The 72,089-nt window shown below is 38.8% G+C and overlaps 1 protein-coding gene across 2 annotated transcripts; it reads left to right on the top strand.

The window, feature by feature from the left end:
• Positions 1-29,368: 29,368 nt before the first annotated feature.
• Positions 29,369-60,760, top strand: FAM199X (family with sequence similarity 199, X-linked). 2 transcript variants are annotated; one of them, XM_059386342.1, is made up of 6 exons: positions 29,369-29,864; positions 38,842-39,061; positions 49,294-49,443; positions 49,693-49,854; positions 52,741-52,878; positions 54,315-60,760. In XM_059386342.1, the coding sequence occupies exons 1-6, from the start codon at positions 29,668-29,670 to the stop codon at positions 54,483-54,485; spliced, it is 1,038 nt and encodes a 345-aa protein (XP_059242325.1). In that variant the 5' UTR covers positions 29,369-29,667; the 3' UTR covers positions 54,486-60,760. The 2 variants fall into 2 exon arrangements, with proteins under 2 accessions (XP_059242325.1, XP_059242324.1); XM_059386341.1 differs by having other exon boundaries at positions 52,741-53,007.
• Positions 60,761-72,089: the final 11,329 nt, after the last annotated feature.

Below are 72,089 nucleotides of genomic sequence, written 5' to 3'. Positions count from 1 at the left end.
CATGTGATGAAACCTTGCATTGGGCCCCACATTGGGTCCTGCGTCAGGCCCTGTACTGGGCCTACACTCAGAGCTGAGTCTGCTTGAGATTCTCTCTCTCCCTCCCCTACTGACCCTCCTCACCACTCACTCTCTCTAAAATAAATAAATAAACCTCTAAGTGAAATTAATCAATTAATTCCTTTTAGAACAGGAACTATCTTTGCATTAAGAAGGTAGTTGCAGGGGTGCGTTGGTGGCTCAGTGGGTTAAGCCTCTGCCTTCAGCTCAGGTCATGATCTCAGGTCCTGGGATCGAGCCCTGCATCAGGCTCTCTGCCTAGTGGGGAGCCTGCTTTCTCCTCTCTCTCTCTCTGCTGCCTTGCTGCCTACTTGTGATTTCTGTCTGTCAAAAAAATAAATAAAATCTTAAAAAAAAAAAAAAGAAGAAGATAGTTGCAGGGTTGCCTGCTTAGCACAGAAAGTGAGTGAGTCTGGATGGAGCTCAGATGGCCTGGGACTAGAGGAAGATGGCAGCTAAACTTCTCTGCAGAAGACTAACTGCTGAAGGAATGCTGGAGGATTGGAGCTGCTATGCCAAGAAAGTTAGGAAGCCCAAGGGCCAGGCAGGAGGCTGAATGGAAGAGAAGTCCGAGTGAAACTGTCCTGAAATTCTTTTGTATAATTTGTTGACGGGTTAATTTTTTTATTGGTTGACCGTGAAAGAAAATAATTTATTTTAACATGGTTTAGCATAGTATATGCTCAATTAAAATGAAACAGCTTTGGGGGCACCTGGGTGGCTCAGTGGGTTAAGCCTCTGCCTTCAGCTCAGGTCATGATCTCAGGGTCCTGGGATCAAGCCCCGCATTGGGCTCTCTGCTCGGCAGGGAGCCTGCTTCCCACCCCACCCCACCCCGCCGCCTGCTTCTCTGCCTGTTTGTGATCTCTGTCTGTCAAATAAATAAATAAATAAAATCTTAAAAATAAAATAAAATAAAATGAAACAGCTTTCAAACCCAGAAGGGGATAAAGTGAAAGTAAAATTTTCCCCAACTTTGTGCAGTGGTCTGATGTGTGTTCTTCCAGAACTGCTTTTACACAAACACAAACATACTTCCTAAATGCTCTTGTTCTTTTTTCTTAAATAAAAATTGGATCATAGCAGGCCCTTGATTCTGGCATTCTCTTTCATGTTATCTATTGTGTTAGGATCAACTTCCTTCACTGTCCCGAACCCTAGGCAAGATCCTGCTCCTGATTTGTGCTAGGTCTTTGGACTAACTCCTTAATTTCTATCAACAGTTAGAGCTTGACATTACTATATTCATTTAATAACATGATTACAACCAGTGCTTATGGTGGTTTTACTCCAATCAGGCAATCTCCCTGGTGCTTTTCTTGAATTCACACATCACTTCCTCAGAATAACCCCTTGGAAGTCAATCTCACTATTATCACATGTTGATTTACAGATGAGACTGAAGAGGGCCCAAAAGCTAAACAGGAGAACATTAAGGAGGGAAGTAAGCATGTCAGTGGCAGGACTCAGACTTGTAGTGTCTCTTTAAGAATTCACAATTACGTTATGAGGACACTCTCACCACAAATGAGGCAACTGAGGCTTTGGAGTATGCAAAGCACAATGAAGCCACTGAGAATCTACTAGTCCTCTCATCTCATGGGTGTATTCCTTTCTGTAAAAGCAAGCTTTCTGAAAGCAAGCAAGGAAGCAAAAATCTAAATGAATGGAGAGACATGTAATGTTCATTGATTGGAAGACTCACAGTAAAGATGTCAATTCTCTCCAGAGTAATCTATAGGTTTAACATAATCACTATCAAAATCCCAGGAAGACCTTTCATAGATGCAGACAAGCTTATTCTAAAATTTATGAGGAAAACCAAAGTAACTATGATAGCTAAAACAATTTTGGCTAGCTATAGTAGATTGAGACGGTGTGATATTACAGGAATGATGGAAATAGATCACAGAAAACGGAGAGCCCAGAAATAGACCAATACAAATATGTTCAACTGATTTTTTTTTAAAGACTTGATTTATGTGTCAGAGAGAAAGACAGCCCAAGCAAGGGGAGCAGCAGGCAGAGGGGGAGGGAGAAGCAGGTTCCCCACTGAGCAAGAAGCCTGACACAGGACTTGATCCCAGGACTCTGGGATCATGACCTGAGGTGAAGGTTGACACTCAACCAACTGTACCACCCAGGTAACCACCAAATGATTTTTTTTTAAAGTTTACTTATTTTTTTTGTAATCTCTACACCCAACGTGGGACTCAAACTCATGACCCCAAGACCAAGAGTCACATGCTCTTCTGACTGAAACAGCCAGGAGCCCCTCTACCTGATTTTTGATAAAGGTGTAAAAAATACTCACTAAGAATTGCTCCCTACTGAGCAAGGAGCCTGATGTGGGACTCAGACCTAGGGCCCTGGGATCATGGCCTTAGCTTAACATAGATGCTTAACCAGCTAAAACACCCAGGCATCCCTATTTCAATAAATTAAACTCACAGTCAACAACACTACAACTCATGCATGAATGAAGCTTATTTTGTGCATGCATTTTCTCTTTAAGGTATATCACAGTCTTCTTACTGTATCAGCTATGGACACCTTCCCCTCCCTTATATTCACTGAGGAATATGGCATCTCAATTTATTTCTACTTCTCTAACCCCAAATTTTCCCGTTATCTTCAGTGATTTCAAGTTTCACATTTTTACTCATCTAACAGCCTGGCCTCTTACTCCCTTGATCCTCTTATCTCCAGTGACCTTCCTCCATAGTCATACCTTGAACTTTGTGATCATCTAAAATTTCTTTACTCTTGAAACAATGAAATTAAGTCTACTACTATCTCTCTAGCTCATTCCCTCTCTGATCTTGAGGGTCTAGGATGGTTTCCTTCATACCTGGTGCCTTCGTGGGAATACCTGCAATGCTGGGCACAGCTGAGCTGCTTGCTCTCTCTCTCTCTCTGTCTATGTTGTCTCATGTTCTCTTCATGTGATCTCTCTAGCAGGGCGATCAGACTTCTTACATGATTGTTCAGGGTTCCAAAAGAGCAAGGCAGAATTTGTAAGACTTATGACCTACACTTAGAAGTCAGGCAGCATCATTTCCCTGCATTCTATCAGTTAAACTTATTTAGAAGACTCACCTGATTCAAGAATAGGTGACATAACAGGGGAATGATTACTGGGACAAATGGTTAATAGGAGCCACATGTTAAAGTCTACCACAGCTGTGCACTCCTCAATCCACTGCAGTCTGGCAACACTCCTTGTCACTCCACTGTAATCACAATCTCTGAGGTAAAGACCTCTTAGTCCTTAAATCCTGTGCATACTTCTCAGTACTTACTTTGCTTGCTTTTCCTGCTGAATTGGGCCCTAATGACCACTAACTCTTTTCTGAAACTCTCCTCCCCTGGCTTCTACATGCCACTTTTTTTTTTTTTTTTTTTGGTGTGCCTTTAATTTTTTTGGCTATTTCTCCTGAAGTGACTCATTTCTTATGTTCTCCCCTTAACTAGTGGGCTTTGTTATCAATTCTCTTCTCACTCTGCACATGCTATCTGGTTACACCACCCACACTTATGGATTTATCTATTATTTGTCTACGGAGGATTCCTCAATATTTGTCCAGTCCTCCAGACTCATATGTACTCTGACTTGGATGATACCTCAAATGTGGCCAAAGCCAAATTCATCTTCTGTCTTAAACTTGCTCTCTTTGTTATAGCCTCTATCCTATATTGACCATCCTTCCAGATGACCAAGGAAGAAACTTGGAAGTGATCCTTAAGTCTACTCTCTCTCAAATCCTCCCTTGTATACTTTTGTTACCAATCCCTGACCATCCAACATGCTATGAAGCTCTTTAATTTATCCATTCTTCTCCATTGCAGATACTATATCTGGCAGAGGACTGAGTAGGGGTCTTGGCCTGTTATAAGCATCTATGATTTATATAGAAATTATAGTTTACTGCAATAAACTCAAATAATGTTTCTAAATTTTTTAAAAGATTTTATTTATTCATTTGAGAGAGAGAGAGAGAGAGCAGGGGAGGGTGTAAAGCAAGGGGAGAAGCAGACTCCCCAATGAGCAGGGAGCCCAACACAGGGCTCAGTCCCAGGGCCCTGGTATCATGACTTGAGCCAAAGGCAGACACTTAACTGACTGAGCCACCCAGGTGCCCCTAAAATATTTTTAAAGATTTTATTTTTAAGTAATCTCCACACCCAACGTGGGGCTTGAATTTACAATCCCAAGGTCAAGAGTCACATGCTTTACTGACTGAGCCAATCAGACTCCCCTCAAATAATGTTTTTTAAAAGCAGAGGTGACCAAGAGATATCAGGATAGGGAATATTTAAAGAGTAAAGCACCTCATGGAAAGAGGCACTCAGATTGGTGCTAGCAGGATTCTGTCTGTTAACAATGAAGTTATTTTCAGCTCACGGGAAAGCCCAACAAGGAGATTATCAGGCTTCTCCTGAAACTGTCATCCTGAAACTTCATCACGTTTAGCTTATCTGGTTATAAAAACTGCTTTCATCAAGCCATGTAATCAGGAACTAATATCAGGATCCTGGGTATAATTTCTTACTACCCTACTAGAACATTCTTGCCATATTGGAAACAGGTTATATAAATGTGACCAGTTTCTGGCTTTCACTAAATGACCAAGTAGCTTCTATCAAACCCACCTACCCTCAAATGTAACAATATACTCTGGACAAGATAGTAAAAAACAACTACCTCAAAGTGCTGACAACCCAAAGCAGGAAGAAACTGGAAGAGAATCTATACTTAAAAGATAGGATTAGGATTAGAACTAGGTGGTATTCCCATTCTTTAAGGTTTTTAGCTATAGGGCAGGCCTTAATCAGTGGGTAAAACTGAATCTCTACTAGAAGGCAGAATTCAGGATTTCAGCATCTGAAATATGTGGGGGTAAAATCCTGGAGTGAAGAGATCCTGACTGGTGGAGCCCTAAATTCTTTGTATAAACTCTGTCCAAATCTCCGGCTGACCTGTGAACCATGCATGCATCCCCTAAATCTAAAAGTACTGAATTGAAATTTAAGCTGTTGCTTACTACCAGGGAGATTGACTATGGAATTTTAGCTCAGTCAAGTTTACTGCCTGTTAAAACAAACAAACAAACAAATCAATACTCTTCAGGGGGACATAATGGAATCTAAATTCTCTACAATATGTCTTCTAGGATGTCTATGAGACAAATCAAAATGGGTATGTCAGAAATAGAAAATGTGACCCATACTGAAGGAGAAAGGCAATGCTCTCTCCTTAACTAGTGGGCTTAGTTGCTGTATCAGCTGATCAATAAATTGATCAACCATTTGACCACTATTTATTCATACTATTGACAATCTATATGCTGGAATTAACAGGACTTTTTTTTTTAATATTTGTTTCTTTATTAGAGAGAGAGAATAAGAGAGGAAGAGAGTGGTGAGAGGGGGGAGAAGAGGGAGAGAATCCCAAGCAGACTCCCCACTGAGCAGGCAGCCTGCCACAGGGCTCAACAGGGGCTTGACAGAACAGAGGGGGGCCTCAACAGGGACAGCTCAATGGGGTGGGGTTTGATTCCACAGCCCATGAGACCATGACCCGAGCAGAAACAAAGTTGGATGTCCAACCAACTGAGCCACACAGGTACCCCTGGAATTAATAGGACTTCTTAAGCAGCTATCATAACTATTCCCAAGAACATAGTGGAAAATATGCTTATTATGAAGAGTGACCAGTTGTATTCCATCCAGGTAAAGATAACCAGCCTGCAGATATGGGGAACTGGTTCAAGGTCTAGAAGAAACATGACAAGCCTGGCCAGGAGTTAACCCACTGACATCACCTTAGTTCAGATACTTATTATTTCTCATGTTGGCTATTAAAATAGTCTCATAAATCATCTCCTTGCCTTTGGTTGCTTTTTAGTATGACCCCCACCTCAATATACACAGAGACCCTAAACACATCTACACTGATTCCAGAAATAACTTTTAAAACACAGCTTTAATCAGGACTTTAATTGCAAGGGACAGAAACACAAGTTTAATTTGAACAAAAGAGGAAATTTATTGGAATTCTCATATAATCTTAGGAAGGACATGGATGTAGTTGGGCCTCAAGGGCAATTAAGACCGGAGACTTGAACACTGATAGGAATCTAGTGCTCACCCTGCATGTTGATTGCATTCTCTCAGATAAACTTCCTCCCTGTGGCTGTTAAAGGGCCTAAGAGCAGTTCCTGGTCACATATCTCCCAGCTACACCACAAACATAGGACACAATATTTTCCCCCTCTTAAGTCAGAAAAAAAATTGAAGTATTTTGATTGTTCTGATCAAGATCTCATGTCCATATATCAACCAATGAAATCAACTATCTTTGGAAGCTTCTGTTAGAACTGCATGGCTGGGGGGTGGGGCACCTAGGCAGCTCAGTTGGTTAAGCACTTGCCTTCCACTCAGGTCATGATCTAGGGGTCTGGAATCCAGCCCCGTGTTGGGCTCCCTGCTTAGCAGGAGTCTGCTTCTCCCTCTCCTTCTGCCCCTCCCCCTGATCATGCTCACTCTCTCGCTCTCTCGTTCTCTCTCTCTCTTGCTTGCTCTAAGTAAATAACTACAATATTAAAAAAGAATTGCATGACTGGGGCACATGGGTGGCTCAGTCAGTTAAGTGTCTGCCTTTGGCTCAGATCATGATTCCAGCATCCTGGAATCCAGCCCCACACGAGCAGGGAGACTGCTTCTCCTCCTGTCCCTTCCCCAGCTTATGCTATTTCCCTCTCTCTTCCTCTCTCACTCTCTGTCTCAAATAAATAAAATCTTAAAAGAAGAAAAAAAAGAACTGCATAGCTGGACAGGAAAGAAGCAGCACCCACCCCTGCCAAAACAGAGGGTTTTATTTACAGGGTAAGGGAAAGACATTGGGAAAACAATAAAGATCTACCAGATCTCCTGTGTTTTCTATCTTAACTTCCATGCAATCATTCACGGCAGAGTCCTGGAATTTCTCTTATAGCAGAGACTGCTAGTTTGTCCCCATTATCTGTTCTCCCCTTTCCTCCACCAGGCATTCTGCTGCTTGGGACATGAATGTGATGGCTGGAGCTCTATCTTATATCATGAAGCAAAGTCTCACACTGTGGAGATGATAGGACATTAAGCCCTTCAGGATTTAACACAAAAGAGAAATGAATTCCTATCCTGTTCAATTGTTATTTGGGATGTCTGATAACTCACAGCTGAAACTGATCCTAACTGACAACCCACTCACTTGCCAATGTGGTCGAGGCAAAATAATCTAGAAATTAAGAGTGAACCAGGTTAGGGTACATTAGAACTAACCACCTAGGCTTGAATCTATGCTCTGTAGTTTCTGAGCTTGGTGATCCTCAGAAAATTGCTTTATCTCTCTGTACCTCAGTTTCCTCATGTATAAAATGAGGTTAGTAACATTGTATCAGAGGTTGGTTATGGGAATTATGGAAGATAATTCACATAAGCACGGAGAATAATGCCTGGCATATATAAAGTGCTCAATGAGTGTTAACTACCATTTTCAATGCCTGCCAATTTTACCTATTAAAGATCTTAAAAGATAGTCCCTACCTTCACTGCCCAAGATCCATTTTATTCCACTCAAATGAGCCCTGCTTCAGTCCCATTTCTCCACAGCATTTCTATGATGTCTCAGCCTTGCCCATCTAGAGCACCCGATCTGTTCAGGTCTTTCCTGTTTTATTTTTTGTTTTGTTCTGTTTTTTGAAGATTGTATTTCTTTATATTAGAAAGAGAGATCACAAGCAGGGGGTAGGGACAGAGGGGAAAGGAGAGAGAGAGAATCTCAAGCAGACTCCCCGCTGAGCATGTGGGGATCCACCTCAGGACCCTGAGGTCAAGACCTGAGCCCAAACCAAGAGTCAGATGCTTAACTGACTGAGACACCCAGGTGCTCTGAGTCACACCTATTTTACATTTCTTTCTTTTTCTGTTTTAAACTTCTTGATGACTCCCCATTATCTACAGAATGAAGCCTTAACTCCTTAGCCTGGTGACTAAGGGGTGTGTGTGTGGTTTTTTTTTTCCTTTTGGATGAGGGCTTTCTGGGCTTATTTCCCATCACTCTTCCACCAGCAACCACTCTCTGGCTGCACTCAACTTTTCTCAACCACCATCTCCTTATCTGCCTCAAAAATATCACCCAACCTCCAATCCCCCTCTCCTGAACTCTTTGCTACCTTGCTTCTCTGGCAACACATTCTCCTGTCTTCTTCTAATATCCCTGTCTATTCCTTTTCCATCTTTTTCATGGGCTTCTCTTTCTGTAGTCCCTTGGAGAGTGTCAGGGTTCCCTCCTTAGTCTACTCCCAATCTCACTGCAGGTCTTCTCCCTGAGTGATGGCATCCACTGTCAGGCTCTCAAGCTCTACCTATATGCAGTGACTCCCAGATCTTCACTCCTAACCCTTTGCCTGAGCTCTGGTCTCACACATAACATGAATATTATCTCCTGAAGATCAGAGAGACAAACCCTTATAATGTCCAAAGCAGAACTCATCTCCTCCACCCCAAACTTGTTTTTCTTTCTTTTTTTACTCTGAATCTATTGGTTGCACAACTAGTACCCAAGCCAGAAACCTGGATCTCCTCATTCTCTCTTATTCTCTACATCTAATAAATTCCCAAATCCTGCCAATTCCACATCCTTTGTAACTCTCCAATCTGTCCTCTCTTCTCTATACTCACTGCCATTGTCCTAGTCTGGCTCTCATCCTCTCTAGCATGGACTCAGCAAAAGTCCCCTCTCTACCTCCAGTCTGTCATGCCTCCAGTCCAACTGACAACCTGAGTACCTACCTACAGTGAAAATCTTATCATGCTACTGCCCTGCTTGAAACTCTTCACTGGTTCCCACTATCCAATTACTAGCCACCCACCCCCGCGGTTGTTAAATACCTACCATGTACTCAGAACTATACTAGGTATTAATAATACAATGTTGACTATAAAATGCCCCTTGCCTTTTAAGGAATTTGGCATCTACCTGGGAGGACAGATACATAACCACATATCAATAGTGTAACGTGGTAAGTCCCGTGATACATTCACAGAGCATCACAGAAGTATAAGAGAGCAAAGTCTTGTGTCTTCCTAACCTTTGTATCCCCAATATTTGGTACCAGGTCTGATTCAGTAGAGAATTGTTTTTGAAGTGAACAGATGATCTTCTCTGAGTCTCAGTTTCTTTCCATGTAAAATGGTTCACAGGTCACATATCAAATGAATGCAGTCAATGGGTCTTGTTTAGACCTTAATTTGAATAAAGTAAATTCAATTTTTAACAAGACAGCTAGGTAAATTTAAACACTGGCTAGATATTTAATAATCTTAAGGTACTATTGTTTGTTTTTTTAGTGTTGTCATGGTTCTGTGGTGTGTTAAAAGATCCTTACCTTTTAGAGGGATTAAAGAAAATATTTAAAAATGAAAGAATGCAATGAAATGTGAAATTTGCCTGAAAATAATCCAGGGGTGTTGAGTAGAGGTATAACTGAAGTACAGCTGGCCACATCTATGTTAATAATTGCTGAAGCAAAAATAGTAATAGCAGCAGCAGCAGTAGTAGTAGTAGTAGTAATTGCTGAAGCAGAGTGATGGCTAAAGTAAATGACAAAATTAATTTCTCGGGGTTTTGTGGCAATTCAAAGAAGTGATTGTATAAAATTGCTGATACAGTGCTTGCTGTCTCAAAAAATGTTAGTTTTGCTTCTCCCCTCAGCCATTTACCTCCATCTATGGGGGCATAGCAGAAGAAACAGCAAGTTAGTGGTAGGGGAATTGGAAACCCAACATCCAATGAACTGACATATTCAGCCTCATTTCTCTCCTCTGCTCAGTAAAGATAGAGTAGCTAAGAGCACCAAAAGGTTCCCAAGCAGCCTTGACTGGAATGGCAGTGTTCCAAGACCAGGAGAACACAGGGAAAGAAATCGTGGCTTGAATTTCTGTGGAGGACAGAAAAAGCTTCAGGTCTAAAGAAGTCTTGGATGGAAAGGGCCATCTTTTCCTGGGCTGCTTGATTTCCTTGGCAATACTGCCACCAGCTGGCTCACTAGCATATTGCCTTACCTTTCCCGGATGCAGTCAGCTTTCCTGGTTCCACACTGTAAAAATTCTGGAAGGGAAGGGTCCCTCTCCATGAAATGTTCCTTGAACTGCTCAAAGTTGAGCATATCATGTCATATCATATCCCTCATATCAACAATGAACAAAAGTAGTTGAGCAGACAAACAGAATTAAATATGTAAACAATAAGTTAAAATAGCTACCTTCCCACCACTATAAAACTAAGAGTTATTTAACATTTTTTGTGCACTTAATATATGCCAGGAACTTATCTAAGTCCTTTATGTATATATGCATTAAATAATTTAACTATTTTTTTAAAAAAAAGATTTTATTTATTCATTTGAGAGAGACAGAGAGAGCATGAGCAGAGGGGAGAAGCAGAGGGAGAGAAAAAAGCAGAAACCCTGCTGGGCAGGGAGCCTAATCGGGGACTTGATTCCAGGACCCTGGAACCATGAACAGAGCTGAAGGCGGACGCTTAATCAACTGAGCCACTCAGGCATCTCTAACTCATTTAACTCTTAACAACAAATCCATGAAGGTTGTATTAGATAATATTATCCTCCTGTTACAAATGAAGCGACAGAGACATAGACGAGCTAGGTAAGTTGGCCAAGATCACAGAGTTAGGAAATGCTAGGTGGAACTCAAACTCAAGCCTAACCTGGGTCCAGAGCCTATGCTCCAGTTAAGAAAAATACTACTGGGGCTCCTGGATGACTCAGTCAGTTAAGTGTCTGCCTTTGGCTCATGTCATGATTTCAGGGTCCTGGGATTGAGCCCCATGTCAGGCTCCCTACTCAGCGGGGAGTCTGCTTCTCTCTCTCCCTCTACCCCTCTACCTCTGCTCATTCTCTCTTTCTATCTCTGTCTCAAATGAATAAATAAAATCTTTTAAAAAATACTACTAAACTCACATTACTTCCCAATGCCTGTTTGATGATTGAATAAATAAAAACCTTGGAGCTCTGAAATCCAAGGAGAGAAAAGCTTAGGTAGGAGAATCTCATAGTTAGAGGTGAAACTGATTAAGACCTCATCCCTCTGAATCTCACCTAGTCCCTGGAATTTTCTCTGTTGGATCACGATCTCTTTCACGCCCTTTGCTCCCCAAAAGAGTGCTCTCGCTTTAATGTATTGTCTTAGATCAAAACAAAAGACAATCCATATGATTCTTCCTAACATGAATAAAGCATGCTGGCATTTTCAAAAGATGCTACCGAATTCTAAAGGTAAACAGGACAGAAATAGGGAATCTGGATGGCTCAGTTCAGTTAAGTTTCCAACTCTTGATTTCAGCTCAGGTCATGATCTCAGAGCATGATCTCAGATCTCATGCATGCTAGCATGAAGCCTGTGATTCTCTCTCCCTCTCCCTCTGCTCTTGCTCATACTCTCATTTGTGCTTCCTCTCTTGCTCTCACTCTCTCGTTCTCTCTCTTTCTCTCTCTCTCTCTCAAAAAAAAAAAAAGAACAGAAATAAACAAAGCAATTTTAGAGAGCATTCAGAAACAGTTTAGATTCTGACCACGCTTATGTCGTTTCCAGGCTTTGTGCATTTCAGTATCTGAATTTGTGGCTGGACTCAGATAAAAATATGGCTGCCTTCTAGTGAGTACTCAATCTGTGCAGAACAGGGTAATGAAGAGAGAAAAAAGAAATAAAAAGCATCCATATTAGAAAGGAAGAAGTAAAACTACCTCTATTTACAGGTGGCTTGATCTTGTATATGGAAAATCTTAAGAAAGCCATAAAAATAGCCTTATAACTAATAAATTCAGCAAGGTTGCAGGATACAAGTTCAACATACAAAAATAAACTGCAATAACACTCTAAGCAGGAAATTATAATAAAACAATTCCATTTACAATAGCACGAAATACTTAGGAATTAGTTTAACAAAAGAAGTGCAGAATTTGTATACTGGAACAAAATAAAGTTGAAATAAATATACAGATATTCCATGCCCAATGGTCAGAAGATTTAGTATTGTTAATATTCCACAAATGGATCTACACATTCAATGCAGTCCATATCAATATGGACTTTATGTAATAAAAGACCCAGCAGTCTTTTATTACAGCACTTGATGAGATGATCCTACACTTCACAAAGAAATGCAAAGAAGACAGAATGGTCTAAACAACCCTGAAAAATAATAAGGTGGGAGGACTCACAGCTCATGATTTTCAGAATTACTCCAAAGCTATGGTAATTAAGATTGGTACTAGCATAGGATAAATATATTGATCAGTGGAATAGAACTGAGAATCCAGAAACAAACTCAGACCTTTATGGGCGGCCGTTGGTTTTCCACAAGGGTGCCAAGACCATTCAAAAGGGGAAAAAATAGTCTTTTCAACAACCTAGATATCCACATGCAAAAGAATGAAGTTGGACTCCTACTTCACACCATAAGCAAAAGTTAACTCAAAATGTAACAAGACCTAAATGTAAGAGGTAACATAAAACTAGAAGAGAACAGAGGTGTAAATCTTTGTAATCCCAGATTAGGTGATGGTGTCTTAGCTATGAATCCAGAAGCACAAGCAACAGCATTTAACTGAGATTTGTTTTTAGTAAAGGATTAAAACAACCAAAATAAAACTACTGAAAACACTCTTAGATAATTCCTTAATTGTTCATGTTTTGCTTTTCTAACACCTATTTGTTAAATATGTGGGGTACCACTCACATCTCCCCTCCAGCCTTCTGATGGTGCATATACACCGGGATCTGATTTAATAATTTTAATGATAATAACGACAGATATAATAATACTTAACATTTAAACAGCACTTACTGTTAACCAGGCATCATCCTAAGTGCTTTACCTATATTAATTCTGCAAATCCTCCTAACAACACTCTTGTCCATTTTAGAGATGAGGAAACTGCAGCACAGATAGATTAAACAACTTGCCCTTGGTCATCAAAGCCTACAGAGTGTGGAGCTCAGATTCCAACACAGGAAGTCTTGCTCCAGAGTCTGTGCTCTTAATCTGGGCAAGCCCCCTTAACTATTCATATCGAGTGATTATTATAAACCATGTGGCTTAGGACTAGACTGAGGCCAAAGTGGGATTCTTACACTCCCACTCCCTCTGCCACATGTTTTATTTTTAAAAACAGTATTATATTTTATTTTATTTTTAAGTAATCTCTCTGCCCAACATGGGGCTCAAATTCATGACCCTGAGATCAAGAGTCACATGCTCTACCACCTGAGCCAGCTGGGCACCCCAGCCCCAGGTTTTAAATTTTAGCAACTGTATCTTCAAGCACCACAGACAACAGAGGGGATAATTTTCCTATATAAATTTGTTCAAATCACTTTGGCCCTGGGAGTGGGAGTTAGAAAGAGGAAAGATTAGAAAGAGGAAAGATTAAGGAAAAAATATCTTCATCCCAACCCAATAAGCAAAGGAAATAATATTTTTTGTTATCAGAACAAGATATCAATACAGAAAGCAAGAGTTCAGTGGAAGCTCCCTCACGGTCCTCACAATTGCCATCCAGGGAGACAAGGGGGGTACAAGAGAGCAGTGAAAAAATTCAAGTGCAGAAAAAGCTTGGGTTTTCTGGGAATGAGTTTCTCCTTTCTTTCTGCCGCTAATGTGAAGATACATGATCTTCACTAGCATCCCCAGTATTAGGTGCCCTCTCTATAGAGTGTAAAGATGAAAACACCCATCATGGAGCTATGGTGAGCCCATAAATCAATCAAATATAGACTCTATTTTCCAGGAATTCACAGACTAGCAGAAAGGCCAGACATTCACCCAGAAAGCTATTAAGCAAAACTGAAGATTGAAGGTGACAGAAAAGAGAAACAGGGAAAGAGGATGAAGAGGAGAACAGGAGATTTAGGTTTCCAAAGAAGCGTTGCTGACTTTGGGTCTTGAGTGTTAGATAAGATTCAGGCATGTGTAAATGAACAGAAGTACTTTTCAAGGTAGAATGCACAGAGGGCATAAGAAGATCCGGTAGCAAACACCAAAATCACATGCATTTTTACAATGAAAGAAGAGTCTGTGACATTTTGTATTTGGTCCATAACCATGAGGTCAGTTGACAAGAGCATTCAACATTTATAACTGGTATCTTTGAGTGTTCACTGATTACATAATTCCAGTATAGTACTAGGACTTCTATTATAACTTACATGTAGACTGACTTACCCAGCAAGAGCTATTTGTGTGTGTGTGTGTGACATATAGAGACATATGGAGGTTTTAAAAGTGAATCAAGTTATCCCAGATTAAAAGAATAAAACTCCTGTACATGTCACTGGAAACAATATTGTGTTTTCATCTGACATCATACAATGAGATAGAGAAGAGCAAGTGTCCCTTACTAAGTACTGTTACCAAGGAAGACTGAAGAGTTAACAGTCTTCACAGACAGTTTCAACATCAATGCCATCAAATTGTCTTACCTAAATATCTCAAAGTCTACTGAGGCAAACCTTCATATAACTACAGTAAAATTGAAATTATTACTATTATTATTATTATTATTATTATTGTATTTTATGTATTTATTTGAAAGAGTGTGTAGAGAGAGAATGAGCTGGGGGAGGGGCAGAGGGAGAGGTAGATTCCTTGCTGAGCAGGGATCCTGATGCAGGGCTCAATCCCGGGACTCTGGGATCATGACCTGAGCCAAAGGCAGATGCTTAATCAACTGAGCCCCCAAAATGATTTTTATAAATAACACATGACTGACTGAAAATGATTAGTGGGATTTGCTCAAAGGATTGTTACCATAAGCAACCATAATATTAAATTTTGTTATTCATCGAGTAGTTTGCTAGTGTTAATATTTTTCCTTTTTTTCCTTAGGGGAAAAACCCATACACACTTTGTTAATTTTAGTCAAAATTTACAGCTAAATAAGTAATTCAATATACTTTAAAAAATTTTTTAAATTTATTTTTTAATTAACATATAATGTACTATTAGCCCCAGGGGTACAGGTCTGTGGATCGCCAGGTTTACATACTTCACAGCACTCACCATAGCACATACCCACCCCAATGTCCATAACCCCACCACCCTTTCCCTACCCCCCTCCCCCCGGGCAACCTGTTTGTTTTGTGAGGTTAAGAGTCTCTTATAGTTTGTCTCCCTCCCAAGCCCATCTTGTTTCATTTATTCTTTTCCTACCCCCTCCAAACCCCCCATGTTGCATCTCCACTTCCTCATATCAGGGAGATCATATGATAGTTGTCTTTCTCTGGTTGACTTATTTCGCTAAATGTAATACCCTATAGTTCCAGCCACATCGTCGCAAATGGCTAGATTTCATTCCTTTTGAAGGCTGCATAGTATTCCATTGTAGATAATTACCACATCCTCTTTATCCATTCATCTGTTGATGGACATGTAGGTTCTTTCCATAGTTTGGCTCTTGTGGACATTGCTGCTATAAACATTTGGGTGCACATGCCCCTTCAGATCACTACATTTGTAACTCTGGGTAAATACCCAGTAGTGCGAGTAGTTCAATATCTTATTTAAAGGGATGCCTAGGTGGCTCAGTTGGTTAAGCGTCTGCCTTCCACTCAGGTCATCATCCCAGGGTTCTGGGATCAAGTCCCACATTGGGTTCCCTGCTCAGTGGGGAGCCTGCTTCTCCCTCTGGCTGCCCCTCCCACTGTTTGTGCTCTGTCTGTCTCCCTCTGACAAATAAATAAACAAACAAACAAATAAATAAATAAAACTTTGAAAAAAAGATCTTATTTTAAAGGAAGATGAAAATTATCTGCAGAAGTTTCTTTTAGCATACTAGATACCTTCTCATTCCCTGCTTCCTTCTGTCCACTTCTGTCCACTCCAGGGTCTCTGGGTCCAAGGAGACCAGCAGCAGCAGCAAAGCTAAATGCTTTGTCACTAGCCTGTGTTCCCTCTACCAACTACCTTCTTTGTTCCTTTTACTCCATCCCTTTTGTTTTAACCAAATTTTCTACCTCTGATTGGATTACTATTGCTTTGTGATCAACCAATCCAAAACAGTGGCATTAAAACAATTGTTTTATTCTGCTCTCTGATTCTGTGGTTCAGGAACTCAGAGTATGGCAGGGATAGCTTGATTCTGTTCCATGATGTTCAGGGCCTCAGAGGGAGACTCAATGGCTGGGAGATTTAATCATCTAGGGGTATCTTTATTCACAGGTCTCCTGGTGAACGTTGGCTATTAGGTGGAACCTCAGCTGGGACTGCTCACTAGAGGACCTATAGGTAGCTGCAACATGGACCTGGACTTTCTCAAAGTATGGCAACCTCAGGGTAGTCAGACTTCTTACAATGCAGCTCAGGACTCTACAGGTCATTGTCCTTTCAAATAAGGCAGAAGCTGCACTGCCTCTTACAGCCCCGCCTCAGAAGTCATAGGTTTCATTTTTCCCTATTCTATTGGTCAATATGATCAAGTCTGTCAGATTCAAAGGAGAGGGTACATAAACCATAATTCTCAATGGGAGGGTGGCAAGAACACATTGTAGAAGAATGTGAGATGGGAAATACTGTTGTGGTCATCTTTGAAAAATTCTACATTCTCCCATTTATTTCTCTTGTTTTGTTTGTTTAAGGAAAAACAACCTCAGGAGACTACTATCACTGTGGCTTTAAATTCTACTAGAGGGTAACCAGATCCTTTCATTCACACCTACATCCACTACCTAATCTCTCCTCTTCAGCACATATAACCATTTGTCTGCTATATCTTGCTCCTGGTAGAAAGGGAATTTGGTTCCCTACAGGCTGCTGGACCAAGAACTGCTAACTCTGAGGAGAAAAGCAGCCATTGACATACAGCTGCTGGCCTAGCCCTCACAGCCAGGCCTTGGTGTTCTTGGCGCCACACAATTTCATGGGTCATCAATAGCAGAGAAGGCTACTATGTCATCACTGTGACCAAGACAAAAGCAAGACCACTGCATAATCATGTCTGAAAAGAGGCAGAACATGAACTTTGACCAAACCACAAAATGACCAAACATCTTTCTATCCTGGCTAATGGCCACCACTACTACCAATTAGCCTTCTTCTAGTCTATCCTCCCTCTAGGTAAGATTAAAAGATGCCCAATTATAGTGTTACCCCTATATTCTGCAACTTCCTAACAATCCAATCCAGAGCAAAGCCTCACTCCTTTAAAGCCTCCCCCAAAATTACCTAACACAAGTCCAAAACCTATAATAATAAATCCTTCCTAACAGCCCCTGAGACACCCTGCAAGTTCCCAGCGATGGGCACTCTCCCTTGATGCAGTGAGTTATCAATCTGACTTGTTCAACCACAGGTATGTTCTTGGTGGTCTTTAGCTAGAGGACACTGACAACTCTTCTGAAGAGCTTGAAAATAGAGAACATATTTCTTGCGAGGTCACTTCTGATCTGCTGAACTCTAGCTTTCAGTCAGACTTTGGATTTGGCTGTTTTACAATGCAGTTTTGGAAGACATTGATATGCATCCTTCAGACCTCCAAAGGCTATTAAAATGACTCCATAGTTAAAAATTATATGAGATTAAGTCCTCCAGGTTTCCTCATAACCTTATCAAGTGCAGAAAAGCAGGCGAAGCTGCTCTGTCCCCATGATGGTCACAGGACCTAAGGACAACCTGGCTGCAGGCACACAGGTACTTAAGCCTCGGCTTCTGCTATGGGTAAAGCTAAGCAGGTATGCACCTGCTAACTGGCTTTTCAGTTTCAGATACAGATTCTAGAATATATTTCTGCCTACTTCTCCTCCTCCTAGTGAGTTATTCATTTTTCCTTAATTTATTTTACAGTTCTCACTCACTTTATGTAGGGACTTATCCTTAGAAAGGCAATTCCAAATGGCCTTTATAGCCTTGTGGTTAAGTGCCTGACCTGAAATCCCTGTAACTCAGGTTACAGACACTTACTGATTTAAAGTTGTTTAGAGAATCAGCAGCAGCAACCAGTAAATTTTAGTTGGAGGCAGTGCTGTCTGAATTTGAATTGTAGAATAATCATTTGTTTATTACATGACCCAAAATTCCCTTCCATCTGTCCACCCTCAGAGTTTGTAAGATATTGAGTGCTCAAGCAACAAAATTAAATCATCTCTACCTAGGAATCACTTAGGACACAGTGATGCATAGTTCAAACTAACATAGGTTTCCTTCCTTCCTTTTCTTTCGTTTCCTTCTTTCCTTCCTTCCTTCCTTCCTTCCTTTCTTTTTCGAAAGGAGCACACGTGTGAGTGAGGGACGAGAGGTAGAGGGAGAGGGAGAGAGAGAATCTTAAGCAGGCTCCATACCCAAAGCTGAGATCATGACCTGAGCCAAAATCAAGAATTGGATGTTTAACTGACTGAGGCACCCAGGTGCCCCTTCCTTTATAGAAAATTATACTCTCTATAAGATTAGGTGATTAGGTAGAGAGGAGAACTGGTGTGGAGAGGAGAAAGCAGTACACAAATATATTGAGTGAGAGTCTCACTGACCATCTGCAAAATTTGATTAATATTCAAGAGTCATATGTCTGAGTGTTGAGGGGGCTCAGGACATGCTATTCCAAAATATGGCACCTTGGCATATTGAACACTTTAAGTTAAAAGATTTGGAAAAAAAAATAGTAGAAGCAGAAAGCTCATTTTAACCTCCTGTCCTGTGAAACAGGTCATTAAAACCCCATGTGAGAGGTGGCCTCTCTATAGCATGAATGAAAGAGTTATCTTTATCTTCAAAGACAAAAAGATATTGAGAGAAATCCTAACAAACAGGACTTTGCTAAGTTTCCCCCAGTTTACTACACTTGCTTCATACTCATTATATTCCTCCATGACTGTCTACTCTTCATCAACCCTAGCATAAAATACTTAGGTCTGTTTCTTAGGATCTTCATTTCCTTACAAAGGCTCCTGTATCATGTAAAACTTAATGCTTTTGTATACTTCTTTCCTGTTGGTTTTTAACACTCAATCAGGAACCCTAAGAGCGTTGAGAAAAACTTTTTCCTCCCATACAGTGTCCTGCTAACTCCCTTGGGATGTGGATATGACAGATCCTTATATTTCTGAAACAATCAGAGTACTGATCATCCTAGAATCTTGCTGGTCCCTACAAAGACTCATAATAGACTCAGGCCAGTGTGTTTGGACTTTTTTTTTTTAATGTTTTATGTGTGCATCTTTGATTTTGCAGTTTTGTTTCATAACTGGCTTGGAGACAGATTTGGAATCCAAAATTGATAGGGGTTTAGAATGATTACTGTCATTCCTAAAAATGTGTCTTGGCCTTTTTTTAGACTTATGGGAGGGGTTTGGAGATTAGGTAGAAATATGGACTGTTTCTCTCCACAAGACTAAGCCATTCCCTAAATAAAGGTTTCAAATTAAGCACACATAGCACACTGAGATTTCTGGTTCCATCTGTGCTCTACAGTGAATAAACTGATTGTTTCTTCTGAGAACAGTGAGGTTTCACTAGGAAAAAAAAAACTATTCATCACACCTCAATTCTAGCTCCTTATACTAATCTCTGTTGATTAGATTGTCACAGTTTTTTTTTTTTTAACTTTTAAACTCAAACATAATTTACTACAAGAAATTGAGAAAACCTCAGGGTTTTTTGGTGATGACACAAGTTGGGGTGTGAGTTCCATTATAAATACCTAGTCACCTGGATATAACTGAGCAAGGCATCTGAAATGAAAATAGCTACTTTGTTTTTTAAACAATTTATGATACAAGGAAATCTGATATTTATTTGGGAAGAAAAGAACTGGTATAAACCTTGTTTTGTTTAGTTCTGGAAGATTCATCTTTGTTCCTCCATTCAAAGCATAAAAATGAACAACAAAAATAAATCTATTTCGTATCTACTGAGAATTAACTCAGACATGTCTAACCTTTGGTTGTGTGTCTGGTTTTCCCTAGAGATGTCCTTCACAGTTTAATGTCAGTTCTGTTTAGACCAGTAGTTCTCCAAGTGTGGTCTCAGAACCAGTAGCACCAGCATCTCCTGGAATTTGTTAGAAATGTAAATTGGAAGGCCCAACCCACGACCCACTGAATCAGCAACTCTGTGGGTAAGACCCAGCAATCTTTGTTTTAACAAGCCCTCCAGCTGATACGGATGTCCAAGAAAGTTTGAGAACCACTGACTTCGATTGTCTGCTACACTTTTATTTCTCTGGTAAACAAAGCATCAGGTTTAATGATTTGAAAGTCTTAAAACATAGGTTAGGATTCCAGATGGATGCATAATCCTGTGAACTGAATTTGCTGGAAAAATAAAGAACTGGCACAGAGATGTTTCAAATGCTTAGGGCAGACAGGCCTTGTGTCCTGCACTGTAGTTCTACCCAGAACTTGAAGGCTACATGTGCAAAGGGAGACCTTGTTCTGAGGTAAGACTGACTCTCCAACAGGGGCCCTGGAAGTGCCATTGTGAAGGACAACTGCTCTAACCAAGAATGAACCAGTTTGGGCCTTACGTGCTCCTCAGTTCTCCACGTAGCTGCTGCTCCTGAATTAAACAGGCCTTGAAAATTTTATAGCTTGGCCCTACTTATAGTATCTTCAAAGTATATGTCAAATCACATCAAAGACTGTCCCAGATTGCACCCTAAGGTGAGTTTGGTGGCCCCAAGTTTTCAAAAACACTTGATGTGTATATATATATATCTCTTCTTATATTGTAATTGACTATCTCCAAATGTATATCGTAACTAGGAGGCTTTAAAATGTCGAAAATAATGGCTAACTCCTTTCCTCATCCACAGCCTTTAGTACAGTCTAGGTACTTGGTAATTTGTTAAGGAAATCAACCCATCAAAAGTAAAATCTGAAGCCAGGGGTCCATTAATATCATTCCATAAAATCATCCCGTATAGGTACGACTCATAGATGCTGGTGCCCAGCTTTTACCTCCGTTCATTTATTCGCCGCCTCCCCCATCTCCAAGTAACCAGAATATTCACCCGTCCCAACAACAGCATACACACAACACATTACACTCCCCTATCCAACCGGACGCAATCAAATCTCGCCGCTGGTCCGTCAGTCTGTCAGTTCCCCTATTCTCCATTACTTCTCACTTCCGTTCCCCTCTCCCTGCGCGGCTGGAGGCTGGATGTGCCTACGACTTCAGCCCAAAAGAAGTGCTCACAAACCTCCGCCTCATCCGCTCTCCAGGCAGCGGCCGAAGGGCCCTGCCTTGCTCCGGAGAGCAACTGCGGCGGCATTGACTAGACCCCAGCTTGCCGCAGTCTTCACTGAGAGTCGGACATAATAGAAAAGTACACAGAATATTTCCCAGGCGCCCACAGGGCGACGTAATACGGGTTCCCACAATCCTCTTCGCCTTCGTTTTCCCCATCCATACCACCCCCGCCCCCGGGCGCGCAAAAATGGCGGGGGGGGGGCATTAACTCGTTCGTGTCTGAGCTCATTGTCCCATCGATGCCTTCTTGTGCGCGGATTGCTTTGATGGGAGAGACAGGCAACTTCTCTGGTAAAAGAAATAGAAGACCAGGCCTGCCCTTTTAGTCATAGTCATCTGTTGAACGTTTTCTCAATTTTCTTGTAAGTTGACCTGTAAGTTTGCCAATTTTTAAAGATTTTATTTATCCACTTGACACACACACACACACACACACAGACACACACACACACACACAGAAAGAGAGATCACAAGTAGGCAGAGAGGGAGACAGAGAGAGACAGAGAGAGAGGAGGAAGCAGGCTCCCTGCTGAGCAGAAACTCGATGCGGGGGTGGGGGTGGGGGCTTGATTCCAGGACCCTGAGATCATGACCTGAGCCAAACGCAGAGGCTTAACTCACTGAGCTACCCAGGCGCCAATCATTTTTAAATATGAGCTTAATTTACTTGTTCACAACCTGAATAGTTCATAATAATGCCTTTAAGCTTCCGGACCAACCCAAACTAACTTTGCAGTTTATGATTTTTCACCTTGATTGCCCTTTCTATCCTATGTTCCCCATCTCCTTTTGGTTTGACTCTTTAACTGCTTACCTCAATGATTAAGAGCAGGCACTTTGTAAACCTGGCTTTCTGGGTTTGAATCTCCGCATTCTACCACTATACAATCGCGGAATCTTGGGCAAGTGATTTAAGCACGCATTCTTTGGCTTCCGCATCTGTAGAACTGATATAACAGTAGTACCTACCTCTAGAGATGTAGTGAGAATTTTATAAGTTCACATGTGAACAGCACCTAGAATATTGCCAGGCACAGAGTTAAGCAGTATATTGAAATAGAAATGTTAATTATGGACTTGGAAGGTGAGATCTTCTCAGCTAAGGCCTTCTAGCTAATTAAATACTGAATGATAATAATGGTTAACATGTGGACACCTATGAACCAAGTACTCTATTAATTGCTTTAAACCCATTTTGTTGGTTTTGTTTGTTTGTTTAACCCTCACAATTATTGGTGGTAGTTACAAATATTATCCTTCCCTTTCCTTCTCTTTGTTTTTCTAAAGCAGCTAAGAAAAATTCCGATCAGTAAGACAGTGGGTAACTCTAACTTTTCCGTGGTCGTAGAGTCAGTAACAAACAGAGCCAGGACTTAAACTCAGATAAACTCAAATATATCTTGGTCCCACTCAAATATCGTTGAGAAAATGGCAATGAATTATTTTTGAGTGCTCTTTTTTCCCCTAAGAATTGCCTCAATATCTGTGCAGGTGAGGAAGTTTAGGTTCTCTTCAGAGTAGAAGGGCAGCAGGCAATAAAGCAAGGGTCTCTCTCTTGAAGGCTGGCAGCAAAGGAGATGTGCAAAATAGCAATAGTCATAACCAGCTCCCTTATTGTATCCCACTGTGCTACACAGACCGCATTACTGCTTAAGACCACCAGAGATAAAGATGCAGGATCCCCACCTCACCTGACCATCCTGTAAAGCTTGGATATTTTCAAAGATTATGCTTGTTTTAGGACAGCACCAAGAGACTATTCTGACTCCAGCTCAAGTGATTTCCACATTTGCAGTTCATAGAATCAGGTATTTCTACCTCAGCTCAAGAGCACAGGGAAATCTCCTTCCTCCACCCCCAGATTAAAACAAAAAAGGAATTCCCTCCTTTCTTTCAGAGCCTATAGTACCCAGGGTCTTGTTATTCTTGCCTCATACCCACCTACTACTGCTTTCCAACTTATTCTCAGGCAGTTTATAATGGGTTTTCCAGCAGAAGAAATGGTGATGGTAAAGAGACTGGGGAAGGAGATGGTAAATGCCAGATTTCGTTGACGGTAAACCAAGTACTGCCTTGTCCCCACCCTCTACCACTTCTGTGGATCCCTGACCTTCTTCACTCCCTCTTGGCACTTCAGAACCCATTATTCTGGACACCCAGGAAACCTCTGGGCTTGAATTTTAGAAGAATCAACTTCTTGTCTTTTCCACCCATGATGCCCATAATAACATACGTGACCGGGCTTGGTCTTCCAATTAAAGAGGCTAAATTTTAAAAGAAAAAGAAGAGAGATAGCAGGAGAAGGCATTTTACTTAATCTTCTTCATTATTTCTAGCTATCAAACTATTAGAAAATGTCAGCATAGGGGTAAAACTGCAAGAAGTTCAGTTCCAGAGGCTAGGAAAGATAGAAATCTTGGCCAAATGTTGACAGAAGACAGACAAGCAGACAAGGGTGTGTCTAGGGCCGGTAGAAATAAAGGAAGGGGGGGATGTTGGGGTGCATATCTCAGACACAGACAAGAGACCCTGCCTTTATATTTCCTTTTACCTTAAATTCCATATCACCATCCCAGAAACTTCAGATGCGTTAAATCCTAACTAACCCGGTGCTTTCACTGCTGGGCATCTTGCTCTGATCACTGAAGCCACCACCAGCTGTGACTGCTTAGCAAAGAGAGTAGGTGAGGAGGGGAAGATATTCTTAAACCCAGTGCTAGAAAGGGATATGTGTTCCCAGCATCCCTAGTTGTTCTCATAACATTTCTCATAACACCATCGTACATAGTTTAAGTGTGCAAGTTCAGCAATGCTTTCTGTAGTATGTTTCAGTTACATGTTTCTTAAGGGCTGATCTGGGGTCATAACACGCAAATGACAGTGTTTCTGTACTGTAGTCTTTGTATACTGCTGGTGACTAGTTCAGGCCACCTTTATAGGGCAGATGGACCCATCCCCTGCAGCTCTGGCTTTTAGCTGCTGACTCAGCTGCTTCCTTCTCTAGAGAATTGCACTCTGCAAAATAAGAGCTTCAGTACTCTGCAACACCTCCTCTCTGTATACACACCTGCAACCTGCAGTCAATGACTGAATGATGATGAGGGTACATAATGCCAGCCACTTTGCCTCAAAGTAAACCTATTCTTTGGGGTAAATCCTACTCCAGTGTTCCTTATCGGATCAGGCTAAAGCTAGTCTCCATTTAGCTTAGTTGTTTCCCCTTGCCCTGTCCTGCTTCCTTCATTTCCCTTTACCTGAGAGCGCTTCCTCCATAAATGCACTTGCATAAGAACCATCTCCTCTCAGGCTGTGCTTCAAACAACACTACCTAAGAGTCCTTCTTATTTTAGGTTTATCAGAGGACCAAGTAAAGAAGGCCCTCTGTAGTCCTCCCTTCCTTCCCCCATTGTTGGCATCCATCTCTGGGGAAGCCAGTGATGAGTTAAGATGCAGGGCCCCTCAAATCAAACTTGGACCCATGACCTACTTCAGATGAAAATGAGGCCCAGCCTATTTCTAATATATATTTTTTAAATATTTTATTTATTTGAGAGAGAGAATGAGAGTGGGGAGGGGCAGAGGGAGAGGTATAAGCAGACTCCCCGCTGAGCAGGGAGCACCACACAGGGCTGGATCCAAGGACCAGGAGATCATGACCTGAGCTGAAATCAAGAGTTGTATGCTTAACCAACTGAGTCACCTAGGCACCCCCCTAATATCTTTTGTCTTGCTGAGGTGAACAGATTACATTCTATTAAATCAGAAATAAAGATACATTCATTCATGCTTCATTGTAATTCTTTCTCACTACAGAATATGAAAGATTCTTATTACTATTAGAGCTATGTAGCATTTCTTAAAGATTTGGTTAGATTTTAATTCTCTTGTGATAGGTATTCTTGCTGTAATAGCGTGAATCTTAAATTTATTTATCAGCTGTTGACTGTTTTATTTCTGTTAACTATAAACTGTTATTGAAGATGGCCAAAGAATGAGTCCAGGTTTGCATACCTGATCAAGAAGTGCTGATTAATCTGGAAGTGTTAAAAAACAGACCAGATTACCAATTTTCAAATAATAAAAATGTGTTTTAATTTAATAATTCTGCTATGATTCAGAAGACATACCAGGGTTATCATTATAAACCTCAAAATTGAAAAAGTGTAGTTATTAGTTAAGAGTAATGTTCAGATTGAAAATGACCAGATTTTTTAAATTTACATATGCAGAAATGCAAATTCTATAACATGTAGCATCTCATTCAGTTTTTTCCATATATATGTATATACATATACATATATATGTGTGTATACTATTATACATCCCTTGTATAGCCACCAATACCAATCTCAGTTGACTAAATCCACTCTATTGGCTTACAACAAAAGTCTCAAGACAATAATTTTCACTGGTATTATCTTCTTAATCAACTTCCACCTAAATTAGGACTCAAATGTAACTGAAAACCTATTTCTGTGTACATTTGAATACATTCCTTTTGGTGTGACTTCTCATAATTGTTCCCTTTTTATTTATTTTTATTTATTTGTATATCTATATATAATTATTTTAATTCTTTTTCATTTGTAATTTAACAAAATACATTGATCATCTCTTCCCTCTAAAAATTTTAAATTATGGAGGTCTTTTAAGTGGTTTCTTTTGATTTGCTAAGTGAAATAAACATTCTCTATTTCATAAGAAGAAAATATCATTAATTTAAAATTTCTGCTAGTCTATGTTTGTTTTTTTCTGAAAAGCATTTTCTGCATTAGTCAAATAAATCTCAATATTTATAGATCTTATATAATATTTTAGTTGTGTGCAAATTTACAATATAGCATAGGAAAGAGTGCTATTATTACTTGCTTAAAATAGACATGTACTGAAGAGGAGATATGACTTTCCTAACTTATCTGTAACAGTGGTTAAGTGAAGGTTTGGTAAGAGCCATTGAAGAATGGAGAATTATTCACTCATTAAACTTTTAAAGTACTTGAACATTAAGATGGAAAGAATTATACAGGGGAAGATTATATCTTATTTCCTTTTCAAAAGTAAGAAGATAATTATATGAGGGCAACTATGTAAATTTATTATAATAGTTCCCTTTGTTGGTATTTCTCAAAATATTTCTGACCATCGGCCCTTAGGGGTTTCCATGATTTTATATGATTAATATTACATCATCCATTTCTTTTTAAAAAAGATTTATTAATTTATTTGAGTGAAAGCAAGTGCTTGGTAGGTGGGAAGAAGGAGAGAATCTCAAGCAGACTCCTCACTGAGCACAGAGCCTGATCTGGGGCTTAATCTCACGACCCTGAGATCATGACCTGAGCTGAAACCAAGAGTCAGATACTTAACCAACTGAGCCACCCAGGTGCCCCTCACATCATCCACTTTTAATCAAAAGTGTTTTCTAAATCTATGATCTGTCTTTCAAAATCTATGATCTGTCTTTCAAAATCAAGCAGTTTCACCACAGAAATGATACTGAATTTCACTGTCACACTGTTTTATCTAAAATGCCCACCTTGGGATGCCTGGGTGGCTTAGTCGGTTAAGTGTCCAACTATTGATTTCAGCTCAGGTCGTGATCTCAGGTTCGTAGGATCAAGCCCTATGTCGGGCTCTGTGCTCAGCACAGATTCTACCTGAGATTCTCTCTCTCTCCCTCTCCCTCTACCCTTCCCCCTGCTTGAAGACTCTCTCCCTCTGAATGAATAAATAAACAAATTATATCTTTTTTATGCACATCTTTCATAGCCTAACAGATAGCTACTCATATTCTAAAAGCCCAGGCCAAAAGTTATTCCCTCTGGAAAGCCCTTCCCAATTTCCTTTCTACCAGACAGAATTCATTCTTTCCTTAAATGTGCACTCATAGGTCTTTATAGATACAGACCTTGTATCCCAAGGTATTATACATTGCATCAGTTAGGAATTATGTTCGGCTGTCATTAAGAAACCCATGATTTTTCTTTTTTTTTTTTTAAGATTTTATTTATTTATTTATTTGACAGAGAGAAATCACAAGCAGATGGAGAGGCAGGCAGAGAGAGAGGAAAGGAAGCAGGCTCCCTGCTGAGCAGAGAGCCCGATGCGGGACTCGATCCCAGGACCCTGAGATCATGACCTGAGCCAAAGGCAGCGGCTTAACCCACTGAGCCACCCAGGTGCCCACCCATGATTTTTCTATTTCATAAAAGAAATACAGAGGTAGGCAGTTCATTATTGTTATGGTGGTTGCTTTCATCTTTCTGCTCTATTTTCCAAGCTCAAGCTTTCCCTTCATAGCTTGAGGTTTCCTCAGTGTAACAAAATGGTTGATGTAGTTTCAGGCATCACATCCATGTCCTAGGGAAGGATGAATAAGAAAGTAATACAAAATGGCCTCTTATGAGGCCTTAGCAGTCTCATAAGCACCATCTTTCTATCTTCCTCACCCCAGTGCATGCACGCACGCACACACACACACACACACACACCCAAGGACAAAATTATGAATCTTTCCAGAAAGCCCCAACCAGCATCTTCAACCTCCATACCATTTGCCTATGTATAGTCACATGGGCACCCCTGTCTGAAAGGGAGGCTGAGAAATTACATTGTTTCCCATTTGAATACATAGCTACCCCCAACAAAACCAGGTTTTGTCACTTAGAATGAGGAGATAGGTTGTGTGATAGACAATTTGCAATCTCTGGCACTTTTTCCCACTTTTTTTTCCTTATCTGTATCTTTACCTAGATTGTAAAATCTTGGAAGGTTTAGAGTATGTCACATTCATTTTGTATTTCTAGAGCCTAGCACAGTACAAGACACCCAGTGGTTTACTGTTTATTTCCTTCACTACAATATGAAGGTTTATTCTGTGTAATCTGCCTGGATAGAGAAGAGTCCATGTTTTACCAGAATAAACTTTTTGTGCTTTATGTAGACTTTATTATGTCCTCAATTATTTAAGAAAACAAATCTTCCTTATTTAAGGGCTAAGATTCTTGACAATCACAATACCTTCCATTTATCTTTAAATGTCTTATTGTTCCCTTCATATGAATAGCCAAATATTGTTTCTTAGCACCATCTATCCTATTTTTTAAAAGATTATTTATTTATTTATTTATTTGACAGACAGAGATCCAAGTAGATCTTGTATTTTCCTCCAAATATTAAAAAATATTTTACAATTCCAAGATCTGCAACCACTTGTCTGGAAAGCAGAGAAGAGACAGGAGGATAGAATGGAATGTGACCTAGTAAGCTGACTTAAGTTAAACAAGCTAAGCGCCATAATATTCTTTCTGCTGAAGCAATGGCAGGAATATGTAAGACTCATTTGGGAGTCAGGGAAGGCTTCACAGAGGAGTTAACATTAGAGCTGGGGCTTTAAGGATTAGCAGGGGAGAACCGGCAGGGCATTCCAAGCAGAATGCATAATGGGAGCTAGAGCACAGAGCACAAAAGAGCACTACGTGTCCAGCAGCTCTGAATAGCTTGGTGGCTGTTATGTAGAATTCTCAGGGTTATAAGATCAAGGGTGAAGCAGGGACTATCTTTTTTCTTACTTGGCCGATTTCCCTTACAGCTCATTGCACAGTGCTGGGCACACACTGCAGGGGCTCAATATAAATACTCACTGAATTGGGACAGGGTGGTCGAGTACGCTGGGAACCAGGGCATCTGGATTCTTTCTCACGCACTCGCAGTGTGACCTTGGCCAAGTCCCTTTTCTTAGGGCTGCCGCTTGCTGCTTATTAATCAGTCGTGGGTAAAAAAACAGAGGTGGTTGGCCTAAAGCGCAGGGCCTTTCCAGCGCGAGGAACCCCAGATTCCACCCTTGGAGGGCAGGCGGGCGGCGGTTCAATTCCTCCTCCGCTCCAGCAGGGGGCACAGGGAGCGGCTTCCCACCGCCTTTCTTCCCCAAGCGGGCGCCGGCGGATTGCAGCAGTTGCGAGCGGCGAGCGCGGTGGGCGGGGCGGGCCGGGCGGCGGCGGCGGCGGCGCGGCGCGGCGCTGCGCTGCGCTGACTGGGCTGGGCCGGGCAGCGGCCGCGACGGAGAGGGTTTCCGAGGCCACTGAGCCGCTGACGGGGTGGCCAGTCCGTTGCTGTGCCCTCTAGCAGCCTCTTAGCGCGGCCCGGCATTCCCTGGGCGGCATCTGGCCGCGGCGCTCAGCCTGTTAGCGAGCTACGGTGGGCACACCCCGGCTTGGCGGCAGACAGGTTAGAGTGGGGGAAGGGGCAGGCGCGGGAGCAGCCCTGGGCCACAGAGGGAGCCCAAAGCCAGGCCGTCTCCAGCCATGTCCGACGAGACGTCGGCCACCACTTCATACGAGAAGTTTCTAACCCCCGAGGAGCCCTTCCCGCTTCTGGGACCCCCTCGCGGAGTGGGCACCTGCCCGAGCGAGGAGCCAGGCTGCCTGGACATCAGCGACTTCGGCTGCCAGCTTTCCTCTTGTCATCGCACGGATCCACTCCACCGCTTCCACACCAACAGGTATGAACCGTCGCTGAGGGCAGGGGCGAAGTGCCCACACCCCTGCCTCAAAAGGGAGAACGCTGGGTCCCTCCCAAACTCTCCGCCTCGGGTCTGCGCTTCCATTCGTCCCCTCCCCCACCTTCCTCCGACCGGCGCTCCTTCCCTGTCCCCCTCCCTATTTTCACTCCTGCCCTCCGATTTTCCTTTTGGCCAGCATTTTACTTGCTCCCTTTTCCCCATTCATCTTTTGACCATAGCGACGCCTCCCTTTCCCCTCCTGCCTCATCTGTGCCGGGAGAATCCCAAATCTGCACCCTCAGTTTTAAGATGCATCCGTGTTTCCATCCACCCGAGAAAGTTTAACGCCTTCCATTTTCCATATGCTCTAGAGATTTCGGATGACCATCTATGGTTCTTTTGAAAGATGGCACTTTGAAAGCTAGAATCTTCAGTTTCCTGATTTTTTTTAAAAAAGATTTTATTTATTTATTTGACAGACAGAGATCACAAGTAGGCAGAGAGACAGGAAGAGAGAGAGGAGGAAGCAGGCTTTCTGCCGAGCAGAGAGCCTGAAGTGGGGCTCGATCCCAGGACCCTGGGATCATGACCTGAGCCGAAGGCAGAGGCTTTAACCCACTGAGCCACCCAGGCGCCCCCAGTTTCCTGATTTTTAATCTTCCTCACAGCCCAATTTCCATCCCAACCCCATTTTTTTTTTGTGAAGCTCCAGGAAACCAGACAGTCCTTTTTTTTTTCCTCCTCCTTATGAACTCTTTGCTTTATCGCTTTAGGCCATGCCAAAATCTGTAAGCTTAGATCTGGAAGGTTCCTTCATGTAGCTTATCCCTTGGTTTGCTCCCCCAGTGGAGGGATGGAGCTAAGCTTAGGATGGGCTTGCTTATACAAATTTACTCAGAGGGTGCATCTCCTAACTGATTTTATTGGAAACTAGAGTGTTCTGGAGAATTAAGAATCATGTAAGCATTTGAGTGTTACACCAAATGTGGGGGATGTGAAGATGTTGTACACATAGCCCCAACCTAGAATATAGGTGGATATTGGAGAGATATATACCAAGGCCTGGGAGGGTGTGTGGAGAACAAGGGAAGAGATGGGTTCAGCTATGGAAAATAATGGCATTGAATTAAGGAGTCTGGTTCTGATTTCTGATCCACAATATGAGCATGAACAAATCCTTCCACATTTTAATGTCTTTTGCATGCCCTCCCCCACCTCTTAAATCAGCCTACAGATTTACTGAGATTCTACCAGGTACAGGCAGTGTATAAGACATGATTCTTACCTAAAAGAAAGTTAGAGTCTATAAACCAGGTGTTATAGTTAAATAGACAGAACAGCAGTATAACACATTTGAAAAGGAAGTGGTAGTAAATTTGTTACCACTCTTCCAAATCTTCATTGCAAAAATGAGGAAACTGAGGCCCAGAGAGGAAAGACTAAGTTCAGGGTCATAAAACTGAGTTAGGCACAGCCAAGATTACTTCTTTGGAGCCAGTGATGAAACTTGGAACAGAACTAATGGCTCAGATGTTATAAATGGTTGTTATAGTTTCTTCGACTGACTCACAGAAGCTTACTTAACCCATGATGTGTAATGAGTGTAATGTATTTATGAAATCAAGTGTGCTTAGGATTGTTTGCATTGGAAAACAGTATAAAATAATACTTTTGCAACTGTTATTTAAGTTTTGCAGCATTGGAGCAAGTCTTATACACAGGGAAGTGAAATGATTCCAGAATTAGCCTGCTCCTATGATGAGGGCAGGGTTGTGGGGAAAGAGGCTAAGGGTAAACACTGCCAAAATTGGTGGGGTGATGAAGAGTGAAGCAAGGAGAAGAATATATTTCTTTTTTTTAAGATTTTATTTATTTATTTGACTGAGAGAGATCACACGTAGACGGAGAGGCAGGCAGAGAGAGAGAGAGAGAGAAGCAGGCTCCCTGCTGAGCAGAGAGCCCTATGAGGGCCTTGATCCCAGGACCCTGAGATCATGACCTGAGCTGAAGGCAGTGGCTCAACCCACTGAGCCACCCAGGCGCCCCGAGAAGAATATATTTCTTACAGCTTGTTCTGTTCCTTTTTCTCCTTCCCATTTTTTTCTCTTGTGTTTTTCTATTCCTTTTCTAAGACCAAGGTAAGGCCAAGGTTGTTTTCCAGAATGGGAAAGTTAAGATGGAGGAGGTTCCTGTTCAACTCAAGTTTTCCCAAGTCAAACATTTTGTCTGCTTTTTAAAAACCTCCATCTCCTACCCTAATTTTCTGAAGGCTTGGAATGGCACTAGAAGGTTTAATGTATTTTGCTTTGTACCCTTTTCAGCAGAGATTAGGGGAAGCAGAAGTAGCAATATTTACATCAGATGGATGTTTTTGCCCTAGGTTACCTTGCTTTTTAAATCTTTTCTCATTCTGGAATCTTCTTTCCTGTCCCTCCTCAAGATGGCATTTGAGAGGACAGTATACTACCAGTCAGTTCTTTTCAGGAAGAAGCAAACAGCTAAGTCATGTATGTACGCAAAGTTTAGTTTACAGAATTCTTTTATTTTGGATTTGCATGTGTCATATCTTTTCTTCACATCACCAGTTCAAGCAGCAATTTAAAAACCAGATCTCTATAGTTAAGTATTGATGTTCTGCTTAGGGTTTTGTCATTATAAAACACATTTTTTGGAAATAAAAACCTTGTGAGTTGCTAGATACTTGGTTTACCTTTATCTTGCTTCTTCCTTGTTACCTGATAAGAAAACTGTGGAGCTTATTTAATGCCATTGATAAGAGCCTTATGATGATGGCAGTTTTGTGCCTGCTCGTTTACTGGACTCTGGGCTATATTTTAAATCTTTGTTAACCAAGGAATTCAGGGCACTCCTAATTTATGAGCTCTAAGTTTATAATGTTCATATCAGAGTCACCTGTGACTTAGGATGACCTATCATTACTCTAGGTTCTGTGGAAAGTTACATGAACACAGTCACCTTCCTAAGAATTCACACATTCCTAGGAGTATCTTTTAGGATTTTATGACCCAGTTGGGTTTGTCTGGAAGTTTGGTAGAACAACATAAATTTTGATAAACCAAGAAACTTATTTTTTAAAGATGTATTTATTTTGTGAAAGAGTGTACACATGCCAGAGGGGGGAAGGAGCAGAAGGAGAGAAGAGAGAAGCTCAAGCAGCCTCTGTGCTGAACCCGATGCAGGACTTGATCTCAACCTGAGATCATGACCTGAGCCAAAACCAAGAGTTGGACACCTAGCCAACTGAGCCACCCAGACGCCCCAATTATTTTTTTAATTTAAATGTTAATATGGAATATATGTGGTGTGTAAGACATTTTTGTTTGGTTTGGAACAGGATGTTTCTGATGTAATTAGGGTTTTCTTTTAGCATTTGTCGATGGAAACCTCCACCATTATCAAAAAAGGAAGTCATTTACTAAATTGAAAAAATTATGATCTTGGTAAGTGCTATAATTAAATTGTGAGATGAAGGAGGTTAATATGAACTACCAGATGTGTTATTCTCTTCATCTTTTAGTAATACATCAGTACTTTCACATTGAATAATTGTGAAAAGTGAAAGGACAGTGTCTCACTTTTTCTTATTTTATTAAAGGTTTTATTTATTTATTTGAGATAGCGAGAATGAGAGAGAGAGAGAGCATGAGAAGGGGCAGGGTCAGAGGGAGAAGCAGACTCCCTGCCAAGCAGAGAGTCTGATGTGGGGACTCACTGGGACTTCAGGATCATGACCTGAGCCGAAGGCAGTCGCTTAACCGATTGAGCCACCCAGGCATCTAGTGTCTCACTTTTGTACACCCTATTGGCAGGATAGGTTTCGTTGTTGTTTGCCTTGTTTAGTTTTATCTTTTCCAAGAATAGAGATTTTTAGCTCTTTAGAAGCAGCGCACAGGAAAGGGAGAAATTGAAAATATGAGAGAGTGTGGGATGATAGGATATGGCTGGGATGAACTCAGAACATGAATGGAATATTTATTCTTAGAAATTACATGGAATGTTTTTTACTTCCAAGACTATAGAGAGGCTAAGAGGGATGAATAATAATACCAAGACAATTGAGATCACTAGGAGGAGAGGTGAGAATTTGAGTATATATGATTTGTGCCATCTGCTCTGACTTGGGGCCTTGATGGCCTATTGTGCTCCAAAGTTGTAGCAGAGGTTAGGGGTGGCTATATGGGTATTTTGGCAGATAAAATTTGCAGCTAAATGTTCTCGGCTTTACTTTTAAACTAAAATTTGGGCAGCAAGCCTAGTTATTGCATTAAACTCCATTTCAATAGGATTCTTTTCAACGTTTTTCTTTTTTAAAGTAGAAAGTCTCCTTTGTGAATAATTTTATAGTTATAGCTAGGATCTTAGCATCAGGTAGCTTTCTCCTACTGGAAAAAGATAGAAGGGCTTTGCAGATTTGAATAGTTCAGTGCTGAGCACATGCTCACAGTGGTCATTTATGACATATTTGAAACCAACAAAACAGTCTAAAAGAATCACTCTTAAATTTTTATTACAAAAGCTCACTTTAGAAAATTGGCATATGCAAGGGCATGTGGGTGGCTCAGTCATTAAGTGTCTGCCTTCAGCTCAGGTCATGATCCCAAGTCCTGGGATCAAGCCCCACATGGGGCTCCCTGCTCAGCAGGGAGTCATCTTCTCCCTCTTCCACTACCCCTGCTTCTTCCTTTTCTCACTATCTCTTTCTCCCTGTCAAATAAATAAACAAGATCTTGAAAAAAAAGAAAATTGGCATATACAAAACTGCAAAGATCACTCATGACCCTTTCAGTAAAGATAACAACTACCAACATTTTGATGTTACTTTTAATGTTCTTTTTATGTTTATATATATAATTTTTAAAAATCAGGATCAGGTTATATATCATTTGTGACCAGGTTTTTACATTTATATTTTAAGTGTTTTTCTTTTCAAAAAATAGTCTGAAAATAAAATTTTTAATTTAAAATTTTTAAGGATTTTGGGGTGCCTGGGTGGCTCAGTCGTTTAAGCATCTGCCTTTGGCTCAGGTCATGATCCCAGGGTCCTGGCATCAAGCCCCATATCATGCTCCCTGCTCAGTGGGAAGCCTACTTCTTACTCCTCCCACTCCCCCTGCTTTTGTTCCCTCTCTGGCCTTTTACCTCTGTCAAATAAATAAATAAAATCCTTAATTTTTTTTTTTTTTTTGAGCGAGAGAACATGAGTTGGGGGCATGAGGGCTCAATCCCAGGACCCTGGGATCCTGACCAGAGCCAAAGGCAGATGCTTAACTGACTGAGCCACCCAGGTGCCCCTGAAAATATAATTTTTTTAAAAAGATTTTATTTATTCTAGAGAGTGCAAGAGAACGTGTGAGTGGGGGGAGAGGCAGAGGGAGAGAATCTCAAGCAATCTCCTCAGTGAGTGAGTGCACAGAACCCCACGGGGTGGGGTGGGGGGAATCGTCCATCTCAGAACCCTGAGATCATAGCCTGAGCCGAAATCAAGAGTCGAGCACCCAATTGACTGAGCCACCCAGGTGCCCCCTGAAAATAGAATTTTTAATGATTAAGAAACACCATTATTTAGATATGTTATTTAATTTCCCCATATTTTGGGGGGGCATTTCTTTTCCTTTGTTGGCTGCTATAAATGATACTGTTTAGATATGTTTGGGCATACATTTTTTTCCCCAATTTCTATCTGGGGAAGTGATAGATTCCTGAAATGGCAATTACTGAGTCCAGAGGATAACTTTTTTTGAAGCTCTTGATACATACACACACACACACACACACGCACAGAGTACCAAATAATCTCACTGGCAGTGGATAAAAGTACTACCTGCTTTGTTTTTGTTCACATTGCCTTAAAGTCATAATAACAATATTTGGAATTTATAATAGAATTTTTAAAAATCTCTAGTAGCAAAAATATTATTTTTCTATTTTGTAAATGATTGGTTTGAATGATAGTATGAACCCAGTGTTCTTACCACTGTTAATTTAAAAAAAGGAAAAAGAAAAAGAAGCAAAAGTCTAAGAATATTCAGAATCCTGTTAAATCGTTATAAAGTCATGGACCTAGAAAACTGAGAAACATACCGATTTTCCTCTATATTAAGAGCACAAAACCAAGCAAATTCCTGTCTTGTCAGTGATCTAGTCTTTTGAAAAGGAAAGTCATTATTAGTCATGGAGGGAAGCACATTTCTACTGAATTTTTGCAAGCTCAGAAAAAAATTTTCATAAAAAAAATTACCTAACAGCTTTTCCTACCACATAACACAGTACTTGGCCCATGAGACACTAAATGTTTGTTGTCTGGGTGGATGAATAAAGATTGAAAAAGCTCACATGCAATTTGAAGACAAAAGAAAAAAAAAATTGCACGGAATACAACATAGATGATGGTTTACTAGGTCTAGAAGAATGATTATCAATTTTTAGCTTTTATATTCTCTTATTGTACACTCTGAAAAAATTTGGTTAATTCCACTAGGTTTGTTGATTTTTTAAAAAATATGAGGATACTGCCTGCCTAGGAAGCATGTGATGAAACTAGGTATTCTAAGATGTTAGATGAATTTTAGATTTTGCCTATTTAACAAAGCATATTGACATCTGTACTGATAGTTACTAAACCATAATAGTTTAGAGAGTGTGTGTCTGTGTGTGTTTTGATCCTTTAAAATATTCTACATTTAGCTCAAAGGAAAAAGTGCCATAAAAATGTCAAATTGCCTAAATTTTATAAATCAAGAACTTAGAAGTTACGATTAATAGTACAAAATAAGGGGGGGGGGAGTTAAAAAATGAAAAACATGGTTCAAAAAAATGGATTTAATGAGGATGAGAAACAACCTAGTAATAGGTAAGTAACAGGATTTTCTTCAGGAAGTCATTATTTCAATATCTTATCAGTATCAGATATACTAAATAATTATCTTAAGGATTAATTCCCTAATTAATTGCCTAAGCAATGAAGCAATGAAGATTATCTTGTTAATAGTATGAAGCTAGTGGAAATTCACAAAAGAAAACAGATTTGTAGATTTCAAGACAAAAGTAAGCCTGCAACAAATACCACAAGCAAAGTGTTAATATTCTTAATACATCAAGAACTCATAAAATCAGAAAAGAAAACATTAACACATAGAAAAACACTAGGACAAAATAGCTGATAAACATTTAAAAATTTGATCTTGCCAGTAATTGAAGAAATAAAAGTTGATATAAAAAAATTTTTTTTTTCCAGGACGCCTGGGTGGCTCAGTCAGTTAGGCGTCTGCCTTCCGCTCAGGTCATGATCCAGGGTCCTGGGATTGAGTCCTGCGTTGGGCTCCTTGCTCAGTAGGAAGCCTGCTTCTCCCCCAGCCCGTTCTCACTCTCTCTTTAACAAATAAATTAATAGGATCTTTTTAAAAAATGTTTTCTCCCCCTGTCAGATAGGTCAAACTTTAAAAATTAAAATTGTACTGCTGTTAATGTTGTGGTGAAATGAGCATGTTTTATATACTGCTTCAGGGAGTGTAGTTGGTGCAATGTTTCAGAAGGGCATTTAACGAAGTATGAGAAGACCTTTAGAAGTGGTCATCTCCTTTGACTCAGTACTTTCAAGTAATCTATCCTGAAAGATAATATGTATTTTGATAAATAATTAGAAACAAAAAAGTTCATCTTGGTATTATATGTAATACCAAAAAAGATGGAAACAGCTTAAATATTATTGAAGGAATAAGATTAAGTAAATCATGAGACTTTTTAATTAGTGGAATGTTATATAGGCATCAAAATGTTTTCAAGTTAATAGTCATAGGGAAATGTTTAATATATAATATTAAGTGAAGAAAGCAGGCTACTGAAATATGTGTATATGTGTGTGTGTTTGTGCATGCATGTGTGCAGAATGTTGATTCTATAAACGATATATATGCATATACCAAAATACTATGGATTAGTTATTGTTGGGTAATGGAATTGCTGGTTTATCACTCCTTTCTTATTCTAATGTCTTTGCAATGATCTTGTATAGCATTGATACATAAAAGTCATTTAAACATGCTTTGAACTTCTGTATACTTTTTGCTTTTCTCTTGCCCTGCTGTGGCTACCTTCTTCCTTTAGTAATAATAATAATATAACAACAACAACAACAACTAAGGTGTATTGAGGACTTTTTATTCTAAGACTTCTGTATGCATTCCTGTGTAATCTTCATAATAAGTCTTGAAGATGAGAACTCAGGCTTGAAGACACTGTGTTTTGCTTAAGATCAAGCAGCAGTCAAATGACAGCAAAAATTTGAAGTCAGTCTGACTTCAGAGTGTATTCATAATCATCATGCTATATGTGTTGTTTATAGATAAAGATGTTTTATTTTATTCTTAATTTAGACACAGTTTTCTTTTTTAAAAGATTTTATGTATTTGTCAGAGAGACAGAGAGAGAGAGTGCACAAGCAGGGGGAGAGGCAGGCAGAGGGAGAAGCAGACTCCCCATTGAGCCAGAAGGCTGATGCGGGACTCCATCCTAGGACCCTGGGATCATGACCTGAGCTGAAGGGACAATGCACCAACTGAGCCACCCAGGCAGCCCTAGATACAATTTTCTTTTAAAATATTTTATTACACAAATTTTTAGGCAAATACAAGAGTAAAGGGAATAGTGTAATGAACCTCATATATCCATCACCCAGCTTAACAGTTATTCACATATGGCAATATGTTTTATAGCACTCTTCATTCTTTATTCCCCTTATTATTTTGTGAAAAATCCCAAATATATTTCATTCATAAATGTTTTAGTATACTTCTTTAAAAAATAAGGGCTCCTTTGAAAATAATCACAATATCATTGTCATACCTAAAAATATATTTACATTCTTCATAAATGTCTTGAATGTATCTCCTATTAATATCTTAAAATTGTGTGGATTCTGGAGTTCCTGTTGTGATTTCTTTTGTGTTGTGTTTTTAAGGTGGAATTTAACTTCTTGTGGAACAAGTGTTGCCAGCTCAGAATGCAGTGAGGAGCTATTTTCATCAGTTTCTGTTGGAGATCAAGATGATTGCTATTCTCTGTTAGATGATCAAGACTTCACTTCTTTTGATTTATTCCCTGAGGGGAGTGTCTGCAGTGATGTCTCTTCTTCTATTAGCACATACTGGGATTGGTCAGATAGTGAATTTGAATGGCAGGTAGGTTTGTTTTTTCACCCTTGTATTACCATTATTACTCCATAAATAGAATAATGAATTTGTATTTTGATATTTTCATCCTGGCAACATTAAGAATTAGATGGAATATGTATCCTTTTTTTTGATAATGTACAATTTAGGCTTCTGATGCTACAGATACCCTTTTGTGGATTTTCATGTGATTTAATACTTGTATAATGTTCCCATTAGTTTATATCATCAGTACTTTTCTACACATGCATCCAAGCAACTGTGTTCTTCCTGCATTTATAGTAAATAGCCTTTGTGTCCTTATGGACACAATATCCTTGCATTAGGGTTATGTTCTATATATCTAAGATCACAAACCACTGTTACCATAAAAGCATAAGCTTTGGTTCTGTTGTCAGAAATATAATTTCTCATTTTGTAATCTCTTCATAGTAGAGCTGTTTTTTGCCCTACAATGTTTTGTGTGTGTGTAGCATATATGCCATGTAAAATGGCATTGTGGCAAATTGTTTGGAAATTCTGCCTTATAATGAGTGCAGTCTATCAGAAAATGGAAATCATGTTATTGCAACATCCATTTTCTGATTGTAAAAGACAGTAACATTTGAGGAAGCTTAACTTGCGTATAGCTAATGTTAATATTCAACAGATACTTGAATGCCTCCTATGTTTGAAAGCCATCCAAATCTTGGAAGTTAAATTCCAAAGAAGGAACCAAATATTATTTTATTTCAAACATTTTCTTACTAAAATAGGAAGACAGACTGACATGAAGTTAAAAACAGTTCTCCAAGTCCCACTCTGCTCTGGTTACCACTGTTAAGAGCTTGTGCAGATACAAGTATGTTTGCACAGTGTTAAAAACACACAAATGGAATCATATTTCAGCCAGTTTGGCCCTTTGCTTTTTTACAACTAACATCTCATTCTTTTCAATAGCTGTATCACAATTTATTTAATCTATTCTCTAATAATGAATATTTAGATTGGTTTCAGTTTTTTCTTGTTATAAAAATGCAACACTGAAAATTAAGAGTTTTTAAAGAGGAAAACAAATCTAAAACACCTCTTTTTATATTTTATACTACTTCAGATGTTTCTGTTTTATGTACGGTTGTAAATATGATTTGCATAAAAAATTAAAATATTTTTAGCTTTTAAAAAATTGAGATAAAATTTGCCATTTTGATAATTTTAAAGTGTATAGTTTAGTGATTTTTAATATATTCACAGTGTTGTACAGCCATCACAACTATCTAATTCAGGTACCTTTCCATCACTCTAAAAAGAAATCCATACCTGTTAGCAGATACTACCAATTCCCCCCTGCCTTCATCACCTCCATCACCTGGCATCCACTAATCTACTTTCTCTATGGGTGTGCATTTTTACATATCATATAAATGTACTCATATAATATGTGTCTGGCTTCTTTTACTTGGCTTGTTTTCAAGGTTCATCCATGTTGTAGTGTGTCACAGTACTTCATTTCTGTCTTAGCTTAACCTCTATAGCAAATACTGTAGACTGGGTGGCTTAAACAACAAACATTTATTTCTCACAGCTCTAGAGGCTAAAAGTCCAAGGTCAGAATACCATAATGGTCAGATTCTGGTGAGGACCCTTTTCCTGGATTGCATATGGCTGCTTTTTGTTTTATCTTCACATGGAGAGGGGAGAGAGAGCAAGCTGTGCTCTCTTCATTCCCTTATAATTATGGTCACCAATCCCATCATGGGGGGTCTACCCTCGTGTAAATGTAATTATCACCCAAATCCCTACCCCCAGATCCTCCAAACTGAGGATTAGGGCTTCAAGATAGGGATTTGGTGGTGGTGGTGGTGTAGGGAGGGTGCACACATTCAGTTCACACTAATTCCTTTTCATTGCTTAATAGAGATGGACACATCACATTTTGTTTATCCATTCATCTGCAGGTGGTTGGTTTCCAGTTTGCAGCTATTATGAATATACTGCTGTGAACATTCAGATATAAGTTTTTATATGGATGTATCTTTTTTATTATTGAAGTATAGTTGACATACTGTGGATGTATATTTGTAATTCTCTTGTACATACACTTAGGAGTGGAATTGCTGAGTCATGTGATAACTTTATGTTTAACTTTTTGAGGAACTTCCAAAGTGTCTTCCAAAGTGGCTATACCATTTTACATTTCTACCAGCAATGTATGAAACTTCTAATTTCTCCATGTCCTTGCCAAAACTTAGTATCGTGTCTTTTTTATGATAACCATGCTACTGTATATAAAGGGGTATTTCATTTTGGTTTTAATTTGCATTTCCCTAATGAGTAATGATGTTGAGCATCTTTTCATGTATTATTTTTCATATGCTTGCTGGTGATTGGTGTTCTTTTTTGGAAAAATGTCTATTCAAATCCTTAGCCCATTTTTAATTTGTGCTGTCTTTTATTGTTGATTTGGAAGAGTTCTTTATATGTTATGGCTACTAGACCCTTATACATGATTCACAAAAGATCTTTCCTCTCCTGTGGGTTGTCTTTTTACTTGATACTGTCCTTTGACACACAAAAGGTTTTAATTTTAGTAATGTTCAGTTTATTTTTTCTTTCAGTTCTGTGCTTATGACGTCATATTTTAAAAAACCATTGCTTAATCCAAGGTCATACAGATTTTCACCTGTTTCCTTCTTACAGGTTTTTTTTTTTTTTAAAAGATTTTGTTTATTTATTTGTCAGAGAGCGAGTGAGCGAGAGCAAGCACAGGCAGACAGAGTGGAAGGCAGAGTCAGAGGGAGAAGCAGGCTCCCCGCGGAGCAAGGAGCCCGATGCGGGACTCGATCCCAGGACGCTGGGATCATGACCTGAGCCGAAGGCAGCTGCTCAACCAACTGAGCCACCCAGGCATCCCTCCTTCTTACAGTTTTATAGTTTTAGTTTTTACACCTAGTCTTTGAACCGTTTTGAGTTATTTTTTGTATATGGGAGAAGATGGGGCTACAAATTCATTCTTTTGCATGTAGATATTCAGTTGTCCCAACATGATTTGTTGAAAAGACTATATTCATTGCTTATTGAATGGTCTTGGTACCCTTGTGGAAATGAATTGGTCATAGATGAGTAGGTTTATTCCTGGAGTGTCGATTCTGTCCCATTAATATGTATGTCTCTCCTTATGCCAGTACCATACTGTTTTAATTGCTCAAGCTTTGTAGTAAAGTTTGAAATCAGGAAGCATGAGGTTCTTTGTTCTTCTTTATTAAGATTGTTTTGGCTATTGGGGATCCCTTCTGCAATTCCACATGAGTATTAGAATCAGGCTGTCCATTTCTGCAAAAAGGGCCGTTAGAATTTTGGTAGGGATTGCATCAAATCTGTTATTTTTAGTGTCCAAGCCTTGTACTTCCTTGGTTCAATTTATTCCTACATATTTTATTCCTTTGATGCTGTAGAAAACAGAATTGTTTTCTTAATTTCATTTTTGCATTGTTCATTGCTAGTGTGTAGAAATAAAACTGATTTTTGTATATTGATTTTTTTTTTATCCTACCACTTTGCTGAACTCATTTGTTAGCTTAAATTATTATTTTTCTGTGTGGATTCTTTAGAGTTTCTGTGTTTTAAATCTTGTCATCTGTGAATAGAGAGATAGGCTTTCTTCTTCCTTTCTAGTCTGGGTAGCTCTTTTTTTCCTTGCTTAGTTCCCCTGGCTAGATGACCAGTGCAGTGTTGAATAGAAGTTGCAGAAATGGGCATCCTTGTCTTTTCTGATCTTAAGAGAGAAGCATTTAGTTTTTCACCATTGAGCACAATGGTTGCTGTAGGTTTTTCATAAATGCCTTTCATCATATTAAGGAATTTCCCTTCTACTCCTAGTTTGTTCGTTATTTTTATCTGAAAGAACTATTTAGATTTTGTCACAATGCTTTTTCTGCATTTATTGAGATGATCATGATGTACTACATTGACTTTTGTATGTTGACCCACCCTATGTTCCTGGAATAAATCTGAATTGGTTATGTTCTATGTTCTTTTTAATATGTTGCTGCATTTCATTTGTTAGTATTTTGTTGAGAATTTTTGCATCTGCATTCATAAGGGATATTGGTCTGTAGCTTTCTTGTGATGTCTTTGTATTGCTTTGGCCTCATAGAATGGGTTAGGAAGTATTCCTTTCTCTTCTGGATAACGTACTGTAATACAGTTTTCTCATTTAACATATAAACTTTTTCATGACCTTCATAATAACTCTTTTAGTGACTGTATAATATTCTTGGTACTATTCCTGGCACTATACTATTCCTGGTGCCAGAAATTGTGAGACCATTCCCCTTTTACATCTGTTTCAAAATTTTTTCTACTATTGGTAACACAGCAATAAACATCTTTGTGTGGTTACCTTTTTATTCTGTGCCTCATTTTTTAAAGTGCACACTTTGTATTTAAAATCAGATTGTGCTGAGTGAAATAAGTCAAGCAGAGAGAGTCAATTATCATATGGTTTCACTTATTTGTGAAACATAAGGAATAACATGGAGGACATTGGGAGATGGAGAGGAGAAGGGAGTTGGGGGAAATTGGAGGGGGAGATGAACCATGAGAGACTGTGAACTCTGAAAAACAATCTGAGGGTTTTGGAGGGGCGGGGAGTGGGAGGTTGGGTGATCCTGGCGGTGGGTACTATGGAGGGCGCATATTGCATGGCGCACTGGGTGTGGTGCATAAACAATGAATTCTGGAACACTGAAAAGAAACTAAAAAAAATAAATAAAAATTAAAAATAAATAAAACAGACTACTACAAAGATTTTTTTTTTAGTCCAAGATTATCCACACTTGGAAGTTATAATTAGGAATCAGATAATTGACCCTGATGGTTGCAATTTTTTTAAATAAACATATATGCATTTTTATCCCCAGGGGTACAGGCCTGTGAAACACCAGGTTTACACACTTCACAGCACTCACCATAGCACATAACCCTCCCCAATGTCCATAACCCCACCTCCCTCATCCTCCCTCCCTCCCCCCAGCAACCCTCAGTTTGTTTTGTGAGATTAAGAGTCACTTAAGGGAGTTGGGGGAAATTGGAAGGGGAGATGAACCATGAGAGACAATGGACTCTGAAAAACAATCTGAGGGTTTTGAAGGGGCGGGGGGTGGGAGGTCGGGGTACCAGGTGGTGGGTATTATAGAGGGCACGGATTGCATGAAGCACTGGGTGTGGTGCAAAAATAATGAATACTGTTATGCTGAAAATAAATTTTAAAAAATTAAAAATAAAATAGTAAAAAAAAAAGAGTCACTTATGGTTTGTCTCCCTCCCAATCCCATCTTGTTTCATTTATTCACAAAGATTTTTAATAAAGATAATTGGATGGAGTTCTGATAATTTTGAGAATTATTTTTTGATTATTTTCTTTGATTTAGAGTTATCTATAATATTACAAAGTGGCAGATTTTTTAAAATTTTAATTGCTGATTTCTTTACTCATTTCATGAATAGTTAGAGTGGAAAACTATCCCCAACCACTCACTATTAATGCACTTCACTGACTAGAACATTGGAATAAAAACGAGGCCTGCCTTAGTAATGTATTTCCCCACTTCTGAAAGTGGAGTGTGGGTACTCTGTTACCATGGATATTTGCTATTTAAATATTCTGAAAGGTTTAAAATGATCTGTCTTTGTGGGACCTTGTAATGATGTGCAGTAAATTATCCAAGAAGATAGTTACAAATTATGTGTTAGGATTAATATAGATTAAAATCGTTAACTATAACTTAAAAATTCCCAGTACCTCTGTTGTGATTAAAAACTACATTTAAATCTTTTTAACAAATGTTCCGGTTACTACTAAAGTAAATATAAAGGATTCATGGATTCTCTGGGAAGAGAAATACTAACTACTTGATAAAGCAGGATTTTAACCTTACAGTGAAGTAGAATCAAAGCATTTAGCTTTTTTAATAGTCTTTGCTTGCGGTTCTTTTATTATTAAAGCTCTATTTGACTAGTGTTAGAGCTTGAGAAATTATTTTACTGTTGAGCAGGGAATTATAGAAAATTTAAAGAGTGAGTAATTCAGCTGTCACACTTGAAACCTAAAGGTGCAACTTGAAACTACACATCAGTTGTTACAGAAATTAGCTTACTCATAAAATTTTGCTGCATACTGCAGAAGATATGGCACAGGTTTGATTTAATTTTCCCTACTTGTTACAATTACTGTTTATAATATATACTAAATATTATTGTCCATGAAAAATATGGAATAAGAATTATTAAGCATTTCTAGCTTGAGATATAAAATGGAAAATTGCTTGTCTAATAAATATACAGGAGCTCATACAGTTAATTCTGGTGTACATCTGCAGCTCTGATCCCATATCTCCAGTTGACTACTTGACATTTTCACTTGGATGACCTTATTATTTAATGTACCTATTATCTGGTGCCGAATCCTTGATCAGTAATGTAACTTCCAATTACAGTGTTTCAATGGAAAAAAATAGACTCCGCTTTGTGACATGTCTTACAGTGTAGTGAAAAATGAGTGTTCATTTTGAAGGACATTTGCACTTGATTCTTTCATTATCACTACAAACTTTCATTATTCAATTGTGTTCTTCGTTCATTCCAAACTACCTGCAAGGCAAGACATCCCAGCATAGTTGAAAGCACCAGGCTTGTGTTCCACTTTGGATACTGGCACTAGTCATATAACCCTCCATAGACATCATTTTTCCTTATTCGTAGAATGGGGGTGTTGGACTAGAAGATCTATAATATTGCCTCAGGTCTCTTGCTATAAAAAATTGAGGTCTTTTAAGTGCATTACCCTGTATGAGTTGTATAACTGAAATGTGGCCAGTTTTCTTCTGGTTTCAACAAATGGTCATCTGACTATCATCCATTCAGTTATCAAACAGTCTTGTCAGGGCATCTGGCTGTCTCAGTCAGAAGAGCATGTGACTCTTGATCCCAAGGTTGTGAGTTTGAGCACCATGTTGTGTGTTGAGATAACTTAAAAATAAAATCTTATAAAAAGCCTTGTAAATCATTTTTCATTTGAAATTCTCCCTATTTATTCTCGTTTTTCTTCACATTTTTTGTTTATTTTAGTCTAAGTCTAGATCAAATAAGAACTTCCTGTCTGATTTCCAGTCTTTCCTTATTCTATTTTGTCCCTATACTGCTTTTTAACTCATCTTCCTCAAGACTAATTTCATCAAGTTATTTCTACTTAGAAAATGTTACTGGCCTACTTCTGCATATCATGTAACAGCTTGTTCATCCATTGAACTTTCAGTCCCCTAGCACTGATTTTCCATTTTAATTATATTAGTCTCCTTATCCTTAACCTACTTTTTTTAAAAAAATTGTGGTTTTACCAAGTTATTCTCCTTACTTGAATGCTTTCTCCTTTTGCACATTCTGTGATTCTGAAAGTACCTTGTGAAATTTCAGCCACTTTAGCAATATGTGACATTCTCTAATGGCTTATGCTACCTTTTATCAGGGTACAAAACAATGGCAAGAGATGGGAAAAGGAAGACATCTGTTTATTGAGTGTTGCCTTGTGCCACGCCTATCACCTCATTTAAATTTCTCAGCAATCCTTTGAGATCGGTGACATTAGCTATAACTCTGGGGCTCAAAGAAGCAAACTAACCTCCACAGGATCACATAGCTAGTGAGCAGCAGAACCGGGATTTGAACTCTGGCATCTTTTCACTTCTCCCTGAAAAAGAAATAGCCAAAGAACCACTAGTTGCCCTCTTTACCCCACCCCCACCCCCAACATACACATAAACAGAACCAAAGGCACAAATATAAGTGCTTAACATATACTCTGTTAACTAGCAGATGTTCACTAAAGATTTAGGTGGAAATTGTTCTTAAATTTTGAGAGTATACATATTTTGATAGTGCCATTACCTAATATATCAAAGGAGCTTGAAGTAGGGGAGGACTTTCATCTGATACAGACTGTTCCATTTTGTTTTAGGAACCCCAGGGAGCTCTTTAATGTAGTAGTGTTGTGATTTGAAGTCTTTGAAAAGGAAAATAGCAAAATATTTTCTTTTTTGACATTAAAGACAGAAAGATGGCCTTCATCTATGCATTCAGCAATCATGCTTTCATGACACTGACTATATATAATAGATTACATCAAGGCTAAGAGTGAATGAACAATTAAAGCAGTGTTAATGAGATTTTTAATGGAAGTCATACAAATTGTTGGTAGTCATTTATATACTTGGACTCATCAGTGACTGTTAAAATGAAAATGTGGTTTTTAACAGTAGTAGCTTAGACAGTTTCATTCTAAGCATTATGGTCACCTTGCATGGTGATCAGCCCCATTTTGTATCTTTGTTTGTTAGTCCCTTCTGTATAATTGACTCCCCATTGCCTGGTCCCCTTGTAGCTCTTCTAAGCTTTAATCCTGCAGCTTTAACTCACAGCTAGATATTTCTCTTGATGACCTGTCATTTCAAACCTGGCATTTGTTGTTTGCTTTTTTTTTTTTAAGATTTTATTTATTTATTTGACAGAGATCACAAGTAGGCAGAGAGGCAGTCAGAGAGAGGAGGAAGCAGGCTTCCCGCTGAGCAGAGAGCCTGATGTGGGGCTCGATCCCAGGACCCGGGGATCATGACCTGAGCTGAAGGCAGAGGCTTTAACCCACTGAGCCACCCAGGCGCTCCCTGTCGTTTTCTATTTTGTATAATTGTATGTTTGTGTTATAATATTATCTTCCCCAGTGGAGTATAAAGTTTTTGTATAAGGACCATGACTTAAAATCCTTTGACTCCCCTGTACCTATTAATGAGTGCTCCAGGGAGAGTAGGAGACCAGATGTGTGTGACTGCAATAATCTTCATGGCTAAAGTAGCTTTTCTCTTTTGGTAACTTCAAAAGCCTAGTAATCATCTGGAGTTCAGATGCAATTGCACAGGACAACAACAACAAAAAGGTAGTATTTTGTACCTTATAAAAATGAAAGAATTATCTTTGAAAATTATGTACTCCTTGTAGAAGAAATTATGTTTCTGATGAATGACTTAAACTTATTTATTTTTAAAAGTTTATTTAAGTATCTCTCTACACCCAGTGTGGGCTGAAACACCACCCTGAGATCAAGTGTTGCATGTTAGCCAGCCAGGTGTCCCTAAACACATTTATTGAAAATTAAACCCATTCTGACTTTTGGAGGTGATAAGATATGTTTTTTACCCTGATTGTGGTGATGGTTTTATGGTTGTATGCATATGTCCAAAGTTCTCAAATTATATATATTAGATATGTACTCTTCTTTGTATCACAACTCAAGATAGCTGTTAAAAAATGAAATCAATTCTAACGTTTTTTTAAGGGAATTTTTAAAAAAAATTAACAGAGATCACAAGTAGGCAGAGAGGCAGGCAGAGAGAGAGGAGGAAGCAGGCTCCCCACTGAGCAGAAACCGATGCAGGGCTCCATCCCAGGACCCCGGGACCCTGGGACCACGACCTGAACCAAAGGCAGAGGTCTCAAACCACTGAGCCACCCAGGCGTCCCATTCTAACTGGTTTGTATTAGGCAGTGTAAAATTTTAGCACATTTATTTGGTGTTCATCTCACTTTAAATAGATTTTCTGTGTATCAGACTTGCTTGCTTTTCTCCTTGGTCTACATGTTTTCTCAGAATTTTTCTAATTTTCCTTAAAAGTTTTTGTAATTTTTCTAATAATTCTGATCTTTAAAGAGGTTTGCTCTGTATTAACAGCATATTTTAAATTATTTTAATTGCCTTGTTGTTGATACTGAGTTAAGCACAAGGGCCATGGTTTATTTGTCTTTATATTGACAATGTCTCCAGCATAGTGTTGGGCAAAGAGCCAGGTCATGGCAGATCACTCTCATCTCCTGAGATGGAGACCAGTGTTCCTCATTCATCATGCTGTGTGAGCCCTAGCCTCACACATGAATTAAAAACCCTAAGGGTGATTGGCTCTTAAGTTAGCATTTTATTAACAAGTCTTGATTATGATTTTCAGCTTTTGGAAAATATCTCATTGAATAAATGACTGTATACAAAGACTATGTTGATATTGCTGCTTTGTCTAAAATAGGAGCGAATCAGAATTAATGTCTTCTCTTTCTGTATTTGTCATTAAAAAGTCATTTTAATCAATATGAAATATGTTATAGGATTTAAAATGTATTTTTGAAAAATTTTGTTTTTCCTACCCCTTCTTATTTTTATAAAGTTACCAGGCAGTGACATTGCCAGTGGGAGTGATGTACTTTCTGATGTCATACCCAGTATTCCGAGTTCACCTTGCCTGCTTCCTAAAAAGAAAAATAAGCACCGGAATTTAGATGAACTTCCTTGGAGTGCAATGACAAACGATGAGCAGGTAGGGATCTTGATGTTCTTAATTGAAAGCATATATGTGGAGACTCTGGAAAGCTCAATGTATTGCCTATATAAAGCTACTGGGTAAATGTGGATTGCTTTGTACAATCTGAGTGGGGGCTTTAACTGTTTTGTAGGGAACAAATATCACGTTAAGTGCTTTTGATATTTGAAACATATTATAAATGACGCACTAAAATATTAGAGGTTTTGGCACTGATCTTGTTTATTATAATTTTTCATCACATAGGTGGAATATATTGAGTATCTGAGTCGTAAAGTCAGTACAGAGATGGGTCTTCGGGAGCAACTTGATATTATAAAAATAATTGATCCTTCTGCTCAAATTTCCCCTACAGACAGTGAGTTTATTATTGAACTTAACTGTCTCACAGATGAAAAACTTAAGCAGGTATGTAAAGAAAATACAAATTTTACAGCTGTTAAGAAAATCATTATTTTATAGTATGTAGACTTGAATAATATTTTAAAATACACAAATAATTAAGGTCCAAATCACTGCTATGAAATGTAATATGGGAAAAAATGGTGGCAGTAATTGAGAGCACATGGTTGTAAGGTTCTAGGTGCATCTCACCTGGCAGTGCCTTTCTGGGATCATTTGGATCTAGAACCTTCTATTTTAGTTGTGTAGGCTTTGCAACTTAATTTTACCACTTAAGGGGTGGTTATGCTATTTATTTATTCTAATTCACCTTAAAAAAAAAGAGTGATTGACAGAATCAGAATACTGATTATTGAGGGCTATCTATACTTGAGTGAACATCTGAATTGGGGGATTTGAGTTGTCTTGTGGAGTAATTAAGGCTGGCTAGGGTAAAATGTAATTTTCCTTTTGCTATGCTGAAATATACATTTCTGGTGTCTTCTAAATAGTCTGTACTGCTCTTTTTTTTGGTACATAGTTGAATGAATACTTATGTTCTCATTTTTAAAAAGTTTTTTTGCATTTATCATCATTTATAAAACTTTTATTTCAGTATTTCTCTCAACAGATATACTATAATTTTCTACATTCCAGCTCATTTTTCAATAGTTTTGAAATTGGACCTTCCATTTGAAGACAAGTTACCATGGGCCCCTAGCTAAGATTTAGGAAACACCCTAATCTTAGATATAATCAGCAACTTACTTAAATCATATTGAGACCTTTAAAAAAATGCCAAATCTGATTTGTTTTAAGGTTAATTTCTCTGAGCGTTTTTTTTTTTTAAAGATTTATTTATTTATTTGAGAGAGAGAGAGCAAGCAGCGGGTGGGGCAGTGGGAGGAGATAGAAACCAGCAGAGGGCATGCTCCGTGCAGAGCCCAACTCAAGACTTGATATCATGACCCTGAGATCACGACCTGAGCTAAAACCAAGAGTTGGACACTTAACTGACTGCCACCCAGGTGCCCCCAAGTGTTACTTTCTTATAATCCTAAATTCTGGAAGCCTACAGCTTTCCATTTGCTGATTATATTTTATATGTTTTAAAATAAAGCTCCATAATATATATTCTAGAATTCTGAACACTGTCAATTTTTCTGGTACTTGTTTCTACATTTCGAGATTTCTCTCATCCTTTATAGTCTACTTATGTATCTCTCTAGCACTTTTTTATTTGATTTATTTATTTAACAATATTAAGTATCTATTAAATATTAGGATACAAAACAGTTTAAAAATGATCCTTGTCTTCACAGAGCCTACAACTCAAGAAAAAGCCAAACAGATCAACCTTGTTTATAGTCCAGGTTCACAAGTCTGCATTCAATAAATGTTATTTTTATTTCTTTATAATTAGTTTTTTATTGTCACTATTATTTAAGCATCTATTACAAACCAAGTTCTTTTTTTGGTACATTCATCAAAAGCAAGAAATTAACATAGATACAGTACTATTAAATAATCTACAGACTGTATTTAGGTTACACCGGTTTTTCAGCTAATGTCTTTTTTTTAAGATTTTATTTGACAGCTCACAAGCAGGCAGAGAGGCAGGCAGAGAGAGAGGAAGAAAAGCAGGCTCCTGCTGAGCAGAGAGCCCAATGCGGGGCTCGATCCCAGGACCCTGGGATCATGACCGGAACTGGAGGCAGAAGCTTTAACCCACTGAGCCACCCAGGCGCCCCTAAGCTAATGTCTTGTTTTATCCCAGGATCCAATCCAACATTTTTTTTACAGTTTTTATTGAAATCCCAGTTAGTTAACATACAGTGTAATATTAGTTTCAGGTGTATAGTTGAGTGATTCAAAACGTACATACAATACCCTGTGCTCCTCATAAGTGCCCTCCTTAATTCCCATCACCTATTTAACTCATCCCCTCACCCTCCTTCCCTCTGGTAACCATCAGTGTATTCTCTATAGTTAAGAATCTATTTCTTGGTTTTCCTCTCTCACTCTTATTCCCTATGCTCACTTATCTTGTTTCTTAAATTCCATGTATGAGTGAAATAATATGGTATTTGTCTTCCTCTGACTTATTTCACTTAGCATAATACTCTCTAGCTCCATTCCATGTCATTGCAAATGGCAAGATTTCATTCTTTTTGATGGCTGAGCAATACTCTATTATATATATATACATACTCCATCTTCTTTATCCATTCATCAGTTGATGGACATTTAGGCTCTTTCCATAATTTGGCTGCTGCCAATAATGCTGGTTTAAACATGGTGGGGGAGCATGTATCCCTTCAAATTAGTATTTTTGTATTCTTTGGGTAAATACCTGGCAGCTCAATTGCTAGATCGTGGGGTAGCCCTATTTTTAGCTTTTGGTGGCACCTCCATACTGTTTTCCAGAATGGCTGCATCAGTCTGCATTCCCACCAACAGTGCAGGAGGGTTCCCCATTCTCCACATCCTCACCAACACTGGATGTTTCTTGTGTTGTTGATTTTAGCCATTCTAACAGGTGTGAGGTGCTACCTCTTTGTAGGTTTTTTGTAAGAGTTTTTTATTCATTTGAGGGAGAGAGTGAGCAAAGGAGAGAGAGAAAAAAAAAACACAGCAAGGGGGAGGAGCAGAGGGAGAAGTAGACTCCCCACTGAGCAGGGAGCCCAGATCGGTGCTCGATCCCAAGACTCCAGGATAATGACCTGAGCCGAAGGCACACCATTAACTGACTGAGCCACCCAGACGCTGTTCAATGTAGTTTTGATTTGCATTTCCCTGATGAGTACATCTGTAGCACTTCTGATGTCTTACATTATGTACAATATTCTTTTTGCCAGTATTTTGAGGGAGAATGTTGAGGAATGACACTGACCAGTTTTTGTGTGTTCCAAGGTCAGAAACTATATCAAGGAGCATAGCCCTCGCCAACGGCCTGCAAGAGAGGCCTGGAAGAGAAGCAACTTTAGTTGTGCAAGCACCAGTGGAGTGAGCGGGGCCAGTGCCAGTGCCAGCAGCAGCAGTGCCAGCATGGTCAGTTCTGCAAGCAGCAGTGGGTCCAGTGTTGGAAACTCTGCTTCAAACTCCAGTGCCAACATGAGTCGAGCACACAGTGACAGCAACTTGTCTGCAAGTGCAGCAGAGCGGATTCGGGATTCAAAAGTAAAATGTCTAATCAATACAAAACTTTACCTTTCAATATTAACATTAGTACTCCTTCGTATAAATTTCTTGAAGAGTTAAAATTATCTTGCTCTCTGAATGCCTGTGGGTTTTGGCTTTAATTGAACAAGCAGGATAGTCTGCTACTGGGTAAGACACTTCCAGCTGAGTGCTTTGAAATACTGTTTTGACCCACAGCTGTATCACATACAGTTTTACCTGATTTTTGTGTCTGTTTTAAGTAAGATAAATTGATGGAAATAGTGAGTGAGTCTCAAGATTGCAGTATTGGCTGCAACTCACTACTGAGCGGATCTCACTATGTTGCTGATGTTGCTGTCTATTAGCTCCTAAGAATGTTCTGCAAGGCGCGTGTGTGTGTGTGTGTGTGTGTATTAAATGTTTTTTTAGTGTTTTAATCTCGCATGTTTGTTCTTAGATCTTTTAAAAATATAATAACACCTCTAATTTCTGTCTATTTACAGTTGAAGAATTCTTTGTAATACTTTTGGGCACATAAAAAAATAGGGAGGTTTAATAAGTGTTTTTAGAATGGTTTTGTGATGCTTAGGTAAGTTCAGTTCCTTGCAGTGGTGACAGTTTGGAGCCAATTTAAGGATAAAAAAGGTATCTCTATAACGCTTAACGGAACCCAGTGGGTGACTAGGAGATACACATTCCTTCCTCCCCTGGCTCTTACCAAAGTAGCAGAAACATAGCCAGCTTTGTTGGTTGCCAGGGGATTCCTCTGGATATGTGGTCATTCCTTTTTTCCATCAGTTTACCACTGACAAGGAATGGAGTACCCACTGGGTTTCTAATGGGCTTTTAAGATGGTATTTGCCTAATGTGGAAAAGACATGATTCTTTCCCAGCCATTGTAAAATTGCTAGTGCTTTTAGATGAAAAACACCTTAAAAGTGTAAGCATTAGAGATATTGGCAATGTTCTCTACATTGGTATTCAGTATTGTTTATTATGTGTTCACTCTGCAGTTACACCAATGTACCTTAATTTTGAAAAAAAAAAAAAAAGAAGCTTTGAAATGACTGATTATCCATAACTAGGCAAAATGATCAGGTTTCAGTTCTTCCTAAGATTCATGGGTCAAATAGTATAAAAATAGAATCTTGAAGAATCTTTTTCCAGTCTAAGCCAATGGCTCACTTACTGGAACCAGGATCATCCTGCAGAGGAATTTGGACAGCTCCAGAGATTCTGAAAATACAGAATTTGATCCATAAACTATTCTGGGGTGGATATGCCAGAACTGAATCTTACTGATTTAGAAATTTTTATTTTGACAGAAGCGATCCAAGCAGCGGAAGTTACAGCAGAAGGCTTTACGCAAGAGGCAGCTGAAAGAGCAGAGGCAGGCTCGGAAGGAGAGGCTCAGTGGGCTCTTCCTTAATGAAGAAGTGCTGTCCTTGAAAGTGACTGAGGAAGACCACGAAGCAGATGTAGATGTTTTGATGTAATAAGGGTGAATTTATCAACGGTCTTTCTAAGTATTTAAGTATTCTACCCTTTTATTTGTTTACATGCATCTTGACCAAACTTTTGGTTAGGGCTGTGCTGATGTATTATTAATAATTTAGGCCAGTGGTTCTCAGCAGGTGGTCCCCGGAGCAGCAGCTTCAGCATCACCTGAGAAGTTGTTAGAAATGCATACTACCAGGCCCCATTTCAGATGCAGTGAATCAGAAACCATGGGGAAGGGGCGCCCAGCATTTTGTTTTAACAAGCACCAGGTTATTCTGCTGCACCTAGCTCTCATTTAAAGAACCACTAATTTAGTAAATGTCTTGACTATTTAGACTTTAGGGTGGTTTAAGTGGGCTTTTTCAAGAACTAGTACTTTTACAGTTTAGGAAATTTCAAGGTACTGCTGGCAAGTAGTTTATTATGTCAGTATAGGCACATACCTAGTGATCATAATTCAGTTTCTTTTTTAATGTTACAGTTCCTTTGTTTGCTTTTTCTAAAGGGCCATAGTATAATTCTCAATTCCTAGTGAAAATCTTTTTTTGAGGTTATGGGGATCGGGTGTGGATTGCTGTTTACAATAGTGCCTTCATTAGGTTTAGTTGTGTTTTCATTTGTTATTAACTTAAAGGTTTAATAACAGGCCCTAATGTCTTTTCTGTTAGGTTTGTTTGTTTTTCACTTTATGTAAATTTAGAATCCTATTGTAAGTGATGACTACTGAGGAAATAATGTTACTAGTAGTTGAACTTTAGACTTGATGCTATATTGGTTAATATTCAAATGGAGAAAGCAAATAAACAAAACCTATTCTGCTTTTCTGCTGCTTTTTGAAATTTTAGGCTGTGAAGCTGTCTCAAAGGCAGAAGCTATGTCTTTTCTTTTTGTAGGTCATTTTTTCCCCAGCACAGCTCTAATTTTTAAATATTTGGTATAACAGCTTCTGGCATGTGAACAGGTTAATGTTCAAAGTTAACTAAAGAAAATCCTTACAGTTCTCCTGAACTTCTCTATAAATCATTTAGAAATACACAGAGCAGTGAGATATAGAAAAGAAACTGTAGCTTGTTGGTTATTAATAGAAGTCTAATTTTAGATGTGAAATCATGGAGTTTCTTTAAATGTTTTCATGGAGAGTTTGTTATCATGAATATTAGAAGTAGTGTGATTCCTTTTCTTCTGCCACATGTTAAGTGTCTTTAAACATTCACATGGGTTAAAGAAGATGGAAACTGATACTACTGACAATCAAGCTCCTTTCTGACTTCCATGATTTTCTTTTTATTGTGGATAACTTGGGGAGGTAATCATGAGTCTGTAGCAGGAGTTGTAATCAATATTTTTTTAAACTCTAGAGTCAAAGGTTGATAGGATTTTTACTTTTTTTAACTTTATCACATCAAGTGACTCATTAAGAAAGAGGTGAATTTAAATTCTTAATTCTCAGTTGATATAAAGACTTAAGCTTTGCTTATAATCATGTGTTTTGAAAACTTGATTTTACTTTAGTTCTTGAAGGTTAAAGAATTGAAACTGAGGATGAAAACTGAATGAATTGCAGCTTTGCTGAGGTCTGTGGTATGGTAGATTTTGAAGAGTACTAAACTCGTGCTTTAAAATTTTACTAAAATGAAATTATGTGTATATGGAGTACTCCCTCTGAATTTCGACTTACCCCTTCTTTGATGCTCCTGACCAGCCTTAGAGGGCCCAAAGGGAGCTTGAGGTCAGACCCCAGAATACTTTGAGGAGGGTGGAAAAGGGTCAACCTTGTGTTTTTCCCTTTCAAGTATAGGAGGAGTAAAAGAGAAGAGCAAATACAGCTGAATTTTCTGTCTGCTCTTAGCAAAAGCAAAATCTCAGAGAATGACTTGTCTGTTCTCTTTACCTACTCTTCCAGGAAAACGGGCCACTTTTGGAGACCATAGAGCAGCATTTATCTGTTAAATACTTGGAAACAATTGGAAGTAACCAGTAAAAGAAAATCCTAACAGGGTCATGATATAATAAGACCAATTTTTCCACTCCCAGCAATCACATAGTCTTATTACCTTAGATTTAACTTGTCACTATTAAACAAGTTTACCAAAGCACCACAAAGCCAATTTTAAAAGTTTACAAAGATTAGAGTGTTTATAGTAAAGTATGCCATGAAATTTTATGTAAATCTGGATACACTGTCTTTACAGTACTATAAATTAGAGATTGCCCATAAAGTTGGTTTAGAGGAAATTGAAAGTAATTCCTCTGATTAAAAGAAAAAAAAATAAAAACAACTTGGGTTTGCTTATGATGTGGAAGAGGAAGATTACAAAGTCTTTTGCCATCTCTTTCCCTATTAAAAAAATAGCAGTAAAAGACAAAGTTCTCTTGTTTTTGTTAATGTGCTATTGCTGTGTTTTTTCTGTTTTAATATTTCATGTAGATAATTCAAGTTGGAATTCTTTCTTTCTTGGAATAAGTAGTAATTTATTCAGTCTGGTATATCTCTGAGTTTAAGACCAATCCAACTCAGTATTTTTTTCTTTTAAAATATAAATCTAAACTAATCAATTAATAAAAATGTGAGCCTTATTTGCTCTAGTGTCAGTTGTCATCTGTAGAGAATTGACACTGGAGCAAATAAGTTTCCCCACCCCTTTAAACATAGCCTTTATTAACTTAGGGCATGATAAAGTTCCCTCAAATTTTTCAAACAACATTTTATTAGTTTTTTTAGATTTTGTTTATTTGCTTAACAGAGAAAGACACAGGGAGAGAGGGAACACAAGCAGGGGAAGTGGGAGAGGAAGAAGCAGGCTTTCTGCCAAGCAGGGATCCTAATGCGAGGCTCAATCCCAGGACCCTGGGATGATGACCTGAGCCAAAGGCAGCCGCTTAACTACTGAGCCACCCAGGTGTCCCTATTAGAGATCTTATATGTAAATTTAATTATATCTCAGTAAAACTAGAAAAAAGGAGCTTTTAGAAGTCAGTGCCTATCACAAGTATGAACTTTGAGTTAAACAAAATGACATGTCTTTTTCTACAGTTTTGCAACTGAATTAAAGTAAGGCAGTGTAGTATAATATTTAGTAGGCTATAAAGGGCTAAATCATTCTGCCCTAACAAGAATGTAGAAAAGAATAACACTTTTTTTTTTTCACGAGAGAGATTTGTTTCATTTTTTCTTAGGCTGGGGCAGTTGTGTCCATTTCCTTAGCCCTTTGGGTTAACTGTAGATAAATAGTGCTGAATTAATCCCAGAAACTGACTTGTAATTTAATGACTTTATGAATTGGATGGACATCTCCTTATCTCCTTTTAATTAGCTCTTAAAAGTCCTAATTCCCTCTTAAAGGAGAAATTCCTAGAAACTACTGTATAAAGGTATCCAGATTCTGATGAGCTTTAAAAATTGTGAAATTTATCAGATAGCTTCATATTTAAGCCAAAAATGTTAGTACATGACAAGTATAGAAGTCTTAGTTCCAGATTCTTTAGCCTCTTGTGCCTTAAAGGTGAACTCTGTACTTTTTCTCAATATCAGGCTTTTCAAACTCGAAAATGATCTTAATATTATAATTTGTTTTATAAAATACCCATGCTGTTGGATATCAGTAAGCAAAAACAGTAAATTGAACCAATCAGTAGTAATAGTGTTTAACAAAACAATGATCTTTCTGATCTTAAGTTTCATTACATAACTTTATTTTTGGCCCAGCTAGGTCATTGAAGAATACTGAAAGTTATCTAAAGCAGAGCTTAAGGTATTTTCTCATTTTTTTCCCCCTAAAAATGGTCATAAGCCAGAATACTTTTTTAAAGCTAGGTAATTATTAGTATCTGGAAAGATAATTTTCAAGACAAAAGTACTTCAAGAACAGAGATTATATAGCAGCTTGATTTTCTTGTTATAACTTAGGGGATTCTTTGCATTCTTTTGTGTAATAGCTGGATCACTCCCCTTCCCTTTAACAAATTACCTTTTAGCTCTTTTATCTTCAAGAAATGTTTGCCTTGATTTGGGAGGGAATTATTTCAAGTCAGTTTATAGTTTGATACAGTTGATAGGAAAATTCCCAGTTGTATTCAAATATGGTATTGATATTGAGCACACTGACATTCAACATGTCTAAACTTAAAGGTAAATCTAATCCTTAAAAGGACTATTAGAAAATAAGTATTTGTATACACATGTATTGTGGTAACTTTGGATTCATTTTAAGTCTGACAAAGTAAGATATATTCTATCTTTACAATGAAATTATGCTAAGTGGGTAAGAAACATCTGAGAGACATTTAGACCTAGGCATCGCTGTCAGCATAGTATCTTGGAACATAGCTCCTTAGAATTCTAGCTTAATTCTCTTTTCTTTGGAAAATAGTTTACTTATTCCAAAGGCTTAGAAGGAACTCTGAAAATTACTCTAATTTACTATCTATTAATAGAGTGCAAAAGTTGCATGCTATAGCTACAGATCTGAGTTGATTCACTAAAATCTTATTTTCATATTTTTTTCTAATACTAAAATTATTTTAAGCCCCTTCAGAATTTTATTTTAAATTGAAATTACTCGTGTTTTAACATAGACCACATGATGGTAAGTTAATTTTTAATTTGACATTCATACTGAACTCAGAAAAACTGGTTTAGTCTTCTCTGATTTCAGTATATAGTATTTTTTCTTTATTGTCAAGTTTGTTACATCTGTGTGGTCAGTGGAGCCTGTGGAAATCTGTGTTCTTTTTTTGTGGTGAGGGCTAGGGGTAGAAAAGAGGAGAGTTGCTCTAATTATACATATGCATTTTGACTATATAAAGGTAGTTGTAGAATTAATATGTATAAATGACAAGTTAACACTTACTCTGACTTGTTCTAAGGAACAGTGGCCTGATGCCATGGCTTGTTTTCTGGAGCTGCTTGCTCTTCAATAGTAGCTGACCAGTTGGATTTAAGTTTGGACTTTGAAGTTAGGTTGTCTAGCTGAGGCTTTTAGGAATGGGTCAGACTATGTCTGTTCCTGTAGTGGATCAATTTAATTTCCTCTTTGAGTACTCTAATTTAGGTATAGTTATTATCCATTCTAAATCTTTGTGTTGGGAGTTTAAAAGGACTAGGAATACTGTCAAAAGCTATTAAAGATACACACAAGTAGATGTAAAACATTTCATTTCATGGCTGGTTAAAAATTTCACTTCTTTTTGTTTCAGAGGTTAGTTATGTAGCATCAGTATCATAACCAAAGCAAGTAGGAAGTTGACTGGTTTGGAGAATCTTCAAGTAGTCTTAAATACTGTAATGTATCAGATTGCTAACCAGGATTTTTTTCCTGTGTTTCTGCTAAATGTATTACTATATTAATGCACTTTTGTATATATAACTGTCTTCTGTACATTCTGTACTTACTATAGTGTATATAAAAGCTGTTTTTCCTGAAAGCTGTAAGGGAAAGACAATAGCTGTAACACAAGTCATTTCTATTTTGAGTTCCTTCTTGTACTTGAAAGTAGTAGTTCTGTAGTTAAATCTAAATGTGTATGTATGGTTGTAATTAAAACTGGCAATGTGGCAGAGCTGTCTTTTGAAGCTGAATATCAGACTGGACAGTGTTGTTTTGGGTATTAAAATCTCTTGTAATATTTTAATTGTTTCTTTTGATGTATGGTGAGTTTTTACAAACCACACTGCTGCTTACTACTTTATACTTAAGAATTCACTCCTTTACACGTTCTATCCCAGAACATTTATCAACAGAGAAGAATTAGGTATCCTCTCTTTTGCTCACAGTTTGGAAAAGGCTTCATAAACTTTTGTTTTGTTGAAAGCCACCATTTCCCAAATGTCATTGGCAAATCATTTTTTCTGTAGAGATCAGATTTCTAGAGAGATTAGCATTCATAGCAAGTGAAAATTAGGTGTAACTTTTGTTTACAAAAAATCATACCTATTTTCCTTATATATTAATTTAGAGTCTTTTTAGGTTATAATTATATAAAAGAAATGTCTGTGAGCAGTTTTATAGTTTCAGAAGCAACTCAACTTTCAACAACTTTATCTCTTGCCACTAGAGGGAGGTCTGTGGTTGCTCTCCTTCTGAAAATGTCTGCTGCTTTTGTTTTTAATTTCAGAGGTTGAAATGAACCTCATTTTCAAAATTCCTTTTGTGATATTAAATACTTTCATTGATTAGTGGAAGGTAAGTTAATTGAGCTTGTTTAATAAAGCAAATCTTATTCATGCTTTTCTGTAATCTTCAATTTTTAATAAATGTGAGTTAGCTATTAAGTGAAACGTGTGTGTTTTTCTACTCTTTGGTACTTTAGAGCTGTACTGTCCCCTGTGGTAGCGCTAGTCGCATGTGGCTATTTAAATGAATTGAATAAAATTTAAAATTTAGTTCCTTGGTCCCGTTAACAATACTTCAAGTGCCCAGTAGCCACATATGGCAAGAGGCTTCTATATTGGAAACCTCAGGATACAGAAAACCTCCACCATCACAGGAAATTCTACTGGACAGTATGATCCAGAGATTTAATGGTTTATGTAGAGTCCACCATCATCATCTTACCAGTGAACAGTAATCAGTGATTCAAAACTTCTGCCCACAGTTAACTGTTGTAGGTGATTGGTGGGAGGGGGTAAGCAAGGTGAGTTTCATTTTTTAACTTAATTAAAGCCACTACCAAAGTTGGGACTTTGGTGGTTTAATGCAGAAATTTCTCAAATACTGATTATTTCACTTGACTATGAATAAGGTTTCTTAAACACTCCATTTTTCAGAACTTAGAGTGTTTCTTTATTCTTGTGATGTGACAGCCTTAATAGGGTCACTGTTACTTGGGACTGACAACCCCCTGCCTTCTCCCAGTCAATTTGAATCTCATGGTTAAGTGGTATATTTATATTACATTATCTCTTTCTTAGTAATAGGTTGATAGATACTAGATTTAGGAACAATAATATTTCCCTTTGTGATGGGTAAATAATATTTTTAACATTCCAGTTTATTCATTTGATTGCCAGAATCTCATTATATGCTTTTTTGTTTTAAAAATAGCAGATAACTGAATTTATATATTTTCAGATTTGTCTTTTTTTTTAATCTATTTTTTTTGTCAGGTAACACAGTAAAATGGATCCCCACATACCCATATCTACTTCCACTCTTCTCTTGTGGCCAGACTTCTTTCGTTTAACCTCCACCCCCAGACACCTTACCTGAACTACCAGTGATACTCAGGCTAACCCCAGGTAATATTTCAGTTTTAAATGTTTCAGTATCAGATTTTTAAAAGGACACTCCTATTTTTATATATAAATATGACCATATACTGTCACAAATAAAAATAACTCCTTAATATCAAATATTGGGTTTACTTGCTTGAAATAAAAACCATAACCATTAGTCTTTTTAATTTCAAAATCATTCTGCATTATACTAAGGTATAAGAAGTTTTATTATTGCTTGAGTAAGTCCCAATAGTATGTCTTAAGTACATTTTTATTGAATGTGAGATATCTATTGCTTTTAGATTAAAACAAAACCCAGCTGTTTTCCTTACTATTTTGTTAAGCCATGAAATAATTTGGGTAGCAGGAAGGGAGGGAAATAACTGTTAAAGATGAGTTCAACTATTATTTTGTCTCACCTACTTTTGGGTTCAAGAATGCTCTTTGTGGGGTACCTGGATGGCTCAGTCATTAAGCGTTTGCCTTCTGCTCAGGTCATGATCCCAGGGTCCTGGGATCAAGCCCCACATTGGGCTCCCTGCTCGAAGGGAGGCCTGCTTCTCCCTTTCCCACTTGCCCTGCTTGTGTCCCCTCTCTTGCTGTGTCTCTCCCTGTCAAATAAATAAATAAAATCTTTTTAAAAAGTATACTCTTTGTTAGCCAAAATTGGCATACATGGTAAGGATCTGAATACCTACTCTTTTTTTTTTAATTTATTTTCAGTGTAACAGAATTCATTGTTTATGCACCACACCCACTGCTCCATGGAACACGTGCCTTCCATAATACCCACCACCTGGCTCCCCCAGTCTCCCAACTCCCACCCCTTCAAAACCCTCAGATTGTTTTTCAGAGTCTCTCATGGTTTACCTCCCCTTCCAATTTCCCCCAACTCCCTTCTCTCCATCTCCCCATGTCCTCCGTGTTATTTGTTATGCTCCACAAATAAGTGAAACCATATGATAATTGACTCTCTCTGCTTGACTTATTTCACTCAGCATAATCTCTTCTAGTCCCATCCATGTTGCTACAAAAGTTGGGTATTCATCCTTTCAGATGGAGGCATAATTCTCCATAGTGTATATGGACCACATCTTCCTTATCCTGAATACCTACTCTTAATTTTTATTTTTTTAATAATTTAATTTAAAAATTTTTATTTTTAAAAATTTAATAGATTTTATTTTTATTTAAATTCAGTTAACCAACATATAGTACATTATTAGTTTCAGATGTAGAGAACAGAAATTCATCAATTGCAATATAACACCCAGTGTTCATCACATCACATGCCCTCCTTAATGACATCACCCTGTTACTCCATACCCCTCACCCGCCTCCCCTCCTGCAACCCTCCGTTTCTTTCCCATAGTTAAGAGTCGTGGTTTGTCTCCCTGTCTGATTTCTCCCTGAATGGTTTTCATTCCCTTACCCCCCCATGATCCTCTCCACTGATCCCTGTATTCTGCATATGAGTTAAGCATATAATTGCCTTTCTCTGATTGACTTATCTCTGCTCAGTGTAATACCCTGCAGTAACATCCATGTCTATGTAAACGGTAAGTATTCATTCTTTCTGATGGCTGAGTAATAATTCCATTACACACACACACACATCACATTAATTTTATTTTTTAAAAATTTTATTTATTGAAGAGGGAAAGAGAGGGCATGAGAAGGGGGAGGGTCAGAGGGAGAAGCAGACTCTCTGCTAGGATCATGACCTGAGCCGAAGGCAGATACTTAACCAACTGAGCCACCCAAGCACCCATGCCACAACTTTATCTATTCATCTGTCGATAGACATCTTGGCTCTTTGATAGTTTGGCTATCGTGGACATTTTTGCTACAAACATTGGGGTGCCTGTGCCCCTTTGTATCACACTACATTTGTATCTGGGGTAAATACCTAGTAGTGCAATTGCTGGGTTGCAGGGTAGCTCTATTTTAAACTTCTTGAGGATCCTCCATGCTGTTTTACAGAGTAGCTGCACTAGCTTGCCTTCCCACCAATAGTAATAAGAGGGGTCCCTTTTTTCCACATCCCTGCCAGTATTTGTTATTTCCCGACTTGTTAATTTTAGCCATTCTGACTGCTGTGATGTGATATCTTACTGTGGTTTTGATTTGTATTTTCATGATGAAAAGCGGTATTAAGCATTTTTAATGGATCTGTTGGCTATTTGTATGTCTTCTTTGGAGAAATGTCTATTCATGTCTCCTGCCCATTTCTTGACTGGATTATTTGTTTTTTGGGTGTTGAGTTTGATAAGTTCTTTATAGATCTTGGATACTAGCCCTTTATGTGATATGTCATTTGCAAATATCTTCTCACATTCCACAGGTTGCCTTTTAGTTTTGTTGACTATTTCCCGTTTGCTCTGCAGAAGGTTTTTATCTTGATGAAATCCTAATAATCCATTTTTGTTTTCGTTTCCCTTGCCTTTAGAGACACGTTTAGCAAGAAGTTGCTGCAGCCAAGGTTAAAGAGGTTGCTGCCTGTGTTCTTTAGGATTTTGATGGATTCCTATCTCACATTTTGGTATTTCCTCTATTTTGAATTTATTTTTGTGTGTGGTGTAAACAAATGGTCCAGTTTCATTCTTCTATATGTAGCTGTCCAATTTTCCCAACACAATTTGTTGAAGAGACTCTTTTTTCCATTGCATCTTCTTTCCTGCTATGTGGAATATCAGTTGACCATAGAGTTGAGGATCCATATCTGGGTTCTCTATTCTGTCCCATTGGTCTGTTTTTGTGCCAGTACCATATTGACTTGATGGTGACAGCTTTGTAATACAGCTTGAAGTCTGGAATTGTGATGTCCCAGCTTTGGTTTGGTTTTTCAACATTCCTTTGGCTATTCGGGGTCTTTTCTGGTTCCATAACAAAGTTTAGGATTATTTGTTCCAGCTCCATGAAAAATGTCGATGGTATTTTGATAGAAATTGCATTGAATGTGTAGATTGCTCTGGGTAGCATAGACATTTTAACAATATTTATTCTTCCAATCCATGAGCATGCAATGTTTTTCCATTTCTTTTTTTTTTAAAGATTTTATTTATTTATTTGACAGGCAGAGACCCCAAGTAGGCAGAGAGAGAGAGAGAGAGAGAGAGAGAGAGGAGGAGGAGGAAGCAGTCTTCCCTGCAGAGCAGAGAGCCCGATGCGGGGCTCGATCCCAGGACTCTGGGATCATGACCTGAGCTGAAGTCAGAGGCTTTAACCCACTGAGCCACTCAGGCACCCCTGGTTTTCCATTTCTTTGTGTCTTCCTCAATTTCTTTTGTAAGTGTTCTGTAGTTTTTAGAGTACAGATCCTTTACCTCTTTGTTTAGGTTTATTCCTAGGTATCTTCTTGGTTTTTTTTTTTTTTTTTTTTTTTGGAGCAGTTGTAAAAGGGATCAATTCCTTAATTTCTCTTTCTTCTTTCTCATTGTTAGTGTACAGAAATGCAACTGATTTCTGTGCATTGATTTTATAACCTGCCACGTGGCTGAATTCTTATATGAGTTCTAGCAATTTTAGGGTGGAGTCTTTTGGGTTTTTCATATAGAGTATCATGTCATCTGTGAAGAGTGAGAGTTTGACTTCTTTGCCAATTTGAATGCCTTTTATTTATTTTTGTTGTCTGATTGCTGAGGCTAGGCCTTCTATTACTATGTTGAACAACAATGGTGAGAGTGGACATTCTGTTGTATTTCTGACCTTAGGGGGAAAATTCTCAGTTTTTACCCAGTGAGAATGATATTTGCTGTGGGATTTTCATATGTGGCTTTTATGATATTGAGGTATGTTCCCTCTATCCCTACAGTGCAGAGAGTTTAAATCAAGAAAGGATGCTGTACTTGGTCAATGCTTTCTCTTCCTCAGTTGAGAGGATCGTATGGTTCTTGTTCTTTCTTTTGTTAATGTGATGTATCACATTGATTTGTGGATGTTGAACCATCTATGCAGCCCAGGAATAAATCCCTCCTGGTCGTGGTGAATAACCTTTCAATGTACCATTGGGTCATATTGGCTAGTATCTTGGTGAGAATTTTGGCATTCATGTTCATCAGGAGTATTGGTCTATAGTTCTCCTTTTTGGTGGGGTCTTTGGTTTTGGGATCAAGGTAATAGTGGCCTCATAGAACGAGTTTGGAAGTTTTCCTTCCCTTTCTATTTTTTGAAACAGCTTCAGAAGAATAGGTATTATCTCTTCTTTAAATGTTTGGTAGAAGGCTCCTGGGAAGCCATCCAGCCCTGGACTCTTGTTTGTTGGGAGATAGATTTTTCACTGCTGCTTCAATGTCCTTGCTGGTTATTGGTCTGTTCAGATTTTCTATTTCTCCCTATTTAAGTTTTGGTAGGTTCTAGGAATGCATCCATTTCTTCCAGGTTGCTTAATTTGTTGACATATAGTTGCTCATAATATGTTCATAAAATTGTATTTCTTTGGTGTCAGTCATAATCTCTTTCATTCATGATTTTATTAATTTGGGTCCTTTCTCTTTTTGATAAGCCTGTCTAGGGGTTTATCGATCTTATTCTTCCAAAGAACCGGCTTCTAGTTTCATTGATCTGTTCTATTGTTCTTTTGGTTTCCATTTCATTGATTTCTGTCCTAATCTTTATTATTTTTCATCTGTTTGGTTTAGGCTCTATTTGCTCTGCTTTCTCCAGCTCCTTTAGGTGTAAGGTTAGCTTGTATATTTGAGACTTCTAGTTTCTTGAGAAAAGCTTGTATTTCTATGTTCTTCCCTTTTAGGACCACCTCTGCTGCATCCCAAGTGTTTTGAACAGTTGTGTTTTCATTTTCATTTGTTTCCATTAATTTGTTTTTTATTCTTTAATTTCATGGTTGACCCATTCATTCTTTAGTAGGATGCTCTTTAGCTTCCAAGTATTTGAATTCCTTTCAAATTTCCTCTTGTGATTGAGTTCCAGTTGCGAAGCATTGTGGTCTGAAAAGTCTTTTGGTACTGGTTGAGACCTGATTTGTGACCCAGTAAGTGATCTGTTCTGAATATGTTCCATGTGCACTCAAGAAGTATGTGTAATCTGTTGTTTTTGATGGCATACTCTGTATATATCTGTGAAGTCTGTCTGGTCCAGTGTGTCATTGAAAGCCCTTGTTTCCTTGTTGATCCTCTGCTTAGACGATCTGTCCATTGATGTGAGTGGGGTATTAAAGTCCCCTACTATTATTGTATTATTATCAATGTGTCTCTTTAAGTTTGTTGTTTTGTTAATTTGTTATTGTTATTTATGCTTCCAAGTTAGGAGCATAAATATTTACAATTGTTAGATCTTCTTGTTGGATAAACCCTTTAAGTATGATATAATGTTCCTCTTCATCTCTTACTAGAGTCCTTGGTTTAAAATCTAATTTGTCTGATAGGAGGATTGCTACCCCAGCTTTCTTTTGATGTCCATTAGCATGATACATGGTTCTCCACCCCTCACTTTAAAGCTGGAGGTGTCTTTGGGTCTAAAATGAGTCTCTTGTATAAGCATATGAATGGGTCTTACTTTTTTATCTAGTCTGATTTATCCAGTCTGATATTCTGTGTCTTTTAATTGGAGCATTTAGCCCATTTACATCCAGAGAAACTATTGAAAGATATGAATTTAGTGCCATTGTATTACCTGTAATGTCCCTGTTTCTGTATATTGTCTCTACTCCTTTCTGGTCTATGTTACTTTTGGGCTCTCTCTTAGCTTACAGGGTCCCCTTTAATATTTTTTGCAGGACTGGTTTAGTGATCACGAATTGCTCAAGTTTCTGTTTGTCCTTGAATCTCTTTATCTCTCCTTCCATTCTGAAAGACAGCCTTGCTGGATAAAATATTCTTGGCTGCATGTTTTTCTTGTTAGCACCCTGAATATATCATGTCAGCCCTTTCTGGCCTGCCAGGATTCTGTGGATAGGTCTGCTGCCAGTCTAAGGTTTCTACCCTTTTAGGTTAAGGACTTCTTGAGCTGCTTTCAGGATTTTCTATTTATCTCAGAATTTGCAAGCTTCACTATTGTATGTCAGGGTGTTGATCTATTTTTGTTGACTTTTCATTCCCTGAAGACCTTCTGCACCACATTAGAGGATGAAAATAAAAATGGTGCCAGCCCTATCTCCAGCCCCAGAGCTGAAAGAACATGGCCCCCTCTCTTCAGTAATCCCTCCGGGAAAAGCAGGCTTCACTAGTATGTGAGCCAAACTCTGCAGACTCCTGAGGTGTGCACCTGAGAGACCCCTCCCGGGGGAGGGAGGAAGGTCATCAGGGGTCTTTGCTTGCAGGACCCCCACACAGAGAGTGGTCACCCAGTTGTGGGCTTGCCTGAACATGGGTGCACCTGCGCTGCCCCTCCCGGGGGAAGGTGGAGGGTTGTAGTCTTTCTGCCCTTTGAAGGGCCCCCACACAGAAAGCAGTTACCCATTGTGTCAGGATTCATGGTTTATGGCAAACAGAGCTGAGACCCCACTCCTGGCTTGCTGACTGTAGTTGGTTCCCCCTTTCCAATGCTTGGGAAATCTGCCAGCTCAGGCACCCCCATTCTTTCCGTGACCCTGGGGATCCTGAGACCACACTGTTCCAAGATTCTGCCTGCTTTGCCACCTGAGCACCTTTCAGTCATGGATGTCTCTTACTGGACCATATTTCTAAAAGTTCCAATTTTTCCCTCTGGGGCTATATCACTTTCTGCTAGCCAACTTAGGCAGGCTCTCCCCTCCCCCCGCATTATCTTCCAGTATATACCCTTAGATTCACTTCTCCACACCTCCTACTTTGCAAAAAGTGGCCACTTTTCTATTTGTAGAATTCTGGTAATTCTTTTCTTACATCTCCTGTTGGAATCACAGCTATTGAGAATGATTTGATAAATACCTAGCTAAATTCAAAGGACCAGATGAAACTAAGTCCCCTATTCTTCCACTATCTCCCCCCCCCACACACACTATTTATAAAGAGTTTTGCAATGATGTTCTGGGGAGCATAATGAAAAATAGAGATTCTTATTTTACCCCTTAGAAATTAATTTCAGGAAAACTTTTTTAATAGCTATGATTCAGGCTATTGGTTCTGGTTTTCCATTTTAATTTACTGAAATTTAGGCTTTACAAGTTGTAGAATTTCAGAGCTTGAAGTGACTTTGGAGACCATTTAGCTTGGTGGCTCTTAAACTTGAGTGTGCATCCAAATCCCCTGGAGGGCTTGTTAAAACAGATTGCCAGGCCCCATTCCCAAGTTTCTGATTCAGTAAGTCTCAAGTGGGGCCTGAGAATTTGCATTTTTATTGAGTTCCTAGGTGATGCTGGTGCTGCTGGTACAGTGAACACACGGAGAAGCATTGATGTAGTTCAATCCCTTTTCCTCTTGCCTCTATTTTTGCAAATGAGGAAATTTACACTAAATGGAAAGTGACTTCTTTGCCCAAAACTGGTTAATGATATAGCCAAATCAGAATCCAAATCTTGAGATGCCTTATTCACACTGGAAAAGTCCAGTGCTTTTCCATTGTGCTTTGTTTGCTTCATAGTAGTTGCCTCCAAATGCTTCCTTCCAAGTCTTTTCTGAACATTTGGGTTCTCTCTTTTTTTTTTTTAAGATTTTATTTATTCATTTGACAGAGATCACAAGTAGGCAGAAAGGCAGACAGAGAGGCAGGCAGAGAGAGAGAGAGGAGGAAGCAGGCTCCCCGCTGAGCAGAGAGCCCGATGCAGGGCTCGATCCCAGGACCCTGAGATCATGGCCTGAGCTGAAGGCAGAGGTCTAAGCCACTGAGCCACCCAGGTGCCCCCATTTGGGTTCTCTTGATACTGGTAAATCTTTATCTCCCTATATGAAGAGTTTCTCAGTTGGTGTCAGGATTAAAATTGCTGGCAATTCTTTTTTTTTTTTTTCAAAAGATTTTATTTATTTACTTGACAGAGAGAAATCACAAGTAGGCAGAGAGGCAGGCAGAGAGAGAGAGGGAGAGGAGGAAGCAGGCTCCCTGCTGAGCAGAGAGCCCGATGCGGGACTCGATCCCAGGACCCTGAGATCATGACCTGAGCCGAAGGCAGCGGCTTAACCACTGAGCCACCCAGGCGCCCCCTGGCAATTCTTTTTTACGTGTCAATGTATTTTTTGAGGAGGGCTCCATATCTTTTATCAAGTTCTCAAATGAGTTTTCTTCCCCTTAATGGCTAAGATTCTGTCCTTTTAAGGCAATTTTGGTTTTTGGAAATAACCAAGTGTCATTTGGGAGGTTTATGTGTGTGAGAAACCTGGAAATTGCAACATTTGGTCAATGAGGTATGACTTTAAAAGTAAGGACTGGTTTTTCTCATGTGGCTTAAAAACTAGGGCTTTGATGTATATTAAAGAGTCCTAGAAATATTTTGGGCAATGGTTGGATTAGGTGTATGTTGATGACATGGAATGGGGGTGGTATTAATTTGGATGTATTAGCTCTGGTTTATTGATTAAAGGAGTCATTTTCTCATAATCATAACTTGCATTCTAGAGAAATATCTTCCTTTAATGTTTTAGAAATATCAGGTTAGATTTCACAGACTTGTTCATTAAATCTGAGATAACAGAACTAGATATTAATCTTAAAACTTGAAAGAGGTATAGACTTTTTGATATAGTGGTCATTAAGCCAGTCTCTTTATTTTGCAAGTGAGAAGCTTGAGGCCAAGAGAAGTGAAGTGATTCATTCAGGTCCTATAGCTGAATGATGACACATTAAGGACTAGAATCCAAGTCTCTTGAGCTGTATAGACTAGTGATTTTTCCACTATATCACACGCTTTATCAAAGCTCCTACACTCTTACTTTTCACAGTGTTTCATGAAAAACACCTTGAGATTTTGGTATAGAGCAATAGGATAAAGTGTGGACCCCACACCAGCAAAATCCACATCACCTGAGAACTTGTAAGAGGTGCAAATTCTCGGGCTCCACGCCAGTACACGAGGAACTGAATTCTGCCAACAATTGTAAATGAGCTGGGAAGTGGTTCCTTCCCAGTAGAGCCTTGAGATGACTGCAGTCTTAGGCTAGATCCAAGGCTGAGCTCAAGCATCCAGCTAAGCCATGTCCAGATTCCTGCCCACAGTAATTGGGGGATAATAAATGTGCTGTTTTTGGCTAATAAATTTTGGGGTAATTTGTTAAGCAGCAATAGATAACTAATACATTACTTAATTAATGTGCAGTGAAATGACTTCCTGTTGCATCCTTCTCAGCCTCAGATGTTCCTTCCTCATTTATTTATTCAAAAATATTTGCTGGATGCCTACTATATGCTAGATACTGTGTTAAACACTAGGGGATAATTGATAAATAAGTAGGCACAGTCTCTGACCTTACATCATGTGCATTCTGCATTGATTTTCAAATTCTCATAGAAGAGGAAACCAAGGGATGCCTGGGTGGCTCAGTCAGTAAAACATCTGCCTTTGGCTCAGGTCATGATCTCAGGGTCCTGGGATCCAGTCCCATCTAAGTTCCTTGCTCAACAGGGATACTGCTGCTGCTTCTCCTTCTGCCCCTCTGCAACTCATGCTTTCTCTTTCTCTCCCCTGCCTCAAATAAATACATAAAATCTTTTTTATGAGAACAAGATGCATTTCATTAAAGGAAAACTATTTTTTTTTAATGTAGGCGCCAGGCCCAGCCAGGAGCTTAACACAGGGTTTGGACCATGACCCTGAGATCAAGATGTGGACCATATACACTATGGAGTGTTATGCCTCCATCAGAAAGGATGAATACCCAACTTTTGTAGCAACATGGATGGGACTGGAAGAGATTATGCTGAGTGAAATAAGTCAAGCAGAGAGAGTCAATTATCATATGGTTTCACTTATTTGTGGAGCATAACAAATAGCATGGAGGACATGGGGAGATAGGAGAAGGGAGTTGGGGGAAATTGGAAGGGGAGGTGAACCATGAGAGACTATGGACTCTGAAAAACAATCTGAGGGTTTTGAAGGGGCGGAGGGTGGGAGGTCAGGGTACCAGGTGGTGGGTATTTTAGAGGGCACAGATTGCATGGAGCACTGGGTGTGGTGCAAAAATAATGAATACTGTTATGCTGAAAATAAAAAAAAAAAAAGATGTGAGCTGAGATCAAGAGCCAGCCACCTAACTGACTAAGTCACCCAGGTACCCTAAAGAAAAGCCATTTTCTTTTCTTTCTTTTTTTTTTTTTAAAGATTTTTATTTATTTATTTGACAGACAGATCACAAGTAGGCAGAGAGAGAGGAGGAAGCAGGCTCCCCACTGAGCAGAGAGCGTGATGTGGGACCACGACCTGAGCCGAAGGGAGAGGCCCCAACCCACTGAGCCACCCAGGCGCCCCAGAAAAGCTATTTTTAATGCCAAGAATATAGGAACGAAATAATCTAAAGAA

This window comes from Mustela nigripes, chromosome X (genome assembly GCF_022355385.1).
Source record: "Mustela nigripes isolate SB6536 chromosome X, MUSNIG.SB6536, whole genome shotgun sequence".
Lineage (NCBI taxonomy): Eukaryota > Metazoa > Chordata > Mammalia > Carnivora > Mustelidae > Mustela > Mustela nigripes.
Note: the sequence above shows the minus strand (reverse complement) of the source record. Positions and strands in the feature narration are given on the sequence as shown.

Excerpts from the sequence above, each read along its gene's own strand:
- FAM199X (XM_059386341.1), top strand. The coding sequence starts at position 29,668 with ATGTCCGACGAGACGTCGGCCACCACTTCATACGAGAAGTTTCTAACC. Across the intron at positions 29,865-38,841 it reads CACCGCTTCCACACCAACAG|GTGGAATTTAACTTCTTGTG; the intron begins GTATGAACCGTC and ends TGTGTTTTTAAG. Across the intron at positions 39,062-49,293 it reads ATAGTGAATTTGAATGGCAG|TTACCAGGCAGTGACATTGC; the intron begins GTAGGTTTGTTT and ends ATTTTTATAAAG.